Raw genomic sequence first — 71422 nt, forward strand, 5'->3', positions numbered from 1 at the left:
GTGACCCTGTCAACTATTTCCAGAAAAAGAAATTGGGTTCTAGCTCAGCTTTCTAAATAATAAGATCATCTATTCCAAATACCCAACCCACAGACCTTTTCTTACTTCAGTCGACAGACTGGGACACCTAACACCAAGACAGAAATGCTATCATGAGCCCATGATCTGACTCCCAGACAGTTATTTGCCATTCCATCTTCACAGCAGGCTTGTGAGAAAGTTTGCTTAAGCCACAAACTTACCGTTGTGGTCACCCACAACCCCAGGATGAATAGAGGCTCTCGGGGTCACGGTCCTGCTGGTAAAACCACCTGCCCTCCTGGCTGTGCCCTGCCCAGGTCTCTCACCTTGGTTTCTATGAGACCAACAGGGGTGTCATTCAGTAGAGCACAAACGTCCAGGGCCAGCTCCTGCAAGAAGAAATTCACTTCTACAATATATACTGAACTCTGCAGCAAACAGGGCCCTAGGTTCACCTGGGGAGCAGTGAGGGAGAAGGATCTTAATGAATCAATGGATCCCTGCCCTCCTGGAGAGAGCTAAGAAGTGGGATAATTCACTTATGAGAAGCTATAGTATCCTAAGGTCACAATAATAACAGTTGTGATGGTTTAAAAACATGTCTATAAATTCTTTCACACTCTTCTTATCAAAAGAGGGAATCTAATTCCTCTCCCCTGAAGTTTGGGCCAGCCTTGGTGACTTGCTTCTCATGAATACAACGTGGAAGAAGTGATAACTGTATGATTTCCAAGGTAAATATAGCTATTGCCTGGCTGTTTCCCGGGACACTCACCCTTGAAACCCAGCCACTGGATTACTAGGAAGCCTGGGTTACAGGAAGAAGCCATATGTAGGTGTTCTGATCAAGCCCCAGCTAAGGGCCCCTGACAGCCAGCCTTAAATGCCACATATATGAGTGGACATGGCTTCAGATGATCCCAGCCTTTGTCCCTGTCCAGTTATGGGCTTTTACTAAGTCCTGACCATATTATAGATTCATGAGCAAAATAAGTGCATATTAAGCCACTAAATTTTGAGGGTGGTTTGTTATGCAGCCAAAGATACCCGGAACCCTTACTAAAGTGTACTGTGTATTTACCAGAAGCTAAACATTGTGCTAAACACATTACAGAATGTATTTATTTGCATTTAATCCTCCAGACAATCTTATTAGGTAGATACTATGGGATCTCCATATTCTGGAGAAGTGAAGCTCAGAGTGATCATGTGACTCCTCTGAATCACTGAGCTTGTAAGTGGCAGAAACAAGATCTGAGGCAGTAGTGTTCTGGTAAATGTTTAACAATCAGTTGGGGGTGGGGGTGGGGGAAATCATGATTTGCAGTGTTTGCCAATTTCCACAGTGTAAATTCTCCTACCTTGGCTGACTTCAAACTACTGGCACTGCAAGAGAAGTTGGGAAGAGATGGGCACACTCCAGGCAGCTCTCCAGGAGCTTGTGCCAGCTCTGGTATACCACTAAGTGGAGGCCGCCAACGTCAGGAACCAAGTTCTGAGATGACAGAGATTGTAGCGAACGATGGTTAGTAGAGTCTTCTTGAAATGTAGGTAGTGCTGTGGACAAGTCCTTTTGGGCATTCATGCCTGCTGTTTACCAACCTGTGCCAGACAGTCCTGTAGTCACTGATTAGTAGTGGCATGTAACACACACAAGGTCTCTCCTCCTACAGAAATTTCTTCTCAGCAGTACAGAGACCAAGAGACTCAAAGGCATAGGGCATATTGAGAAGTTTCAGTTATTCTAGGAGTGGGAAATGGAGAGGGAAGTGGAACCCAGATTAGCATGTCACAGCCAGTCCCCAGGATGGGGGAGAGAGGCTGGCGGCTCCCTTCCCTCTTTTGGCCTCTTTCTTGGGGAAACCCCAAGTCAGAAAAGTTTCAAGTGTATCAGACTGGGAGTACCCCTTCCCAGCCCAAGGAGGGGGCTCCAGGAAAAGGAGGGGACATGGGCTTCCCAATGTGACTTCCAGTGGTTCAGAGAAGTTTCCTGAAGTTGGCCTGAGGCTCCTCAGGCTGGGTCCCTGTTCTCAGGATCCACCATGGGGATAAGAATCAGCGCATGATCCTGAAGTAATATCCACTTGAAGCTGATTCTTAATCGGAAAACACACACACACACACACACACACACACACACACATACACACGCTTCTATTCCAAAGGATTCTGTGCTCTGCAGGGAAGAAATACCTTGTCCAAGCACAGCTTCAGCAGAGAGAGAATTATGAGCAATCACTGTCTTCCAAGATGACTACATCCAAGCTTATGCGATTTCTTCCAAGGAAGGGGATTTATTTATTTTTTTAATATACAAGATTGAAAATACTTAAAGCATGACATGTACAATTACTAAAAAGTCACTAAAATGTGAAGGATTAAGTTTTCCTGAAGTCTTGGATTGTGCAAAGCAGGGGGGCAGGGCAAGTCACAGAGGGGATTACAGTGCAAACAGAACATAGTTCGAACCAGATTTCCGAGGTCACTGCTCCTAAAGGCACTGGCTGGACTGACACAGGGAGATTCTTCCAGCAACACTCCTCAGCCCCGCCTCTCCCAGGATCCCGTCCATTTGCTTCAAGTCCCAGTGCTACCCCAAGACTGTCTTCCAGTTATTATTAGGGAAAACTACGGATCTGCTCTTTCTGTAAAATTATATCTCTCTTGCCATGGGAGACTTTTTTTTTTTTTTAAGATTTTATTTACTTATTTTATTTGTGAGAGACAGAGAGAGAGAGAGAGAGAGAAAGGCCGAGAGATAGAGGGAGAGGCAGGCTCCCTGCAGGGAGCCCATGGAGAGTCTCAATACCAGGACCCAGGGATCATGCCTTGAGCTGAAGGCAGATGTTCAATCACTGAGCCACCCAGGCATCCATCATGGAAGACTCTTAAAAAAAAACAACAACTATTTTTTCTTCCCTTTGATAAAATTCATACATGTACTTTGCTAAAAATATCCAAAATGAAAGAAAATAAAAAATTGAGTCTCATTCTCTCTGCCTATCCTAGGTCTCTGCTAGAAGCATATTAACAGGGCTTTTTCTTTTTGCCTTTTTCTAGAAGCAATGCATGTACATTATTCATACCCTGCCCCCACAGACATATATACCGCTCATCCTGCTTGACCTAAAGGGGTATATATATATCCCAGCCCTCCTGCTCTTTCCCTCCCTCCCTCTTTCCGACTAGACACACTGCTGTCACTAGGCCTTGAGCATGGCTCCCCTTGTTCTCCTGTCTCAATCAATGCAGCTTTGGAGGACCCTCTCCTGGTTCTATTTTATCTCTCATTCCCTAAATATCAGAGGGCTCCAGGGCAGCGAACCTGGTGTCTTTTCTACCTGTGCTCACCTCCTAAGCAGCCTCTTCTCCGGCCGTGGCCTTGCAGAGCACCCTACCACTGACCCCTGTGCTGGGTTCTTCCATTCCTCCATTTGCTGGCCCAGACCAGTTCTCCACCCTCCTTCCAGCTCTGCACTGGGGGAGCTGAGCTGTCTGGCTTTCCATGGGCTTTGACCGCTGGCCAACACAGACATGAGTTCAGAGGGAGGTGAGAGAGGTCAGGATATATGTTTTCCATGTAGGGTTGCCAGGGACTAGCTACACTCCTCCACCAAAGCTCTCCACTCCGGTCAGTGTGCAACATCCAAACTTGTGTCTCAAAAGCAAGTCCCCTTCCCTGGAGGAAACCACACAAGTTTAGATACTGCCTTCTTCACTTCACTCTCTCTGTCCCCAGGTGCCAGCAACTCTCCCCTTTCCCCCATCAGAACTAAAGATGGTCAAGTCCCCATTGCTACTGGTCCAGGGGTCCTACTTTGTCCTGTCGGTTTCTGTGCGCCCTGCTACCCTTGTGTAAAAGGCTCTTTTATTAATCCCTCCTCAAATTTCTCAATCCAAGTGCATCAGCTGTTTCCCTCTGGAAACATCTCTGCTACAAATTCCAAATAACTCTGAGATCTCTATCACCCCTGAACTCCTGACCCACGTAAGTAGTTCAGACTACTGATCCCTCACCCTGTTCACTAAAAGCCTGGCTCCTCCCCGTCCTCCCCATCCTGGTAAAGGACGGCTTCAGCTTCAGGCCTGTAGGGCCGGTACTCTTGATTCTCTCCCAGTCCCGTTCTGGTCTATCAACAAACAAAGCTGCCACGAGCCACCTTGGGAGTTTATCCTTGCAGTCTTGTCTGCAGGACAAATCCGTAGGCGCGCGACCGTCAGGTTCAAGGGCAGGTGCCTTTAAAGTTCCGTGGGTACTGGGAAGCCGACCTCCAACCTGGAAGGCCCAGCCCACCCAGCCCGCCTGCCCCTCCCCCCTCCCCCCTCTCCCCCTCTCCCCCTCTCCCCCTGCCCACCAGTGGCGCCCGCTCCCGTTTCCCCACCCGTCCATTCCCCTATCAGGCAGTATCAGACTCTGATCCGGGTTAACACGGCTCGGCACACGGGTGTCCCCCCGGCAGTCCCCGCCGTGGGAGGGGCGGAGAAGCGGAGCCCTTTGTCCGGGGGCCGCCCGTGCCCTCGGGCCCGAGCCCCGCCCAGCGCGCCCTCGGCTCGCTCGCTCCCCCGCGAGGGGCCCGTCCCTGCCTCCCCCCCCCCAGGCTTGATTCCTGGAACCAGGCGCGGTGACCTCACGCCGCTGACTTCACATCCGGGACCTTCTGGGAATTCTCAGCGGCGCTTTTTCGTCCGAAACCTCACGGGGGGAGGGGTGCGGCGGAAGGAGGAGTGAGCCGCTTTTGGGGAAGAAGAGAGGGGAGCGCAGGGGCAGCTCCCTTCTTCCGCCGGGGCCGGGCGGGCCGGGGGGGCCGGGGGGGCCGGGCGGGCCGGGCTGCGGCCGAGCCCCCCCGAGGTCCCGCCCCGCGCGCGCTCCCTCCCCGGGCCGCCCGGGGCCCGCGGCGGTGGGGTCGGGCGCCGTTCCCGCGGGCTCCTAGCCTGAGCCTCGGCCTGGGTTTTCTTCGGAAGTTAGGTGCGCCGCTAAGGTGGCAGCTCTGCCGCAGGTGGGGAACAGGTCCCGAGAAGGAGAAAGCGGAGGTGGGGGTGGTTATGGATTTGCAGGTACGAACAGCTCGGTGAGGAGAGGGAGGACCTGATCCAAAAGGTTTCCGTCGAGCTTTCCAAACCCCCAAACTGCATAGGGTTGAGAGAGGTCAGAGAAGGACACCCTTGATGGCTTTTGCTTCCTTGAAGAGGGTGCCTCGGAGCGGAGTCCTCCTCCATAAAATGAGTATTTAAAAATGGATTTTATGACTGTGGCGGTATAAAGACTAATCTGGCAATGTTAAGTATTAAGACAGTTTCTTCCGCAGGCCTGGGTGGCTCAGTTGGTTGAGCCTCTGCCTTCGGCTCAGGGCATCAGCCTGGAAGTCCCTAGGTCAAGTCCGCATCAGGCTCCCCACGCTTCTCCCTTTGTCTTTGCCTCTCCCAGGGTCTCTCATGCATGAATAAAATCTCTTAAAAAAAAAGGTTTTTTTCTACCTAAAAATTCCCTTTTTTCCCTTTCTGATTGTAGAAGATGTTAAAACATTTTCATGGGCCCTTAAAAGTATTGTGGGCTCCAGGCCCCCTGGCTGCTGTGACCAGTGAGTAAGCTGGCTCTGGGCAAAACCAAGGTGACACACCCTGGATAGACTATTAGGAGGTTGGGGGTGGGGGTGGATGGAGAAAGGCTATAAACACAGGTAGCAGCTTAACCGGAAGAGCCCTGAATGACCTTAAGGAATGTGAATTTTGTGGTTAGACCTGGTGAAGAATCCCTGCAGGGCTGGGCTGGAGGGCTGACAGCTTGGAGGGGTCACCGGAGGTGGGGAGGACATCGGGATGTTTGTTGCTGCAACAGGACATCCCAAGTCCCAGAGCACCGGTGGAGATGGAACTGTGGGGAAAGGCAGAGAGAGATTTGGAAAGTGGGCTGAGTGATGTGAGGAGGTGGATCAAGAAGAGAAGTCTGGGCTATTTCTCAGGGAAAAGGGAGAAAACAAAGAGAAGAAACTGTATGGGGCTTCAGGACTGTGGGAAGATCAGATGGAAAGTTCTTCCCCAATAACAAAGCAGGGAAAATGTGCATACCATTACCGGCTCGTGGGTGGCTTCAGAGTCAGTCGCCTCTTGCCCAGATCTCCGCAGTAGCTTCTACTAGGCATTCCAACCCCCACCCCCTTCTCTGCTGCCCCAGGCACCTCTCCAAAGCTCTATTTCCATTGGGTCACTTTCCTTCTCCCTGTGGCCCACTGGACTAACTGCAGTCCTCTCTCGTGCATTTCCAGAGTTTAGAATGAGGAAAGTCAGATTGGGTTTTCAACAGCCTTTACAGTAGAATACTGTGCCAGAACTTCATTTGGCTTTCCCAATCTCCGATAACTCCCCCTTCCCGCCAAAGAAACAAACAACTGTACTTGACTCCCATCTTCCAATGCAAACACTGGGCTGCCTCCAGAGCAGACCAGGCTAAAATCAAGGACTGGAGCAGGAAATACGCTTATGGGGAGAAGAGCTGGGCTCCAATGCCTCCTGGAAAGAAAAACCTTCCTTCCTTCACTCTAAAACATGGGTCAGGCACCTACTAAGTGCTCTTGTACCATTCTAGCACGCACAGGGGATGTAACAATAAAGGAATGAGAAATGATTTGTCATGGAGGTGATATTCCAGTGGGGGAAGATTCCATGTGGATGGACATGGCACCCTCCAAAAATGGCCACATGTTCTTCTAGATCTTTGCCTCTTTTCGTTAAAAGGTAGTGTCTCATACCCCTTGCATTCAGTTGAGGCAGACTTGTGACTCATTTGTAACCAACAAAATGCAGCAGAAGTGATTTTGTGTGATTTCCAAGGCTGGGTGAGACAAGGCAGTGCAGCTTCTGCCTTGTTAGTTGGGACATGTGCCTTTGGATCCTTGAGATGAAGTGTAGGAAATCCAACTACCCTGAGACTGCCATGCCATGGGGAAGCCCAGGCCACATGTAGAGGCTGTGCACATGTGTTCTGGCTGACATCCCAGCCAAGAGCCAGCATCAACTGCCAGACACGAGTGGATGAGCTTTCAGATGTTTCCAGACACTAGCTGTTAAATTACCTCAACCTTCAAGTGTTCCCAGCTGAGGCGAGGCCCCATACATTATGGTACAGAGACAAGCCATTTGCACTGTGTTCTGTCCAAATTCACGACCCACAGAATTAATGACTATTATAAAATGGTTGTTGTTTAAACCACTAAGTTTGAGGTGATTTGCTATACAGGAATAGTAGTGAGAACACTGACAATAAGCAAATACGTGAGCAAGATAATTTCCTATCGTGAGAGGTCTTCATAAAAACCTGAAATAACATGATAACTTGTTGGAGGGCCTCTTGATGGGGGGCAGGTGTGTGTGTGTGTGTGTGTGTGTGCGTGTGTGTGCAATAGGAAGGGGAGGGATGGCTTAAGAAAGCCTTTTTGGAGAGACATTTAAACGGGATCTGAGTGATAAGGAGCCCAGCCACTGAAGATCTGAGGGAAGAGACTTCTAAGCAGAGGTACAGCAAGTGCAAAGGCCCTGAGGCAGGAATCAGTTTGGTAAAGATTCTGTGAGAATCAAGGCATGTAACCAGGGAGAAGAGAGTAGGGGCAAAAAAGTCGGGAGAGGAAGGCAGAGACAAATCATTCTGGTCTTGAAGGCAGAGAAGAGTTAGATTTCAGACTGAGTGAGCTGGGAAGCCACTGGAGGATATTTACAGGGGAACAACTTGATCTGGTAAACTCTCAGAAGAGCTCCGGCTGCCAGGTGAACTGCAGATTGTTAGGACGGACCGGGGGAGGCGAGGAAGACCACTTGGGAGGCTGTGGCGGCGGCCCAGGAGACAGGGAATGGGCGGAGGTCCGAGGCAGCGTGCTGGCGGTGGAGATGGGGACCGGTGGACAACTCAGGACGCAGCAGCAGCCGCAGCCGCAGCAGCAGCAGCCACGGGGAGTGACGGAAAGGGAGGAGGCGCCCTGCCCGGCAGGTCGGCCCCGGGTGGGGCCGCGACTGGGGTGAGGCCCGGAACCCGCACCCGCCCGGACCGCGGAGGGAGGCTCCGAGCTAGGGCCGGCCAGGACGGCGCGGACCGGCGTCCAGCGTCTGCCGCGCGGAGCGGGCCCCTGGCTGCGCGCCCGCCCGGCGTTTCCGGGCAACGGCTGCAGCCGCGCGAACGCCCCGAACCCCGCGGCCCGGGTGACGTCACCGTCCCCTTGGAGACGGCGGGTGGGAACGCGGCCCGCCCCCGCCCCGCCCGCCCGCCCCCGCCCGCTCCGCCCCCGCCCCCGCCCGCTCCGCCCCGCCCGCGGCCCGGCCCCTCCCAGCCCCGCCCACTCCGGGCGGGAGGCGGAGCCTGGGCCTGGGCGGCAGGTGCGGCGGCAGGTGTGCGCGGCACGCGGCGAGGCCTCACCGAGCGGCTGCTGCTCGCCTTGGTGCACGCTGCCGCCGGCGTGCTCACCACCCGTCCACCTGCCTCTTGCCCCTAGGTTGCCACCTCCAGTCGTCGGGACCGGCTCCGGTGTCCCCAGGCTTACCTCCCTTGACCACACAACCTAATGGACTGACCTGGTTTTGATTTCCTTCACAGGGTCGCTCCCTTCTAAAATTATCTGCTTTAATACATTGTCTTCTCTCTTTAAACCCAAGTTCCCGGGATCCCTGGGTGGCGCAGCGGTTTGGTGCCTGCCTTTGGCCCAGGGCGCGATCCTGGAGACCCGGGATCGAATCCCACGTCAGGCTCCTGGTGCATGGAGCCTGCTTCTCCCTCTGCCTGTGTCTCTGCCTCCCTCTCTCTCTCTCTCTCTCTGTATGACTATTGTAAATAAATAAAAAAAAAATTTAAAAAAAAATAAATAAACCCAAGTTCCCTGAAGTCAGGGATAAATTCCGCCTTGTTCATCTCTATCCTCAGCCTCCTAAATGGAACCTGGCATGAAGCACGTGCTCAGTAAATGTTAGTCGGATGAATTGCTGAATTCACGAATCATTTCTTTCATCCGTGCGTTCATTTATGTGACGTTTACACAGTGCCTTCTAGGCACTTTTGATAAGCACCAGTGATACTTAGATGAACAAGACAGGAACTCCACCTGGAGGTGAGAGGGATATACTAAAACGAATAGTTACCAATAATACTAAGAAATTAACATGTTTGAGTTCCAGATGCTAGACAGAGAGCTCCAAGCACTCTGCACATAATAATCCGTTTCATCTTCACAAGAGTAGGCACTGTAATCGTGCCCATTGTATAGATGAGAACGAGAACAGTCATGCTGTAAGCTGCTGGGCCCTTAATTGAGTGAGATCACACAGAGGGCAGAGGAGGGAGGACAAGTGGCCAGGGGCCCAGAGAGATGTTAGATATTAGCCCCCAGGGGGTAGATTTGGTATCTTAATTGCTCCCACACACCACTGTCTTCCACGGGGGAACCAGCTATTTCCGGTTCAGAGTCCTGCTTCCCCTGGGTAGTTCAGTATGAGAAGAGCAGGCAATGAGGGCCTGGGACATGGTATACAGAAGGCTGATTCTGGGGCTGGCACTAGGATAGGAGCTTACCTGCTCAACTGAAGCAAACTGTGGACAAGCTCCCACATAACCCTGTGGGGGGTGGGGGGCAGGATGGAGGAGGAGATAGGCAGATGGAGGGGTATCCAGGAAATTGAGGAGCTACACTTATTGCCCTTGTTGGATTTTTGCATGTGATCTTCTCTTTGCCTAGCACATGGCTCCCCTTGATTTTCACATAACTAGGTCTTTGTCATTCAGATCTCAGGGGAGGTTTATCAGAAAGGTTTGCTTTGGTCATATCCTCTAAGGCAATCACCTGTCATTGTCACATCACCTTATTTTAACACTCTCCTGCCCTAGAGTGGAAGATTGGCCTAGTCAGGCACATTACCCTTACCATCTGGTGTTTCCTGTTTATTCATGGTCTCTCTGTCTCCTTTTTCTAGAAGGTCAGTTCCTGAAATCATGACCCCATACGCCCTCACCTCTGTGTCCCTGCTGCTTAGAACAGGCCTAGTATGCAGCAGGCACTCAGTGCCTTTTGAAAGAGTGTAAAGGGCCCTGCACTAAATCATTCTAGCTTTGCCAGCCAAGCTCCATCCACTCCCCTTCTCAGAAGCTCTTGCTGTGCACACAGCACCTGGCCTGAGCAGGAGAGAGGGCCCAGCCATCTTAGCCACTGGAGTTCTCCTGGGTTGAGACCCTCCCTCCTTCCCAGGCCTGACTGGGCTACTCTCTCACTCTGGAGCAGGATTCTGGTCAGATTTCACTCCAGGATGATGTCACAAACAACCTCCAGGCGGGGAGACCAGAGGTTGAGGGGCAGCTGTGCATGAGTGGGCTGGGGAAGGCAGGAAAAGGGAGCAAGAAGAGCAGGGGGATGTGCAGGGCCTCTTTGTTTCCCAGCCAAGGTGGTAAAAGAAGGGGTGGCTTTTTCAGAGTTTTGCAACCCTGCTATTGCCAGGAAAAGGTGGGAATCTGGAGGTTGTGGGTATCTTTTCTCCCACAGTGGGAACCCAGACTCTAGAACAGATGTGCAAACTGTCACACACACACAGATGACAGACTAAAACTTGGGTTTATTCAGACTGTATCCTTTCCATTTGGGGTGCAGAGTGTAAGGCAGTATGGGTGGAAAGGCAGTATCTTTGGCTTTAGGGATATTTGCTGATTGTGACCTTTGGGCTGCCAGGATGACCCGCTGAACGATGGAGTTAGCGATGATGGGGCTTCTAGAGCCGTCGGACCAACCTTGAAGAGAGAGACTGATCCCGTGGTCCAGTTGTCCCTGTCCTCTCCAAGAATTAAGGAGCAGATGGCTGAGAACATTTTACTCATAATAGAAAAAACAAAGCTGAGAGGGGAGGATCACTCAGGGGGCTCCTTCTTAGGGTCGACCTGTGGGCCAGGCCTGTGTGAGGAACACGTGTGTCTGTACATATTCCATCCTCCAAGCAGCAACCAACACCCGTGCTGCTCCCAGGCCCGTGCTACTTGGCGGAGCTCTTCCCAACCTTTCTTCCCCACCTTTTGCAACAACTGAGCCTACTGATGGAACTGAGGAGAGGGAACCTGCCCGTACGTCCAGGAAGATGCCCTTTCTTCTTGGTCCTTGCTTCATGTGCACAGGAGGATGCGCCCACCTCGGTCCCAGGGCCCTGCAGGGTGATGCTGCGGTGCCAGTGGGAGGGTGTGGGAGGCTGTGGTGGAGGCAGAGGAGCTCACTGGGCCCCCGGCTGGGAGTAGCCACAGGGGGCATGCACTGTCTCAGCTTCTGCCAGTGCGCCGCTGAGCCTGGCTGGGCTGCGCAGGAACTGCCGGAGCAGGGGTGAAGCGTGGAGCTCGAGGTGGGGCCCTGGGCCCTTGGTCATCTCTGACTGCTCCGTGACTGTGGTAGAGGACAGGAGGACCGGGCTCCTGCACTGGTCCACCCCTTCACACTGCTGGGTAACCGTTCCTGTGGCTTCATAGCACCGGGAGCCATCTAGTCCAGTCTGCAGCTCCAGAACTTTCTTCTGCTGCCCTGTGGGCAGAGGGCTGGCTAAGGCGGGGGCAGGCTCAGGCTGCCAAGGGCACTGGGTGACTTCCTTCTTTCCAGCATTGTCCTGGAGCCCTTTCTGGTGGAGTCCAGCCTGTGCCAGGTGTGTGCTTTTCACTGAGACCTCAAAGATGCCCCTGGGGCTGGGAGCCTCTGGAAGCTTCCTTACGGCTGACTCAATGGAGATGAAGGTTGGGGAACAAGATGGATCTCTGTTGGAAGGCAAGGCTCCAGGGAGGCTTGAGTCTTCTCTCAATGTCTCTGGCCTCCTGGGGGAAGGGATGACTGAGGCTGCCTGACCCCCGGCCTCTGTGTGATTTCTGACCTTGGCCTGACTCTGGACCTCAGTCTGGCTTGCAACTTGGGTTTGGTTCTTGACTGCAGTTTGCCCTCTGACCCCCTGGCTGGAGCAGTGAGGTCTGGCTTTACTCCCATCTGTGTCACTGCTCTTGCAGGCACTGTGGTCCTTCGACGGTCCTTGGGAATGGCCGCTGGTGTTAGTCTCCGGCTGGAGGCTGGACATGGAGCTGAGTGCCTTGTGCACAGCCTCCTCAATGTCCAGCAACCTGGCTAGTGTCTGTTGCTTCAGCAGGGCCACCTCTGTGCTGACCTTTGTCAGCTCCCCAAAGGCCTGCACCACAGAGGCCTTGGGTTTGTGGGGGGCCGCAGAAGCCGGGTGGGCCACTCCCAGCTGGGGCACAGTTTCAAAGAGCTTCCTCAGTGCCCGCACATCCACACTGCTTGTGGCCTCCCTCTCTAGGGCTTGCACCTGGCTCAGCAGGCCCTGGAGCTCTTGCTGGCTTCCCTGCAGAATCTCAGTGTTCTCAGGGGCCCCTTGCTGGGAACCGGCTGTGGGCCTCTCTCTTGGGGGACAGGGACCCTCCTGTGGTGCGGGGGGGTGGCTGCTGAGAGCTGAGAACTTGGGGGACTTAGGGCTCTGGTCATGGCATCTGGCAGCCTGGCTCTCGGTAGGTCTGGAAGCCATGGTGCTGGGGCCGCGTTGGGGGCTGGGCTGGTTCTGTTCACTGGGGCCTCCAGACAGAGACATGCATCCCTGGCCTGCGGTGGTGGGAATGTTGGCTGGCCGAAGGGTGGTTGCGTCTCTCTCACCTGGCTTGTGTTCTCCTTGCCCTGACTCTTTGCAGGAGCTGGGAGATAGAGCTGAGGGCGTGGGCAGCCTCTGAGGAGGGTAGATCTGGCTTAGGTGGGCAGGTTTGGGAGGCAGTGGAGGCTTCTTCCTTGGGGGCATTTTTGGCTCCAGTATTGGGGTCCTTGTCTGTGCTTCCCCAGGTGTCCGCTGGCTGGCAGGGCTGCTGTGGGAGGGGAGAAGCTTGGAGTCCTGCCGGATAGAGTCCTCATCAAGGCGGGCTTGGGCTGGGAAGTCAGGTCCCGTCACAGCAGCTGGGAGAAGAGGAGGAGGGGGAACAGAGGCATTACGGGAGTGCAGACTGGCACCCACAGGCAGAGGCCCAGAGGCCAGAGGGGGGTGGGCTAAAGAGGCAACCTTCAGGGTGGTCTCTGCAGCTTGGAGCCCTCCTGGGCCATCTCTTGCCATTGCCTTCTCTGGAGGTCCTGAGGCCGTCTGTGTGCCGCCCCCAGGCTCCTCCCGCCCAGGCCCCAGAGTCCGGCCTGGGCCTTCCTGGAGTGGGCTGGGAGCCTGCACCGAGAGGAGCTCTCTTTCAGAAGGCTGGACACCCCCAGGTGGCTCAAAGGTCCTCACAGGGTGAGCAGTGTAGATGCCATCCTGAATAGTCACCCACCCCCCAGGCAGCCCTCTGGGCGGTGCTTTCTGTTCCCCACTGACCTTTCTGGGGGCTGCCGGCATCCTGGGGTTGCCTCCAGCCATAGGCCTAGTGTGGCTCTGAGCAGCCACAGTGGCCACAGCCGATGCTGGCCGAGGTGGCTCCAGGGGTGCCGAGGTGGCTCCAGGGTTAATGCCTTGCTTGTGTTTATTCAGAACTTGCTGTTGCAGGCTTTGGGCCTCGGCGGCGGCCATCCGCAGATCTTGCATGGCAGCCTGGAGGTCCGGGGCCCCAGGCCCCAGTGGGGTAGTAGTGGTTTCTTTGGACTTTCCCCAAGCTGCCATCCCTTTCTGCCCAGTGTGACTATCTTCTTGCTTTTTCTCCCCAGCTAGAGGCACTGGCTTTTCCATGGTCTGTGGGAGGTGGGAGGTGCCCCCTGGGCCTCTGAGATGCCCCAGCCCCATACTGGGGTCCAGGGGGGGAACATGGATGATGTTCTCAGTTGGGGGCAGCTTCGGGGCCCCCTCGCTGGCTGGCACTGGACTTGGATCGGCTGGTGGCTCCCATCTCAGACTATGCAGGCCACTCAGGTCTCCCTTGTCTATGCAGCTGGCCAGCAGCTGCACGCTGCCCCTCTCAGGGGCCCTGCTGTTCGGCTGGGGTTGCAGGGAGTAGGCAGTCAGCGAGACCAGGCCCTGCTCTGTCTCCTGCATCACCAGCCCAGTCCTTGCTACTGAGGTCCCCAGGCCGGAGGCCAGCAGCTGTTGGAACTCAGAGTCTGTGTCTTCAACATTCCCGCTGCCGCCTGGAGCTGGCAGCCTCAGTGGCTTAAGGCGGAGCTGGCCCGCTGGGTCCTCCTGAACCAGCAGCCCCTGCTGGTCCACATCTGGCCGGCGCAGCACTTGGCGGACGATCCTGGGAAGCTCGCCAGACACCAGCTCCTCCTTCCGGACGCGGGGCCCCCCCTCCCCCGGGCCTAGGAGCACATACTTGGCCAGGCAGAGCTCCCCCGGGCCTCGGACCTCCATGAGGATGCCCCCGTGGTGCAAGAGGCCGGGCAGAGTGTGCAGGGTCCGCAGGGTCCCCTCAGCCTCCGTCTCCTGCCTCTCGGGCACCCTGCTGCCCGAGGGGCCTGTGGGCTGCTCTTCTGGGAGGTTGCCCCCTCGGATGCTTTCAGCTGCCAGGGAGCCCATAGGGCAATTCTCAAAGAGCCAGGTGAACTTGTGCACGGAGCCCACAGAGATGGGCTCCGGGAGGACCCTGGGCCCCTGCTGTTCCCTCTGGCCTGCCTCCAGGGCCTGGAAAACCTCCTTCTGCCGAGACACCTGACCCGAAGGGATCTCTACTCGGCTGCAGTATCGCACAGGCCCTCTTCCGCAGGGACGGCCTGAGGCCTGCAGAGGCTCAGTTTCGAAGACATGTCTGTCTGTCTGTCTTTCCCCAGCCTGGATCTGGCTAACCTGTAGGTGCTGCTCCCTGGAGCCCTCTGGCCTCTCCAGGGGTTGGGGCGCAAACATCCAGGTGCAGGACCGGGGCTCAGCCTTAGCTGTGGGCTCTGCGACCTCTGGCCCCTGCTTCTCTGCCAACTCACTCATGGGGCATGTCTCAAACAACCACCGGATGGTCTGCACGTCACCTTTCGGGAGTGCCTCAGACTGGGAACCTGCCTGACTCTTTCCTTCTTCTTCCTGGCGTTCCTGCCGTTCCCGCTGGTGGATCACCTCCAGTGGCTGGGTCTCAAAGAGCCACCGGGCAGTGCCTACGTCTCCGGCCACCACTTCCTGCCGGGTGATGCCCCGTACCACATCCACGGTACTGGGGCTTCGGCCCAGTTGATCCAGAGGCTGTGTCTCAAACATCCATCTGTAGCCCTGCACATCGCCTCCAACTATCTGCTCTCTGCTGACAGAGGTCAGGGCATGGAGGTGGCCTTTGCCATCCTGCATGGCATATACTGGGGACCCTAAGTCCTGGGATTGCCCAGTAGAATCAGTTCCTTCTGCTCTGTTCATACTCCTATGGGCTGAAGGCTCACCCTGCCCAATGCTGTCAAGGGGAAGGGTCTCAAAAAGGTTCTTGAAGGCCTTCACGTCCCCCTTCACCCCATCCCTCTGGGCGGCATTCTGAGAGTGGGATGCTGCTGAGGAGCCATCTCTGGATAGATGCTCAGACATGAGCCCCTCATGGTCCCGGGGACCCACTCGCTGCAGGTGACCCACTTGGACCTTGTCTCTAGGTGTGTCCAGGGGCTTCATCTCAAATAACCACAGGGTAGAACGGACATCACCAGGGACTACTTCCTCTTTGGGTGGGTGCTGTGCTCCAGAGTCCTCTTCCCCCTTGAGAGTATCTAGGGCTCGGGTCTCAAACAAATGCCGCTGCTGCTGAACATCTGGGCCAGGAGGGATAAGGTCTGGGGATGGCTGGAAGTCTTTCTCATCCACCAAGATCTCCCGAATGGCGTCCAATGGCTGTGTCTCAAAGATCCAGCGAGTTGCACTGACGTCGGGCCGGGCCCCCTCCTCCAGGGAGATCCCCCGGATCACCCGCACCTGGCTGGGGTCCCTGTTGATAGCATCCAGAGGTTGGGTTTCAAATAGCCAGCGGGCAGACCTCACTGCATTGCTTTGGATTTCTTCCCGGCATGCAGCCTTGACCTCGTGGATGGCACCCTCTGCATCCTGGATGGCACACAGAGGCTCTGTTTGGAACAGCTTCACTGTCTTCTTCACGTCGCCCTTCAGCTCCTGGATCTCTGAGCGCAGCTCCAAGGGGCTCTGCTCCTGGATGGAGGGGCGGGAGCCCAGGCGGTCCAGCGGCCGCGTCTCAAAGAGCATCCTGGTACCCTGGACATCGCCGCTGGCTTCGGGCTCCTTCACCGCCACCTCCAGTGCCTCGGCCTGGCCAGTCAGCTCATCCAGTGGCTTTGTCTCAAACAGCTGGCGGGCGGCACGAACGTCGCCTCCGGATGGCGGAGGTCCGGCTGGCTCCTGCTCTATGTTGTTGGCAAAGGAGCCTTCCTCAAACTTGCGGGAGGTAGCCTGGACATTGCCACCGGGCACGGGCTCCCTGGCAGGCGGCCTCTCACGGTCCCCAATGGCATCGAGCCGCCAGTTCTCAAAGATCCAGCGCATACACTGGACGTCACCCTCAGTGGGCTCCTCGGAATCCAGGACGTCAGCCAGGTCTTCAGCCACGGCCTCGGCCAGATTCTTGCGGAGCTCAGGGTGGATGTGCCTGTAGAGGCGGCGGAGCTCGCTGGCTTGTCTCTGCTGGTGGAACTTGGAGAAGGACTCCTTGGGCGGTGGCAGTGGCAGATCGTCCAGGGCTGGGGGGGGCGGGAGGGGCAGGTCCTCTGCAGCGGCCGTCGGGAGGGTCGGCATGGGGGCTGCCTGCGTCTGGGCTTTGGCCATCCTTCTGAGGAGAAGGGGCAGAGATGAGCATGGTGCTGGTAGCTGGGAGAAATGACAGGGGGCCGGGCCCGGGGGCAGAGTGGTCCTGCGGTGACCTGTGTTTAGAGACTCCCTCCCTCTCCAGACCTCACCTGGGTATCACTCCGCCACCTGCATGGTTGGTATGTGAAAAGTCTTGAACTTAGGGCATATGGAGCCATCCATTAAAGTGGGTCCTGCATCCCCAGAATTACCTGGTTGCTAGAGAGCAAGCAGCGTACCGCTGGCCATGCAACTCTGTCCTTTAGCCCTACAGGGGGTGTCCAAACCTCCAAGAGGCAAGCTGGACACGCTCAATCCTCACCTTTGTTTACTAAAGTCAGTTTCTCCCAGTGAACCCCCCGGACGGAATCCTGCCTTATGGGGTTCCAGCACCAGGAGAGGCAGGGCCCTAAACTGGTAACGACTTCCCATGGAGAAGAAATTCCCTCTCTTAACACCAGAGGGCGAACTTGCCACTTTGCCAGGAGACCTGTCTGGCCTTTAACCTCTTGCCTCTCAACTCCTCTCCATCCCTTCTGGTCAGGGGGAGCTTTAGCAGGGGCCACAGCCTAGGCCAGTAGAAGCAGCCGAGGCTCTGTGAGGGGCAGTTGTTTGCCAGCCATCTCACGGTTCTGCAGAGCCAGATTCTGAATCCCGGATAGGAGTTTTCTGTGCCATACCCCAAGATTCAGAAAGTGGGAGCCAGGGAGATCTCAAGGACCTTCTAGTCCAGCCATTCACAATTAAAGACAAGGAAACCGAAGTATAAAAGGAATCAGATCTGGGCGGGTGAGGGACAGGCTGTGCTGGCTCTAGTTCCTAGACCCTACCGGGGGCCTTGCTTGCAAGAAATACAAGGGAAGGGGGCGTGAAGCTTTCTTACTGGCTGTGGTGCCCCCCTGTCCCCAGCAGCCACCCCTAGCAGAGTGTGAGGGTGACACCCACAGGGAGGGAGGCAGTGGACAGAGACCTTACTGCAGAGCCTGCCTTGCCCTTGCTCATGGAGAATCTTCCCCATATAGGCGACCAGTCCCAAACGCCTATGCTTCTCTTTCTCCCTCTTCATGTCAATCAGCTTCCATCAAGGCACTGCTTCTCCTCAGCTCCCCCACCCCTCCATGGCCTCTCACCCCTCAAGCCCTTCTCTGGTCTCTGTCCTCTCTGTGTCTTATCTGTCTTGTGACAGGTGTACTGACAGTCCCCAGAGGACAGTAGGGAAGGAATGGGAAGCATGTCCCGCCTCTCGCTGCCCCTGACCTACTGCTCTGCTCCACACTCATGCTAAATATAGCTGAGGTCCTGGCCTCGGCCCAGCAGCCCAGGGCTCAGCAGGGAGGCCCAGGCCCAGTCACTGGGACCTGGGCTCCTTCACCCAGCTCATCTCCTTCTCTGTCCTGGGCTCCCTGATCCTGCCCCCTGCCTCCCGAGCTGGTATCAGGTGCCTGGCCTGCAGGACGACCAGAGCTGGGACCTGGTGGTGGGGGGAGGTTTAGGGACACGGGGAACAGGTGGGGGGCAGAACTTCCTCCTCTTCCACCTCAGAAGTGGGGTGAATTGAGACCTGTTTGCCACCCCCTTCCTATGTTTTATTTAAGATTTATTTATCAATATCAGAAAGAGAGTGTGTGAGAACGAGCAGGAGCAGGGGCAGAGGGAGAGAGAGAAAATCCTGCAGCAGACTCCCCGCTGAGCACAGAGCCAGACTCGGGGCTGGATCCCAGGACCCTGAGATCATTACCTGAGCGAAATCAAGAGTCAGCTCCTTAACTGATGAGCTCCCAGGAGCCCCTGCTACCCCCCTTCTGAGATAGCCATCCAGTCCGCACACCAGACACCAGAGCCCTGAAGAGGGAAAACTAAAACCTGTAGCCCAAGTCTCCTCACTTGCTCTGGGGGGTTCTTTTCCTCTCTAGGCTCTGAGAGGAACAAAGTTAAACCATGCCTCCCTGTCCTGTCACAACCATGTGGCCCGAGCAGATGGCATGTGTAGGCCACAGCTCCACCCCACCCACTGACCCCAGGAATCTCCACAATCCCTGCTATCGTCACAAAGTATTAGAATCATGGAGCCCCGGGAAAGTTGGAACTATACACCCTCAGAGGTCAAGGAACCTAACCCCCTCATTGTTTAGACAGGGGAACTAAGACCCAGAGACAGGAAAGGAGCTGTTCCAGGGCACTCTGTAAGGTTGCAGCAAGACCCAAAGGTTTTCTGACGCCTGGCCCTCCCGCCCTTGCCCCTGCCTGGCCTGAAACTCCTTAGGGCTTCAGTTTCTAAAGGGCAAGGACAGAGATGGGGTGTGGGCAGAATTGGAACTGGGACAACCAGACTTAGGGTCAGGCTTGAACCCCAAGAAGTGTGCCAGAACTTGGCCTCTGAGGGCTGAGCCGGCCTCTCAGGGTGACCCCAGGTCTGCTTCTCCTCCTCCACAGGTCCCTACATCTGGGAAGGCTCAGACCTGGTCTCCTGCCTTGGGGCTCCAGATTTGCCCCAAGAGCTTTCTTACTGGGCAAGACTGTGGCCTGGGGCAAAGTCTGCCTTCCACTCCAGGCCTTCAGCCATGATAGGTGGGGAGCTGGGCTCAGGCCAGCCCTGGGGAGATATTCCTAGTGCCAGATATGCCAAGACTTTCGCTTATAACAGCTGGGCATGGGGTTTGTCCTAGCAATGCCAAGTTGGGCCTACACCCTAACCTCCAGCCCCATTCCCTCCCACCTCTCTTGTGTTCCTCTTTCTTTCTTTTTCTTTCTTTCTTTCTTTCTTTCTTTCTTTCTTTCTTTCTTTCTTTCTTTCTTTCTCTTTCTTTTTCTCTCTTTTTTAAAAGATTTTATTTAATTATTCATGAGAGACACACGGAGAGAGGCAGAGACACAGGCAGAGGGAGAAGCAGGCTCTCTGTGGGGAGCCCGATGCGGGACTCAAACCCAGGGCCCAGGAATCACAACAAGGCAGACACTCAACCTTTGAGCCACTCAGGTCCCCTGTGTCCCTCTTTCTTCTGGGGATTGGGCCTGCCTAGGGCTTCCCTGAGAGGATGCCCTGAAGCCTGAAGAGCTCTGTACCTGAATTTTAAAAATGGCAATCCCAGGCCACCTACCTTGAAAGCCTTTCTGAATGATGCCAGACTGGTCAGAACCTGTCTCTTCTGTGGGACTCAGGCCTGTGACAGCCACTCTGAAAGCCCCCATGGAGCTCATGCTAGGGCTCCTTTAACTTTTTTAACTTACTCACGGGATCTTGGTATCAGGGACCCCTCTACTCACCTACATCCAGTTGCGACCCCCTTCCTCCACCCAGAGCTGATCCTGCTACACACCACCCTGAGAGGCATCCACATTGCCCATGGGGGGATCCCAGCCCACAGAGCCAGCCTGCCCTGGAAAGACAAAAGGGCAGGCTACTCACCTGGAGGTCCCACTTGGCGGAGGGGTGCTCTTTATCTGTGGCAGGTGTGATTTAATGGTCTGTCTTTCCTCTCGGACTTCTTGTTCAGGGTTTGTCTTGCTCTGCTGGCCTCGTTAGATGCCTTCTTGCTGCCCTGGCTCAGGTCTCTGTCATCTGCCAGCCCTAGCAGCTGCCTTTATCTTGCTGGCGAGGGGGTGGGCCAGGTGGGGGCAGGGGGGTGGGAGGCTAAGTTCAGAGTATGAAGTGGCTCAGTTATTTTTAGGGCTTGTGGAAGTTCCCCTTCCATCCCAGGGAATCAGTTACATGTCCCTTCTGCTGTGAGGGGAAGAGGAGTGGGGACAGCTTCATTCAAGTCTCATCTGGGGATTGGGGTCAGTGACTCAGCCATGGTGTGGGGTGTAGGTGTCCCAGACTATTTTGAGGGAGTGAATCAAGATCTGACACCTGGATACCCTACCCCTTATCCCACCCCCGCACCCCCCACTCTGGACTGGCCTCTGACTATTCCTGACATGTGCGTCCACTGTGCCAGGGGACTGGAGGCCCCCAGAGGGCAGGCTTGGGCCCTCTCCTCTGCTCCTGGCCTGGACAAGGGTAAGCCCAGCTCTCCTCCCCCATCCCCTCTCTTGTCCTTCCTGTTCATGTACCATAGCACTGGTCTATGTAGTCCAGAGTGCAACTGGATTGCGGGAAAGACATCTGAATTTCTAGGCCTCAGCTCTTCATCGACTTATCAAAGAATTCCTACGGAATGGTCCTGTGGTTTTCATGGCAGATTATCTGGGTTCTTGTTTACTTTTGGACTCTCCTCTCTGACTCAGGGCCCAGACCTTCTGGGAATGGAGGGGAAGGGAGGGGTGGCCTGCCGCGAGCTGACTGTGGGGTTATTTCTGATCCTGGAGTCATCAGCATCCCAGTCACAGGCGACTGCGGGGGGTCATGCCTCCCCCTTCTTGGCTTCCCTGAACCCAAGGTGCTTAGCAGAGTCCAGAGATCCTGGCACCCTGACCAGGAAGGGTGAGGGGCATCAGGGAGCATCCAGTGCGCTCATGAAGAAGGCGTTTCACCCAGGCTCTGGGTTCAAGGCCATACAGGTGCATTCTGTTACCTGGCACAACAGGGTCTTCTTCTGACAGCCTGGCAGCGATACCAGGCACTGCCCGCTTTTTCCACTGAGTCAGCATGAGTCATGCTGCACTAACGTGGGGCCAGAGAGAGGGGCATCTGGGGACCCCTTCTCCTGTATCCATTCTCTCTTTTGGCTTCCCTTGTGCTTTTCTACCTGCCTGCCTGCTCTCCAGACTTTTCCTGATCATCTGGTTTGTTCTTAGCCAGTACAACTGTCCTTTTCAATAGTCACCACTAGCCACAGATGACTATATTTACTATAATAAATTCATTCATTGAAATTGAGTTCCTCTCAGGCATCTGGGTGGCTCAGTGTTTTCAGTGTCTGCCTTTGGCTCAGGTAATGCTCCTGGGGTCCTGGGATCAAGTCCTACATCAGATTCCCGTGCATGGAGGCTGCTTCTCCCTTTGCCTGTGTTTCTGCCTCTCTCTTTGTCTCTCGTGAATAAATGAATAAAATCTTTATTTTTTATTATTTTTATTATTTTTATGAATAAAATCTTTAAAAAAAATTCACACCAGCCACCTTTTGAGTGCTCCATAGAGACGTGCCTAGTACCTACCATGCTGGACACATTCTTGTGGAAAGTTCTGTTGCACTGCTACTGCTATCCACACCAAAAATCTCACAACAAAGTTTATTTCCCTCTCTGCCTTGGCTGTCAGGAAGCTCTGAGCTGCATTCATAGTCTAGCCAGCAAGCTTTGCAGGCTATATCCTGTGCAATGAGGGTGACCAACAGCTGCCTGTCTCTGAGGGGTTCCAAGAATAAAGGACTTTCAGTTTTAAAGCTGGAAAACTCAGAGAAAACCAGAATAAGTTAGTCATCCTATGTGTAAAGATCCAACAGTGCCACATCACGAGAATGTCGATTACAAGACCTAATTTATCTGAGTATTTTTTTAAAGATTTTAATTTATTTGAGAGACAGAGATCATGAACAAGGTGAGAGACAGAAGGAGAGGGAGAGGGAGAAGCAAACTCCCCACTGAGTGTGGAGCCAGATCCCAGGACCCCAAGATCTTGACCTGAGCTCAAGGCAGACACTTAATGAACTGTACCACCCAGGCGCCCCATCAGAGTATCTTTGGTGGAGACATTGCACATCTCTTTTTTTCAGCTCCCTCGAAACATCTTGGAAATGAGGCTGGGAATACATAAATCCGCCGCCAAGGTTGAATGGCTGTGCTGATTAATCAATCTTTGTCCAAAGGCAGAAGGGCCTTGGGGGAGGGGTAGTGGTTTCCAGGGCCGCCAGTCCCGCCTTCTGGAGCCCACACCTCCTCCGTCTTGAGGGCGCCTTCCTCTGTCAGCTCCTCCCTCCAAGTGGGGCTCCGCCAAAGTTGGGGATTGGTCAGAAGTTCCTAGTCTCCCTGCAGAGCTGGCATGCGATGGCAGAGCTCAGAGTCAGTAGCTGGAGGCAGATTCACCGGAAGTTTCAGGAGAGACACAGGGTCTAGGGATGATTATGGGCCAGTCTGCTTGAGTGTGAATCCCACCTGTGACACTCACTAGCTGTGTGACCTTGGCAAGTTCCTTACTCCTCTATTCTTCAAATTTCCTCATCTATAAGATGGGCATAATAACTGTGCATGCCTCAAAGGGTTGCTGTGAAGAACATACCTCTCTCTCTCTCTCTTTCACACACACACACACACACACACACACACACACACACACACACGGTGAGTTTAGAGCTGTGCCTGGCACACTAGAAGCTCAATAAATGACTAAGCTCATTAAGTTTTTCCTGGATTCCTGCCACCCCCAGCTTCTCCAGGTCCCAGATCCCAGTCTGTGCTCTTGGTCTGAAAGCAAGTGCCCTTCAAGGCTCTGGCTGGCAGTCCTGACTTCCCTCTAGCTGGGAAGCAGACACAGGTGCCAAGGGACAGCTCTGAGAGCCAGGCTGGATCTGTCCCAGGCCTGCAGGAGACAGATCTGCTCCGCCTCTTGATAAAACCATCTGAACCCAGAATAGGGATTTTCTACTCTGGGGTCAGCTCTGAGGGTGGGCACTCTGGAGGGCAGAGCCTCCTCCCTCCTGCCAGAGGAATGCGGCTACCACGTGAGAGGCAGCAGAGCGTGGTTCTGAGAGCATGGGATCTGGTGTCAGTCTGCTGGGATCAGATCACCAGCCTGTCTCTATTTGTATGACCTCTGAAGGTCTTTCAGTTCTCTGCTCCCTAGCGACCTAGCTTGGGATCCTCCAAGAGTCGACCCCCAAGAGGAGCATTTGGGAGCAAGTGACTTAACTGGGAGGGAGGAAGGTAATGAGGCGGGTATAGAAGTGAACTGGGGGCAGGAGGAAGGCAGGTTACTCCTGTGGACAAGCTGAGGCCTGATCCCGGAGGGGGGGGGGGGGCCTCTGGGAGCTGGTGCAGATACATGTGTCACCAGGACAAGGAGCCTGGGGTACTCCTCCAGCCATCCTCACCCCGGCTGCTTGAGGGCTGATCTGGGAAGCCCCAGCTCTCCTATACTTCCGGCCTGCCCTTCAGACAAGAGATACAAGGGTTTGAGGTGGGAAGCTGTGACAGAGACTGTCCACTGAAGTGGAGTGAAGAGGGTATGGGGGAGAGGTGCAGGTACCAGTCTGTGTGTGTCCATTTTACAGGCGAGGAAATGAAGGCTCTGAGAAGTGACAAGCTCAGCAAGGACCAGAGCTCAGGTTTCCTGCCCCCAGGGGTCAGGGTGGTCTGGCCCCTGGGAATGCTCTGTGAGGACGGATGTGATGGCAATGAGACAGACCTGGGTCTCACACGGCCACCACCAAGATGCCCAGCCCTGCCTGATAGAATAGCTCAAGCCTGAAGGTGGCTGGCCCTTAATCCTTGGGCTTGGAGAACTGTTGTTGGTCCTGCATAGATTCTGGGGACCCCAGAACACCTGTGGCCAGGGAGGGGAGCAGTTGGCAGCCTCCTGAGATGGGGCCCTGCCCTTTGACCCTGTTAGCATACTGCTGGAGAATTTCCCCTCCTCCTTTCCTTCCCCAGTCCTTACTGATCCCTCACTGGGAGCCACACCCTATGCTGGCTGATTCCCAGGACGCGGCAGCCTGTAAAGCCTGCCCCGGGGAGCCCATAGTTCAGTAGGAGATGGACCTGGTGAGGACAGAGGTACCCGCTTGGTGCTGAGGCTCCCTGGGGCAGGAGAAGCAAACTCCAAGTCGGGGCACCCGGGGTGATTTCAAGGAGGAGGTAGCCTGTGATCTGAGTCCTCCAAAGGAAGAGGTACTTGATGACAGGAGATGATGGGCATCAGGAACTGAATTGTGTCCCCCTCAAATTCGTATGTTGAAGCCTTAACTCCCAGACCTCAGAATGTAACTGTATCTGGAGAGAGGACCTTTAAAGTAATAATTAAGGTAAAATGAGGCTAAAAGGGTAGGGTCCTAACCCAACTGGACTGATGTCCCTTATAAGAAAAGAAAGAGACACTGGAAATGGGTGTGCAAAGAGGAAAGGCCACGTGAGGACACAGGGAGAGAAACCTCAGGAGGAACCAAACTGGCCAGCACCTTGATTGGACTTTTGACCTTCAGAACAGTGAGAAAATTAATTTCTGGGATGCCTGGGTGGCTCAGTGGTTGAGCATCTGCCTTTGGCTCAGGGCGTCATCCCAGGGTCCTGGGATTGAGTCCTGCGTCGGGCTTCCTGTGGGAGCCTGCTTCTCTCTCTGCCTGTGTCTCTGTCTCTCTGTGTGTCTCATGAATAAATAAATAAAATCTTAAAAAAAAGAATGATGGTCCCCCTAGATTCCTGCTCCCTGGTGATTCATCAAACACTACTTAGGCACTGCTGGGAAGGGATTTTGCATGTGCGATTAAAGTCCCGAGTCAGTTGGTTTTACAATAAAGAGATTATCTGGGTGGGCCTGACCCAATCAGGGAAGGCTCTTAGAAGTGGAGAGCTTTCTTCTGCGGGTGGCAGGAGAGGACGTCGCTGAGACTGCAGGCATGGGGGGATTTGACACACCTTCCCTGACTTGAAGATAGAGGGAGCATGTGAGCAGCAATGTGGTGCCTTAAGGAACGGAGAGAGGCTCCAGGAGGACAGCAAGGAAATGGGGACCTGTGTCTTAACAATTGCAGGAACTGGATTCTGGCAGCATCTTGCATGACCTTGGAAGAGGAGTTTTCTTCGGGGTCCAGATGAGGCTCAGCCTCATTCCAGCCTGATTCCCTGAGCAGAGCCCAGAGCCCCGCCTGCCATGCCAGACTTCTGGATTAGCTGCAGAACTGTGAGCTAATAAAGTTTGTGGTATTTTGCCTCACAGGAATAGAAACCCAACAGAGTGGAACCCGGAGCAGCGGAGGGCGGGCAGGAGGCCACGCCTGCCCACTTGTAACAGGCAGCCAGCCGGCCTGGGGCGCGGCCTAAGCAGTCTCCCCTGTGCGGCTGGCTGGGGGTCTCAGGCAGCTTTGTGCGGCACCCTCGGGTCACCAGAGAGCCTCGGAGCATCTCAGACTCCAGAAATCCTGGTTAGGGGCAGTTAGACAAGGCAGAGCCCAGTCTTTCATCCTCCTATTTCACACATGGGGAGCCAGAGGCTTGAGCAGAGCCGGGACCCTGTGGAGTGATGAAGGAGCTGGTTTAGGAGGCCCCCCCTGAAGCCCCAGCTCCTCACTTGCCAGCTCACATCTTGGACAGGTCGTATCAGCTCTCCAAGCCTGTTTCCCTCTCTGGACAGTAGGGGTGGGCTAAGAGGGAAGGGCTTCTGGGCAGAGGGAAGAGAGTGGGCATCGATGCAGGTGGGGATGGGGTGACACATGCTGTGTGACTCTAGTGCAGGGTGGGTGACGGAATGGCGAGTGGACTTGCGCAGTGGGCATGGGGCCAAGTTGTGAGTGCCAGGCAAAGAGTTTGGGCCCCATTCCGAAGGGTTTATTTCAGGAGCAGTCTGGGTCATAGGAGACAGGTGATGAGAGCCGGTCCCAGCAGCCTAAGTCCCAAGTGATGAAGATTGGTGGTGGCAGAGAGGAGGGATGGAAGGGCTGAGGGCCAGAGTCTGCGGGGTTCTCAGGAGGTAGAACAGACGAAACATGAAAGAGCTTACAGGTGCCTGAGTGCCTGCTGAGCTGTCTGAGGTGGCAGACCGTCCAGTGTACTTGGCTGTGAGGAGGGGCAGTCTCCAGCTGTCCCTGGGGCAGCAGGGGGGGTGAGGCGGAGGGCAGGGGGGCTGGCAGACGGGGTGACAGGCTGACTTTGAACAAGATGAGGGTAAGGTGGCAGAGCCAGTCTTCAGGGCCCAGATAATGGTATTTGGACCTCTGGACAGGGGACAGACACCCGGCAGCCTTTTGAGGGCAAGGGGGGTGCAGCAGCCAGGAGAGGCGCTCTCCTAGAGCTCTGCCAGGAAGGGCAGGCTCAGGGACAGACGGGGGAGATGGTGGACTGCAGCAGAGTAGCAGAAGGAAGTAGCAGCCGGGGAGACAGGAGAAACCACAAGAGGAGTTGGTCTGGGAAGATGCCAAGGGAGGAATGCACTTCAAGGAGGGAGGGGGGCGTCCGTGTTCAGTGCCCCATAGAGCAAGAGAAGGAGCAAGAAGGGGCTGCCAGATTCACCAAGGACACCCTTGGAGACTTGGCCCGAAAGCCACCTCCAGGCTGCAGAGGGCTGTGGAGGGCGAGGGGTGAGCATGTTGGAGGCACCCAGGAGAGAGGCTCCTGGTATGTAACTCCTCTGGTCCTCACAATTCTCAGTGGTCAAGTGGAAACCAATATAGGCGTCAGGGTCGTTGTCAAAAACTAAATCAAGGTCAGGAAACCACCTCTGGCAAGAGAGATGCAGAGCTCCAAAGGCAGGTGGGCAAGTGGAAGGTTGGAAATAGCTGGCATGATCCCTAGTGCCCAGCAGGTGGCAGCACGTCCTCGAGTGACACTTCACCTCTACAGACCGAGACTGCATTTAATTAATTTAATTTATTATTTTTAAAAACGACTTTATTTATTCATGAGAGACACAGAGAAGCAGAGACATAGGCAGAGGGAGAAGCAGGTTCCCTGCGGGGATCCTGATGCAGGACTCCATCCCAGGACTCAGGATCGCAACCTGAGCTGAAGGCTCAACCATTGAGCCACCCAGGTGTCCCCAAGACTACATCTTATCATCTCATTTATTTATTCTGCAAGAATGCTTTGCACTGCTACTATGTGCTGGGCTCTAGTCTAAGCACTGGAGATTTTATATATAGATCTCTCTCTCTCTCCTCTCTCTCTCTCTCTTTCTAGCTATATATATCCGCACAGAGCCTACATTTTGGTTAGAGGCAGATAGAACAAGCAAGTGAATTATCATCATAACTGCCAATTCACCCTCTAGACTTCAAAGTTTTATCTTCTTTGTGTTACAGGGGAACCTTTCTAGAAAATTTCATACATCCCTTCCCCCTTGAGCCAAACAAGACCTTGTTTGTTCATGGGACAGACTGAATGCGTTTTCCAAAGATGGCCACTCCAGTATGTCCTATTCCATCCCATGTCCCTTATAATGCAACTCTGACACTCCTTCAGTTGGTAGAAAGGAGTCTATATTTCATCCTCTTGCATCCAGGCAGAGTTGGGACTAGTGGAAGGGCACTTTATGACTTCTGAGGTTAGGCCATAGAAGGCAACACAGCTTCCACCTGCTTCTCTGGGGACATTGGAACCCAGTCGCTACACTGTGTGGAGCCCAAGCAGCTTATAGAGAGATTACATGGAGATGAGCTGAGGCCCCCAGCCCACGGCACTGGCTGAGTTTCTAGCCAACAGCCAGCATCAATTGCCAGCCACAAGAGCAAGCCATCTTACAAGTGGGTATTCCAGTCCCCAGGCGAGTTGTTCCAGCTGACACCTTGCTTAGCAGAGAGGAACTATCTCTGATTGCAGAACTGTGGGCAAAATGATTATTGTTTTTTTTTAAAGGTTTTATTTATTTATTTATTTATTTATTTATTTATTTATGAGAGACACAGAGAGAGGCAGAGACATAGGCAGACAGAGAAGCAGGCTCCCTTGAAGAGCCAGATGTGGGACTTGATCCTGGGGCCCCGGGATCACAACCTGGGCCAAAGGCAGATACTCAACCACTGAGCCACCCAGGTGCCCCATGATTGTAACTGTTTTAAGCCACTTAAAATTTGAGGTAGTTCGTCATGCAGGAATAGATAGACACAGTTCATGAAATTAATAGTTACGAGAGCCTACTCTCCGTCGGGCTCTTTGCTAGGAGCTGGGGATACAGGGTAAACAGGACAGGCTCGGTCTGTGCTGTCATGGCATTTACTGTCCAGCTGGGAAAACAGAGTGTGATCAAAGCACTATAATTCTGGGAAAAATTAGAGAGGGAGACAGACCATGGGAGACTCCTAACTCTGGGAAACAAAGGGTTTCAGAAGGGGAGGTGGGCAGGGGGATGGGGTAACTGGGTGACAGGCACTAGGAGGGCACTTGATGGGATGAGCACTGGGTGTTATACTATATGTTGGCAAATTGAATTTAAATTAAGAAAAAGTAAAATAAATAAATGAATAAAAAAGCACTATAATTCACTGGCTGAACTTGAAGCGCGACAAGGTTCCCTGGCTCCAGGCACCTCACCTTTCCACCTTACCTCCAAGTATGGAGATATCTTATCTCCAGAGTGGCTGGACTGTGGGCATCCCCAGTCACACCACCTCCAGAGCCCCTGCTGCAGCCCAGGCCACCATTTCCTACCTTTCATTCCTAGCAAGGCTTCCCATTGCTCTGGGGATGAGATCAAAGTCTGCCAGGGCTCCCAGGGCTCTGAGCGAAGTGGCCCCATCTGTGTCCCTAACCCTGCGTCACAGCACCCTCCCCTTCACTCCCTGTCCTGTCCTCAGATGCACAAAGCTCTCTCCCACTTGAGGATCTTAGCACCTGCTGTTCTCTCTGCCGAGCTGCTGGGGACACATCAGCCTCCTCCCCTCCCCTAACATTTGCACCAGCAGCATGAATACAAATGGACTCTGGCCTCACCTGTCTTTTCCTCCTGTCCCTGTTCTGTTCCGCACTGTGAGGGGACCATGTATATGTGAGGACGCCCGAGGCTGCAGGTCCACGTGGAATCCATAAACTCCCCTCCCTATGGCCACTCCCAGGCCTTGAGAGGTGGCCCCTGGTAGAGCAAGCCTGTTGTCAGGTGGATGGATCTAGAAAGGAGACTAGGATGTCTGAATAGAAAATACTAGGGTCCCAGGTAGAGAGAGACCTCTTCAAAGTCCTTGCCCAGGGGGGCTGCCTGGAGCCCATTGGGGACTCCAAAGAGAGAATATTTGTTGGAGTAAACTTCTAGTCCAGTGGCTAAATGGGAATTATCAGGAGTGAGCTGGGAGGTCCATCTACCATGTCAGTAATAGGTGGATGGGGTTTGGGAAGGGGTCCTCAAAGAACCTTCAAAACACCCCATGATAGAAAGAACCAGCCTTGAACATCTGCCAAGCTCAGGAATCAATGCTTTAGGAAAGTACCAGTCCTGTGATCTCTCTCCTGCCCTTTCCCTCTCTCCCTGCCCTGTCCCCTGAATTTGGACTCTGGAAGGTAAGAACACAACAGGCAAGCTGGGCAGGCGGGAGAGGTGAACAAGATGGGATGATGGGAAGCTGCCCTGGTTCAGCTTGGAAAGTCGGTTGGGAAGGAGGGTATAGCCAGTTACCTCACTCTTTCCCCTCCGGACGTGGTTCCCTTTACCCCTTACCCATCCACTGTAGCTCCAGACTCAGGGTGTAGGAAGGAGAGGGAGGAGAGACACAGGGCAGGAAAAATGTTGGTGGTGCCCTCTGGAACGGTCCTATGCCCAAACGTTGGCTCTTCCTCATTTGGACTGCCCTGTGGGTATGCTACAGATGCCACCCATGGGAAGGCCATTCCCTAAACAGGGTGACATGACCCCAAGACGCCTGCTTATGCCATCTCCCCACCTGCATATGCATCTCTTGAGTGTGCTGCAGGACACCTTCAGCCCTCTTCCCTCCTACTCTCCACTCAGCCCAGGGGCCAGGCTCCCCAGGGGTGCTCTTAAAGGTCCCTATCAGACCTGAAGTGGGAGCAGGACAACACTTTCCTTCAAGAAACCCTCTTTCCAGTGGCAGCTGGGTGGCTTAGTGGTAAGTATCTGCCTTTAGCTCAGGTCATGATCCTGGGATCAAGTCCCACATCAGGCTCCCCGAAAGAAGCCTGCTTCTCCCTCTATGTCTCTGCCTCTCTCTGTGTCTCTCATGAATAAATAAAATCTTTTTTGAAAAAACATATTAAAAGGAAACCTCTTTCCAGTTTCACTTCTAGTCTGAAACTTCTGCCTGCTGGCACGTGTTGGACTAAAGGTCAAAAACCAATTTAGTGGGCAACTTTCTGTAAGTCTTGTGCTTTGTTTCACATGGCGAGGGGTGGGGGGTTGGGGGTGGGGTGGCTCCTGGGTACAATTTTCTTACCCAGGAAGCTTTGACTAAAATCTCTGATATAGGAAATGCCCTTTGAAAAGGTCTCATTACATGAATGGTTTTGCACCTGGAGGGGTCAAAAATGGACCTCAGTAGCATTAGGGATGATTTTAAGCTCAAAACATCTGAATGCACAGCAGCCACAGAAAAACCTCATCTAAGCTTCTTTGGCAGATGAAAGCAGGACCTCCTGAAAAATCCAGTTGCCATAAATCCTCCCTCTCTGGGAGGTTTACAGCAAGAAAGGAGACTAACCATTATCACCAGGACAAGTAATTGCTTAAGTAAACTTTATCTAAAACTATGTAAACTAGTAAACTGTGGAAGCATTTATTCCATAGAAGTTCTTTCTCCTTACCAAGAGGGCTTATAAACCTCTGTCTCTGGATATCTGGGGAGCCAATACACAAAAGGGTCCCTGGTAAAGCTTTGGCTTCTTCCCTCTTACTGTGTCTGCTGTTGGTTAATTCACAGACCCCCAGTACTGAACCTAACTCAGTAGAAGAAAATTTTTTTATCCCAACACATTCTCCTCTTGAGAGCAAGAGTATGAATAGCCTTCTAAGATTTTCTAGCTGGTACTGGATTATATCTTCTTGCTCTGCCAATGTTACTGCACAGCAGAGTTCACTCGTTCTCTCACTTTTATGCATGCTAATCAGATTAGAAGAAGAGATGGGAGAAAGAACATATGAGAGATCATACTGCTAAATGTATTATTCATTTATAGAAACCATTGTCCCTCCAGTTTAGCCACAAATAAGGAAGGGGAATATTTCTGGGGAACAGCTGTATAGAAGGAATGCTTTCTCAGGTCTAAAGCGATCATGGCCAGGGGAGTGGATGAATTATGTTTGTTTTTATTCGGTCTGGTCTAATTGCTCTTGAGTGGAATATAGAATGTTACCAGGTGGCTGATTACAAAGTGGGCAAAAAAAAAAAAATCAATAGCTTGTCTATTAGTGTGGGCTGCCATAATAAAATACCAGGGACCAGGCGGCTTAAACAACAGGAATTTATTTCTCACAGTTCTGGAGACTGGGAAATCCAAGGTCAAGATTTGGTTTTTTGGTGAGAGCCTCTTCCTAGCTTGCAGATGCCAACCTTCTTGCTGTGTCCTCTCAGGGCAGTGGAGGGGAGGGGTGCAAGGAGAGCTCCTTCTTATAGAGACACTAACCCTGTCAATTGGGCCCCACCCTCATGACCTCATCTAACCCTAATTACCTTCCAAAGGCCACCTCTGCAAATACCATCACATTGGGGGTTTGGGCTTCCACATACAAATTTGGGGTTAGAGACACAAATACTCAGTTCATACCTTTCTCTCAAAGACTAACCAGTTAAGAAGTACTGTAAATAAATACAACGCAAATGGGGCACCTGGGTTGTTCAGTTGGGCATCTGTCTGCCTTTGGCTCAGGTCATGATCTCAGGGTCCTAGGATCCCACTCCCTGTTGAGTGGGGAGTCTGCTTGTTCCTCTCCTTCTGCCCCTCCCCCCCACTCTTGTGCACACATGTGCTGTCTCTCAAATAAAATCTTTAAAAACAATAAAAATGGGGTGCCTGGGTGGTTCAGTGGTTGAGCGTCTGCCTTTGGTTCAGGTCATGATCCCAGGGTCCTGGGATGGAGCCCCGCATCGGGCTCCCTGCTCAGTGGGGAAACTGCTTCTTCCTCTCCCTCTCCTTCTGCTGTTTCCCCTGCTTGTGCTCATGCTCTCTCTCTGTCAAAATAAATAAATAAATAAATGGTCTTAAAAAAAAGAAAAATAAATAAAACACAAAATAATTGTATTACAATGTGTCGTTTTTGTTTCTCTTTCTGCCCATCACATTTTATCACTATCTTGCTTAGAGCCTTCCAATGGCATAAAACATGATCCACATGCGATTGGCCCTACATTCTCCAACACGAGCTAACCAGGCTGCCTCTGGCTCACCATGCTCTGTCGTATTAGCCTTCTTTTTATCCATTTACTCAATATTTGCTGAATATTTACTATGGATTACACAATATTCTAGATCACAGATCATGAACTATGCTCACAGGCCAAATTGTGAGGCTGCTTGTTTTGATAAATAAGGTTTTATTGGAATAGAGCCATACCTGTTTGTTTAAATATTGTCTATGGCTGCTCTCATGCCTCAATGGCAGGGCTGAACAGAGATCATATGGCCCATGAAACCTAAAGTATTTACTGTTTAATCCTTTACAGAAAAAAGTTTGCTAACGTCTCTTCAGTTCAGTGCTGATATATATTGCAAGTCTCCAATTTGAGTCACATATATAATTTTATTTTATTTTTAAAGATTTTATTTATTTGAGAGAGAGAGAGAGATAGAGAGCAGGAGCCAAGGAGGAAAGAGAGAAGTAGAGTCCCTACTGAGCAGGGAGCCTGATGTGACTCAGTCCTGGGACCCTAAGATCATGACCTGTGCTGAAGGCAGACTTAACTGACTGAGTCACCCAGGCACCCTGCCATATATGTAATTTTAATTTTCTAACAGCCACATTAAAGAAGTTTATAAAAAAGAAACAGTTGAAATATATTTCAATAATATATTTTATACGACCCAGTATGTCCCAAATATCATTTCAACATATAACCAATATTATAAATTATTAATGAGATATTTTGCATTTTTTAAAATATGAAGTCTTTAAAATTCAGTGTCTATTTCACCCTTATTGCATACGTCAATTTGGGATAGCCACTATTCTGGTGCTCACTAGCCACAAGTGGCTGGTGGCTCTGGTATTGGATGGTGCAGTTCTAGAAGTAGGTGATGCAGGGATGAATAAAGAAGAGAAAATTTCCTGCTCTCATGAGGCTTGCAGTCTTAATGGAGAGAAGAAACAATAAGCAAAACATAAACAGATAAAAATAAGAGATAACATAGATTTTATTATTTAAAAGCTTTTTTAAAAAAGATTTGCTTGGGGATGCTTGGGTGGCTCAGCAGTTGAGCGTCTGCCTTCGGCTCAGGGCGTCATCCTGGGGTCCTGGGATCGAGTCCCACATTGGGGTCCCTGCATGGAGCCTGCTTCTCCCTCTGCCTGTGTCTCTGCCTCTCTCTCTCTGTGTCTCTCATGAATAAATAAAAAAAATCTTTAAAAAAAGATTTATTTATTTACTTATTTGACAGAGAGAGAGATTGAGAGCATAAGCAGGGGGAACAACAGGAGAGGGAGAAGGAGGGGCAGAAGCAGACTCCCCACTTAACAAGTAGCCCAATGTGAGGCTCAATCCCAGGACCTTGAGATCATGACCTGAGCCGAAGGCAGACACTTAACTGACTGAGCCCCCCAGGCACCCCTATAAAAAAGATTTTAGGCTTGATGGTGGGTAATTAGTAGTGGTGTGAATGTTGGGGCAAGAGTTGTGTGTTTAACCCAGGGAAGGCCACACAAAGAAATCACTTATCTCTGTAAGTAAGATATATAGTGAGGATTAACCTCACCCAGAGAGGTCTGGGAGGTGTATCCAGGCCCCCACAGTGTCCTGCTTGTAGAAATGTTTCTCTTTGCCTGGGGACTTTGGCCACAAGGCAATCTAACAATGTGACTTAGGGCAGGGGCTGTGGGCCATGCTGTCAGTTGAACTGGAGACCACAATCTTCATCCACACTTGGCAGGGACTAGGGATGAAAGGTCGATCACCTGTGCAGTGCAGTGTGTGACCGAGCTCCCATAAGTACCCTGGACACTGAAGATTTGGGGGGACTTTCCTACTGGTCTCATCACTTACTCTCTGCATACCGTCATATTCTGTGGGTGGTAGGAGATAATGCCATTGTCTGTGGTTCCACAGAAGAGGACAGCCTGAAGCTTCGTGATTGGACTCTGCACTATGCACCCCTTCTCTTAGTTAACCTTATCTGTATCCTTTCCCTGTAATAAACCGTAACTATAACAGCGTTCAGTGAATTTTTCTAGCAAATTATCCAAGGGTGTTTTTTTTTTACATATTCTTTTTTTATTTTATTTTATTTTATTTTTTTAATTTATTTATTTATGATAGTCACAGAGAGAGAGAGAGAGGCAGAGACAGAGGCAGAGGGAGAAGCAGGCTCCATGCACCGGGAGCCCGACGTGGGATTCGATCCCGGATCTCCAGGATCGCGCCCTGGGCCAAAGGCAAGCGCGAAACCGCTGCGCCACCCAGGGATCCCACATATTCTTTTTTTTTAATTGGAGTTCAATTTGCCAACATATAGCATAACACCCAGTGCTCATCCCATCAAGTGCGGCCCACAGTGCCCGTCACCCAGTCACCCCCACCCCCCGCCCACCTCCCTTTCCACCACCACTTGTTTGTTTCCTGAGGGTGGTTTTAGGAAGACTTCTGGACTTGTAGTTTGTGTCAGAAATCATGTGGTCTCTTGTGGGTACTGATTCCCATAACAAATAATCAGCAAGACCAAAGGCCAGGGGAGTTCAGTAGTTTGGACAAGTTTAAAAATGTTAAGCTTGAGAATCCCCTTAGTTGTCTCGACATCACCTGCTGACTGAGGGTGACAGGGTCAGTGATAATCCTGAGATGTTTGCAAGACTTTTGTTAAGGCTCGTATGATTTGCCTGCTGAATTGGTGTCTTGGTTACTGGAGATTGCAGAAGGTGTGAAAAATTGACATGATTGGAACCATTTTGGAATAGACCAGAGTGGCCCTTACAGAGAGACTGCCTCTCCTGTTTAAACTGGGCCAAAATCTTTGGACTGGGCAAAGCAGCAACTGTTTCACAAGCAAATGTTTGAGAAGTCAACAGGACAACAGTCATCCTGATCATGAACCTGGGTCATGGACTTTCTGAACGCAGAATAGCTAACTAAGGCAGGCCAGGGAGGGTTTCGTTCGCTAACACTGATAGAATTGACCATGAATGTGTGTTAGCGGCTCAGCCCCTTGACAATTTCATTTTCTCTTATCCAACTCTTCGCTCCACGTCCTCTTTCTCATCCAAACCCCTGGTTTCATCCCACAGGTACGGCACTTTTCTGATTATCACTGGAGTCTCTGCTTCCCAAACTGCAATTTTTTAATCCCAAATAAGTATTTCCTCTGACTTTGGTTCTTTGCTTTCATGTTGACAAAGGTATATCCCAAGTGGGAAACACACTCTCGAGCAGATTTTTTGCCACTGGGAGGGCAGGGCAGGGGAAGGCTTCAACACATCGGGAAAACATTCAGATAGTAACGAGGACTATTTGCTAGTCCTATACTAGGACTATTGCTAACCTATACTGAGTGTGAGATGAATGAAGTCTGGTCACAGATGTTCAGAGGGCCCAGAGGGAGAAGTTCTGAGGCCTCTGGGGACAAATATAGTTCATCCAGGATCGTGGACCTGACAGGCCAGACATTACTGGTAGATCGGTTTTGCAATTTTATGGAAGTCTCCCTACCAAATTCATAATTTGAGTCATTAGATGCACTCTAGTGGACGAATGAATGCAAAAACCGAAAAATGTTTTGGTTCTTCCCTTGTCTGCTAGGGAGCTGGGAAGAACCAAGCAGCTGTCTTGGTTTTCCCAAAGTCTTGATTGTTTGTCTAATTTACAGCCATTGTTTACCTATCTTAATATCTCTGGTTCAGGAGCAGATCATTGCCATGTTACAAGGACAAACCAGGATGGCAAAAGTCTGGCAAAGAGTCATTTTTCTACAGAAGCAGAATGGATGTCATGCAAATGTGCCACAATTTTTAGAATTTGTAGCTGCTGCTTTTGTATAGAAGTCATCTGGGGGGATCCCTGGGTGGCGCAGGGGTTTAGCGCCTGCCTTTGGCCCAGGGCGCGATCCTGGAGACCCAGGATCGAATCCCACGTCGGGCTCCCGGTGCATGGAGCCTGCTTCTCCCTCTGCCTGTCTCTCTGTCTCTCTGTGAGTATCGTAAATAAATAAAAATTAAAAAAAAAATAGAAGTCATCTGGGGCATTTTCCTGATGTTCAGGTTCAGTCCTTTCAGTGTGAGTCTCAATTGTGAGGATAGCAATTTCAGAAAGGAAATAGCAGGAAGAAGATCATTTACTTATTGCCCATTTTTAATTGGAGTCCCAGATGATGTGAGAAAATCTCCTTTGTTTCTAATACATCTCCAAATTATGAATGACCCAAAAGGCATATGGTTGTCAGTATAAATATTAACAGTTTGTCCTTCTGGTAGCTGGCACACTTGGATCAAGGCATGGAGCTCTGCTCATTGGGTTGGTCGAGCTCGCAGGAGCTCTCCCCTTCTGAGTAGGTCATGCTGGGTAGTCACAGCACAAACAGCAGAGCAATTCCCTTTTTCATTTCTACAGCAATGAAAGAGATTCGATGAGGATTCATTTAAGGGGTGTCTTGTAAATCAGGACTTACTGTTAAAATTGGACATTACTCCCTCAGTCATGAGACCATCAGGTAAAGGTAGTAATGTTGCAACATTTAAGTAGATTAGGAGGTAAAAGCAGAGGGATCTCATAGGAAGTTACTTGCAGAGAGATGTTGAGTGCATCAACTTCTTAACGTTGAAGAAGACTTTGGACAATGTGTGAAGTTTGCAAATAAACGTCATCTTCTAAGGTTAAATCTGCTGAGCTTGCACTAACTCGTAGCTGAGGCTGTAGCCTTAAGACAACTAGGATACACAGGCAACAGAATCAGGTGTGCTGTAAAGGTCTTTGTCTATTACTGCTTTCTTGCCTGAGCATTCCCAAAGCTTGATTATCCCTTTCATGGACAAATAAAGTAAAAGATTTTGAATACTTAGGTAGCTTTAAAGCAGGCAGTTCTTACGGAGTTTATTTTAGTCTTATAAAAGCCTGCTCATGTTTATCTTCCCAAGGAAGGGATTCAGGGACGGAAATTTTAGGTAGGCCAGAGTACAGAAGTTGATAGAGAAAAATCAGAAACCCACAGTCTACGACATCCAGCCAGGCCTAGGAATCTACAAAGCTGTGGTTTTGTTGTAGGTCTAGAAAATTCCTGGATTACTTTGATTCTTTTTAGAGACAGCTGGCTTAGACTCTGACCTAGGTAATGAATAATATCTAGAAATAATGGTGATTTTTCCTCAGAGACTTTGCATCCTTTTCAGCTGTTGCAGCAAATACATGGACGCCGTTTTGGCAAAGGACCACAGCAAGAAGGTACTTACATATCGTAAATGGGTGGATTTCTTAGAGAACAGGAGTACTTAAATCTTGAAGTTGCAGGGATCAAGGGCAGGCCACCCTAAAATGAGCCACTTTGGCATATTGACTATTTTATTTTTTAAAGACTTTATTTATCTATTCATGAGAGACACACTGAGAGAGGCAGAGGCATAGGCAGAGGGAGAAGCAGGCTCCCTGCAGGGGGGTCTGATGTAGGACTTGATCCCAGGACCCCGGGTTCAACCACTGAGCAACCCAGGTGTCCCAGTATATTGGTTATTTTAAATGAAAGTTACTTAGGAAACAACTTGTGCAAGAACACTTGGAGCCTCCTCTGTTCCCTCCAAACAAGAAACAAATTTCTCGGATAAAAAAATACCATCTTTGTGCTAAGAAATGCAAAGACATCCTTATCACCAGAGACAAGAACTTTAAAGTTGTGAAAACTGTAGAAGCAAATCGTTACTTTTTCCCTAATTTATTACCTCAACTGTTGCTTAAAATTCCCTCCTAATTAAAGCAGTCAAACACCTGCTTTCTTTATCCTGTAAATTCCTCACAAATTTATTGCCTCTTTGTCTAAAATGTATGAACACTGCCTGCCTTGGTCATTTCTTTGGGCCTCAATTTCATCATTGGGCCTCCCTGAGCATGTAATAAAACCTTGTATTTTTTTCTCTTGCTAATCTGTCTCCTGTAAATTCAATTAGCTCAGCTGGGAGATCTTAGAGGGTAGAGGAGGACTTTTTTCCTTCCCTACAAAGTACTTGGGAGAAATAAGAATGGGCTTCAGTGAATGCTTGAGGCATGATTGTCCAGTTATATTGTTGGTTGTTCCAAGTAAAGTAACAAAAACTTGATTGGGTGACAGGTGCACGGAGGATTAATCAGATTAAAATAGCCCACCAATAAGCCCATAAAACCCCCTAGATCTAAATGCCAAATCAGCAACCCTTTTGGGTTCCCTCCCTCTTTGGGGACTTTGTACTATCACTCAAAAAACTTTAATATCACTTAATAAACTGCTCTGCTGCCCACCACCCTTTGTCTGGTCTACCTCTTCATCCTTTGAAGTAGCATGACCGAGAACCATGGGCACTGAAGGAAAAGAAATCCTGTAACAATAGAACTTCTAACAATAGGGACCTTGGGTGCAGAATAACTGGCAAATGGGAAATAACTGTCTTATTAACTGATCTTAAGTCCTGGACACACGGTTATCCTTGTGCATTGGATTTATGACCCAGCAAGATCAGGAATGTTGCAGGGACAGGTACAGGGAATGACAAGCCCCTGGGTGATTAGGCCTTCTTCTCTGGATGTGAGGCTTTGTGTGGCCTCAGGTCTGAATTGATGTAGGGGGAGGTTTGGTTATATCTATCTGAATCTGTATAGGTTCTGGACTTTTTATTCTTCCAATGTCAGCAGTAGAAGTAGGCCACAGGGGTTCCTGAGTGGTGCAATCAGTTAAGCATCTGACTACTGGCTTCAGCTCAGGTCATGATCTCAGGATCATGGGATGTAGCCCTGTATCCAGCTCCATGCTGAACACGGAGTCTGCTTGAGATTCTCTCTACCTCTGACCCTTCCACTTGTGCTGTCTCTGTCTCTGTCTCTGAAATAAATCTCTAAAAAAAGAAGTAGCCCACAGGTTTTTAGGCACTTCAATTAAATTAGTGGACTGTTTTTGAATTCTTCTTCTGTGTCAAGGACAGACTGTAAGGAACATAGAAGATCAGGTTAAACTTGATCAGGAATTCTAATATGAGGTCTTCATTGGAGGCAAAATATAATAGTCCTTTTATTTTTTATTTTTTTAGAGATTTATTTATTTATTAGAGAGACTGAGAGAGAGTACACACACAAAAGTGAGCAGGGAGGGGAGGGGCAGGGGGAGAGGGAAAGAGAAGACTCTGTGCTGAGAGAGGAACCCCAAGCGGGGCTCAATTCCACAATCCTGAGATCACCACCTGAGCTGAAATCAAGAATTGAACACTTACCCAAATGAGCCACCCAGGTGCCCAACATATGCCCTTTTAATTTAGACAGAAAATCTCTGCCTGGGGACTGGGGCTGTATCATATAGTAAGTGTTTTTCAGGAAAAGGTCCCAGAGCCATTTGTACTGATGGTGATGATTCTCTCTGGATTTTGTTAGATGACTCTACCATGGAAACTTCCTCTTTACTCTGAGGGATTTGTTGTTTTATGAGGGTGGGGTTCAAAGTAGAAAGCATCTCTCAACTAGAATTTGACAAGGTATCCCATTAATTTTGATTTTAGTTTCCCCTAGGCTATTTAGGAGAATTATTGGCAATAATTTACTGGAGAACCCCTTAGAGACTGTCAGCTGTGGTGGGGCCCCTATGGGGTCCCTCCTTTGAAGGTAGACATGAGGACATTTGAGAATTCACATAGGACCTTTGAGGACAATCTCTTTTCCAGTGTCCCAGTGTCTTATACCTGAGGCATTACTCTTTGGACCAACGTTTTTCTGATGATGGAGCCCTAGGAGAGTGCAGTGGGAGAGGTGTTATTTTGAGTTTGTGGCCTTGAAGATGTTATAGCCATGAAGCCATTAGCTTGATGGATTTTTGTGATCTTGCTCAGGGTCCTTTCAAATTGCTCATCTATGGTCACAGTTCAATCAGGCAGTGGCCTCCTGCCTTATTTTCAACTACCGATTTCAGGAGATGGTCCATTTACAGAAAGGGCAGGCTGGGTGACCTGATTTATTGTATGGAACCCCACATGCCATAGAAAAAGGCCTTCAAAAAGGGCTCTAAAACCTGCCACAGATTTATCTTTATTTTGTCTGCATGTTTGTTTTACACACCAATCAGTGCAAGCAGTTAAGACTCTAGGAATGGCCTATAAAAAAATTCTGCCAGCCACTTCTGGTTGAGGATCTCTAATTCATCACTCAAATTCATTTGCCATCTTGCTTTCTGAATCCACCTGGGCTTCCCAAGGACCTGCCAACAAGTGCACAAGCTGATAGAGATCTGGCAGCCCAGAGTCACAGGCCTGGGTGGCAACTCCACACTCTTCAAAAACTTTTGAGTTTCCTCTATAGGTGTAGGAAATTCTGTAACTTTGTTTTGGTTTGAATGATTATTTATTCATGAGAGACACAGAGAGGCAGAGACACAGGCAGAGGGAGAAGCAGGCTCCATGCAGGGAGCCCGACGACGTGGGACTTGATCCCGGGACTCCAGGATCACACCCTGAGCCAAAGGCAGATGCTTAACCACTGAGCCACCCGGGCACCCCTGTAATTCTGTAACTTTGAATGAGGATACCTGGGAGGGTTTGTCTAGGGGTGTTTGAGTGGCTGAGTCAGTTAATTGCTGACTCTTAATTTCAGCTCAGGTCATGATCCAACCCAGCATGGGGCTCCCCATTCAGCAGGGAGTCTGCTTGAGTGTTTCTCTCCCTCTCCCTCTGCCCCTCCCTCTGTGCCCGCTCACATGCTCTCCCTCTCTCTCTAAAATGAATAAATAAATCTTAAAAGGTAACTGTTTAGTAGCCTTTTCAGGGGAGAAAGGCAGTTCAGATAGAACTTAGTAAAATGTGAGCACTCAGGTGAAAAGAGATTGCAGGGAAGTGGTAGGAATCACATTGGCTGTCCTCACCTTGCATTTTTGGTACTTCTTGCCTTTTTTTTTTATAATAATAAATTTATTTTTTATTGGTGTTCAATTTGCCAACATACAGAATAACACCCAGTGCTCATCCCGTCAAGTGCCCCCCTCAGTGCCCGTCACCCATTCACCCCTACCCCCCGCCCTCCTCCCGTTCCACCACCCCTAGTTCGTTTCCCAGAGTTAGGAGTCTTCCATGTTCTGTCTCCCTTTCTGATATTTCCTACCCATTTCTTCTCCCTTCCCTTGCCTTTTTAATCTTTCCTTAGCCTTTTGTGATGAGTCTTTTAGTGAGGCTATTTTGGAATCTTGAAGCCTTTAGGAAGTTTCTGCATATCAATTAAAGTAGGTATTCTATTTTGTTTATTCAGCTTGGAATCCCTTGTGCACCTCTCAAGCGCCAGTTTCTTAAGTGAGCAGTCTTGTTTAAGTGGAATGTTGCTCATAATGGCCCTTGCAGTGCTACATCACTTTTAGTAAAATTTTGCCATTCTTCCAAAATGGAAGTTTTTTTTTTTTATTAATTGAAGTTAAATTTACACACTTTTAAAAATTAAGTTAAAGTTTAAGATGCAGAGCAAGAAGTTCTGTTTGATGGAGCAGAGGAGTCATGGGATGATAAAATGAAGTCAGCTTATGGCCTACCCTCTTCGGTGCCCAAATCTCCAGGGAGTTTACAGAACCCTATCTGTCTCAGGTTCCCATTCTCAGCAACACTCCAGGAATCCGCTCAAGGAATCTATATACAGCCTGTTCCTCCAGCTCCCCTCCAGTGCGCTGGAACTTCAGCACCCCTACGCTGCCAGAGACCCGCTCCAACTGCTCATCCTGCTGTTCCAGACCCACTGTTGCTGTGCCTGCTGCTCCTCAGTGAAATGGGAGCTGGCCAACTGGAGCTCAGAGTTGAGGCATCTGTATTTCTCTGTTGTTCCAGCTCAAGTTCAGGCCACCACTGTCCCCTAGCAGTGCCTGTCTAGTTTTTCTTCAGCTAATGCCTGCACAGATGAAGCTCACATCTGATCCTTCATGTCCCTGACAACTGGCCGAGTACTTGGATAAAGGTTTTTCTTATACTCAATTCAGTCACATTGAGGTTGAATTTTCGAGGATTTGCTTCAACCATGCTGATGATCTCAAGGTCCTCTTGATCCCACTCCATGCTCGAGAGGTTGTTTCTCAGCTTGATGGCGGTCCAGCTGATTTCTTGCCTCCTAGCTGTGGAGGGGTGCTGGAAGAGCTCTGTCCATTTCTCAAATAATCCCTGAACAATGTGGACTGCCTTCTGTACCTCTCCTTTCACCATAAAGTAGGGGTCTTCCGTAGACACAGGGTCCCAGCTTCTAGCTGCCTCATGCCTGCTCTGTGCACAGGGCATCTGCGGCCTCTGATCCTCTTTCTGCTGACCTCACCAGCCTTCCCCAGCCATTGCCTCCTCAGCCTGGGGATCCCAGAGCAGCTGGTGTGCACAGGCCTGGGCATATGGGTACACGGGCCCACTGTGGGTCCAGCACTCTGTCACCCTGCAGATGGTCCCCTACTCTGATGCTGGCCCCCTCGCCTGCCTCCCACCCTGCCAGGACTATGGTAAGCACAGGTGCCAGAAGATGGCATGCTCAGTTCTTTAGATACAAAGAATCCCATTGAAACAAATTTTATTCACCTGATGCCTCCTGCTGAACCCAGTTGGGTTTTTCAACTGGACCAGACAACTCCAGCCATAACCACGAACGATTCCTAACATGGCAAAGGTTGAGATTTCCCACTGAGAAACCTGGGAATTGCGATCCGAAGGGTTATGAGCCTGGCTCCAGCCAGAACCACCTGGCAGCTCACTTGGCTCAGGGAGGAACCTGCTGCCAGCTCAATCTGACCTGCCCTGGGGAGGAGAGCCAATTAGATGGGGAGCTCGGTGCAGGGCACAGAGCTCAGGACTGAGAGTCAAATGGCCCTCAGAAATGGCAAGAAAGACCGTGAACTCAAGAGGCCTCGAGGGATACCATGCCTGTGTTTCTCACTGACCCCCAACCGCCCCCAGAAGTCCACCTCAGATCTTGTCACTGTATCAAGTCTGTTGAAGAACAAAAATCTGGTGTCACCTGGAGCTCAAGTTGCTGCAAGAGGGTCTCGAAGATAGTCACCAACGAAAAGCTATGAGGACAGAATTCCAGGAATGTATTTCATTTAGGCAGCCATAAAAGCTTTGAGATTAAAGACAAAACAAAACCAGTCACCACTACTAAGAAGATAAACATTGTGAATAATGGAAATGGTGACAGACTGAACACATCTGTTGTAGGAACGTGCACATTTCTCAACAGCTGATTCCTCAGCAGTGTCAGGAGAATGTAGATGAAACAATTAATGGCTCAGTTGTGATACACTGGTGATACATCAAATATCCCCAAAGACAATAAATTAAATGTTTTATGCAGTGTTATGTTTTAAAAACTTGTTAATGTACAGGCATTGGCACATTTAAAAAATATTTATTTGAGGCAGGGAGGAGCAGAGGATGAGGAAGAGGAAAGAATCTCAAGCAGATTCCCCATGAGCTCAGAGCCCAACTTGGGGCTCCATTCCCATGACCCTGACATCATGACCTGATATGAAATCAAGAGTCAGAAACTTAACCAACTGAGCCACCCGTGTGCCCAGCATTGGCCCGTTTTTATTTATTTATTTAGGCAAATGAAACCTTTTATTTTTAAAAAAATTTTTTATTGGAGTTCAGTTTGCCAACATATAGCATAACACCCAGTGCTCATCCCGCCAAGTGCCCCCCTCATTGCCCATCACCCAGTCACCCCAAACCCCCACCCACTCCCCTTCCACTACCCCTTCTTTGTTTCCCAGTTAGGTGTCTCTCATGTTTTGTCATCCTCACTGATATTTTCACTCATTTTCTCTCCTTTCCTTTTATTCCCTTTCACTAATTCTTATATTCCCCAAATGAATGAGACCATATAATGTTTGTCCTTCTCCAATTGACTTACTTCACTCAGCATAATACCCTCCAGGTCCATCCATGTTGAAGCAAACGGTGGGTATTTGTCATTTCTAATGGCTGAGGAATATTCCATTGTATACATAGACCACATCTTCTTTATCCATTCATCTTTCGATGGACACCGAGGCTCCTTCCACAGTTTGGCTATTGTGGACATTGCTGCTAGAAACATCGGGGTGCAGGTGTTCCGGCGTTTCATTGCATCTGTATCTTTGGGGTAAATCCCCAGCAGTGCAATTACTGGGTCGTAGGGCAGGTCTATTTTTAACTCTTTGAGGAACCTCCACGCAGTTTTCCAGAGTGGCTGCACCAGTTCACATTCCCACAGTGCAAGAGGGTTCCCCTTTCTCCACATCCTCTCCGACATTTGTTGTTTCCTATCTTGTTAGTTTTCCCCATTCTTACTGGTGTGAGGTGGTATCTCATTGTGGTTTTGATTTGTATTTCCCTGATGGCAAGTGATGCGGAGCATTTCCTCATGTGCATGTTGGCCATGTCTATGTCTTCCTCTGTGAGATTTCTGTCCATGTCTTTTGCTCATTTCGTGATTGGATTGTTTGTTTCTTTGCTGTTGATTTTAATAAGTTCTTTATAGATCTTGGATACTAGCCCTTTATCTGATGTGTCATTTGCAAATATCTTCTCCCATTCTGTAGGTTGTCTTTTAGTTTTGTTGACTATTTCTTTTGCTGTGTAGAAGCTTTTTATCTTGATGAAGTCCCAATAGTTCATTTTTGCTTTTGTTTTTCTTGCTTTCATGGATGTATCTTGCAAGAAGTTGCTGTGGCCAAGTTCAAAAAGGGTGTTGCCTGTGTTCTTCTCTAGGATTTTGATGGAATCCTGTCTCAGATTTAGATCTTTCATCCATTTTGAGTTTATCTTTGTGTATGGTATAAGAGAGTGGTCTAGTTTCACTCTTCTGCATGTGGATGTCCAACTTTCCCAGCACCATTTATTGAAGAGACTGTCTTTTTTTCCAGTGGATAGTCTTTCCTGCTTTGTCGAATATTAGTTGACCATAAAGTTGAGGGTCCACTTCTATATTCCTCAGCATCTTAAAAGCCATCTACAAAAAGCCCACAGCAAATATCATTCTCAATGGGGAAAAAACTGGGAGCCTTTCCCCTAAGATCAGGAACACGACAGGATGTCTACTCTCACCACTGCTATTCAACATAGTACTAGAAGTCCTAACCTCAGCAATCAGGCAACAAAAAGAAATAAAAGGCATTCAAATAGGCAAAAAAGAAGTCAAACGCTCCCTCTTCGCAGATGACATGATGCTGTACATAGAAAACCCAAAAGACTCCACCCCAAGATTGCTAGAACTCATACAGCAATTCAGCAGAGTGGCAGGATGCAAAATCAATGCCCAGACATCAGTGGCATTTCTATGCACTAACAATGAGACTGAAGAAAGAGAAATTAAGGAGTCAATCCCATTTACAATTGCACCCAAAAACATAAGATACCTAGAAATAAACCTAACCAAAGAGGTAAAGGATCTATACCCTAAAAACTATAGAACACTTCTGAAAGAAATTGAGGAAGACACAAAGAGATGGAAAAATATTCCATGCTCATAGATTGGAAGAATTAATATTGTGAAAATGTCAATGTTACCCAGGGCAATTTACACTTTTAATGCAATCCCTATCAAAATACCATGGACTTTCTTCAGAGAGTTGGAACAAATCATCTTAAGATTTGTGTGGAATCAGAAAAGACCCCGAATAGCCAGGGGAATATTAAAAAAGAAAACCATAGCTGGGGGCATCACAATGCCAGATTTCAGGTTGTACTACAAAGCTGTGGTCATCAAGACAGTGTGGTACTGGCACAAAAACAGAAAAAATAGATCAATGGAACAGAATAGAGCACTGGCACATTTTTAAATCAAATTGCATACACAGAGCTTTTTATAATCTAGGAAAGTAGAATGCCAGGAGTCAACAAAATGTGATAAACTTAAAGCATTAAAACAGAGGGCACTTCACAAAATCTATTTACTATAGCAGCTGATATAGCCTCATTTATATCCTTCACTTTATAAGTGGCAGTGAATATGTACCTGGATTGGAGACCACACAGAAATATGGAGTTTCGTGGCCGCAAAAAATCTAAGACAAACAAGTAATGAGCCCTTGGCCAATGTTTTTTTTGTTTTTGATGACCTTAAATCTACTTTGACTTTTCTCTCATAAGAGGAAAAAAACCAGAAGGATTCAGAACTGGAAGAAAAAGTGAAAGCCCGGAATGTAATTACTTGAGGGTGGGGGTGGGGGAATTGGTGGGTATTAACTCACTCCCCCCCCCCCCCCGCCCCGGAAAAAAAAAAAACCCACAAAAATTCAGCTGAGTTACCTTGAGACCTAATTGGCCTTATCCAACAATTTGTGAATACAGTAGACTACTAATCATAGGACAGGCTAATTTAAGACACCTAATAGGCTCTCCAAGGAGCTGTACAAAATGGGGTGCCTGGGTAGCTCAGTCAGTTAAGCGTCTGCCTTTGACTCAGGTCATGATCCCAGGGTCCTTGCTCAGTGGAGAGCCTGCTTCTTCCTCTCCTTCTGCCCCTCTCCCCTGCTCCTGTGTGTGTGTGTGTGTGTGTGTGTGTGTGTGTGTTTGCATGTTCTCTCTCTCTCTCAAATAAATAAATATATTTAAAAAAACAAAATGCAAAAAATGGAAGGCTTTTATAGGAAGGAGGGTAGAACAAGGAGATTATTAGCAAAAGAAAAAAAAAAAGGATTATCTCAAGCATGGTTACCTTCTCTTGGGGGAAGTTTGGGGTCTTATCAGGCAGATGACCTTATTCATGCTGACCAGGAAATGCCAGACTGATTGGTTTAAAATTCTACTCCTGGAAGAGGTTGAAACTACAATTAAGTCTTGATTTGGTACCCTGGGGGCAAATGACTACCTTGGGTCTATTATTTCTTTTGTTTTTAACAGTTGTAAGAGTGATAAATGCACAAGGTAGACATTCAAATCTAAGGAAAGGTATGCAAGCCGGAGTAACTAAAAGTAAACCTCTCCTAGAATTTCCCTTCATTGCTCTCCTGAGAGGGATTCCTTATTTCTTACCCTTTTCTGCCTCTGTTTATTCCCTTATTTTGTTGGGATACATCCCAATACTGTGAAAAGTGTGTTTACACTACTCGCCAGTTGTATTGGTAATGGAGCTGGGTCTAGACCTCTAGAATTTTGAAGGCTTGGTGTTTGGCTTCTAGCCTCCTGGGTTGCTGATAACGGTCTGATACTCCTTTCTTTGCAGGTGACATCTACTGCTGTTACAATACATAATCTATCTATCTATCTATCTATCTATCTATCTATCTATCTATCATCTATCTATCATCTATCTATCTATCTATCTATCTATCTATCTATCTATCTATTATCTATCTATCTATCTATCTATCTATCTATCATCTATCATCTATCTAGCAGAGACTGTTTAGATTGAGTTTGAATACCTCGTTCTGAGGCCTGACCACTTGTGTCTAGTTGCGGGTCTTCTTCCATTTAGTCTATGCAGCACTTGGAGGGTCTTTCCAACAAGATTGTATCTCAGTCACCTACATGAATTAACCTAGCCCTTCGTTTCAACTGTGAATAGGCAATGACTAACCACCAGACGTCTCTGCAAAATCAACAACAAAATTGATGAAGGACCAAGATGAACAAACAGAAAAAAGAAAAAAAAAACCAAAAATAATTCAGGGAACTGAAAGTTTTAAATTGCTGACTGGTCTCTAAGTTCGTGCCTACCAAAACCTCAAGTGACCCAGCGTGCTATTCAGTAACTCACTCCCTTCCTCCTATAAACAATGTTTGTATATCTCTATCTCTCTTTTCTGACCTCCAGTATGGCCTCCCCCATCTTCACCCACAGCAGACCACCTTGATTTCCCTGAGAATTAGAAGAGTTAGAAGAGAATTCGCATGAGCTCCAAACACCATATCTACCCAACTACCTGATCCTCTGTCTTCCTCTTACCACGAAGTCATTGTCCCTGCTCTTAGAGCAGCCCAGCTCCTTCCCCTATGCCCTAGATCCCATCCTTTCTCTCCATCCTAGGGATGTGGCTTCACCTCCGCCTCCCCTCTGTCCTGTATCATCTCCCCCTCTCTACTGTATCATTCCCATCAGCATGCAAACAGGCAGGTATTTTCATGTCTTGAAACACAACAAACAATCCTCTGCCTTTCCCCTCCAGGTACTGCCTTTCCCTCATCCTCCCTTTGCAGGTGAACTTGAAAAACTTGACTAAACTAGTTGCCTCTGATTCTTCATCTCCATTCTGTCTTAATCAAAGATTTTGCCCTCACCATTTTGCCAAGAGAAATCTTGTCAAGATCAACAATGATCTCCTTATAACTAAATCCAATGCTTGATTCTCAGATCCCATCTTAAGTCAGATGCAGGCAATCACTCCTCTTTGAACACTGTCATCACTTGGCTTCAAGTCCTCACATTCCCCTGGTTGACCTCCAATCTTACTGGCAACTCCTCTTCACTCTCCATAGCTTGTTCACCCTCCACTGTCCACCCTCTTAATGCTGGAGTCTCTAGGACTAAGTTCTTGAACTCTTATCTACACTCTTCATGAACTTCTTTTTGAAGACCATCTATATATAATATCTACAGCTCCAACTTGTCTCCTCTGATCTCAAGACTTCGTGAATATAACTGCCTATTTCATATCTCCTTTTGGATGTCAAAAGACATCACATGTTTAATAGGTTCAACATTGAGCTCCTCATCTCAACATCCCTCTTCCCAAATGGCTCCTCCCATAGTCCTTGGTTCTGTTACAGAAAACAGTAATGAGCTCTCCTAGCATTCTACCTAAGAACATGAGAAGCCTCTCTTTTTCTCATATGACACATCTCATGCATTATACATTATATAATATACTCATTTTATATCCAGAATATGACACCTTGTAGTTACCTATGCCATACTACAATCATTTCACACCTGGACCTTCTGTAATAATAACATCCTTACTAGAATGACCACTTCTTTCCAGTTTGTCTGATTTTCTCATTCCAAGTTCAGTCTCAGGAAACCCCCTCAGCCCCACAGCAAACTAGGATAATTTTTCATCCTACTTCTACCTGAGCTCTGCTTCTTCCATTGCGTCCTTACAGTCTATTCTCAATGGAGATAGATAGGCTGATTTTTATGAAAAGCAAATTTAATCATGTCACTTCTCTACTCAAAACCCTTCATTGGCTCCCCATGGCACTCAGAGAGGAAGCTGTTGCTTTCAGTGGCCTCTGAGACTGCAGGATCTATAGACTTGAAAGCACGAAGATGGAGAGTTCCTTTTTGATCAGGCTGATATTGAGGTACTTGTGGCATGTGCAATTGGCAGTGTCCAGAACTAGAGGGAGAATTGAGAACATATTCTATTTGTAAAAACAAAAACAGATGGTTATGGAAAAAGTGGCAAGTAGGAATTCCAGGAAATTAGATATATTTGTTAAACCGGAAAAAAAAATAAACTGGAAAAAATAGTAGATAGGACTGAAAGACAAAATTATATATAATCTGTATTTAGGGATACTAATGATAAATAAATGTCATATACATGTAATTTGTTTATATTGTATGTCAAGTACAAAATGAAAACCACGTAAATCTATATCTTTGTAACATCATGCCCTAAACTCCCAGAATCTTCAGTGTGACCCTTCCTAAATATGACCCTCAAGATCAGGAAATCCGAAATCAGCATTGATATAACACTGACATCCTACCCAAAGACCATTCAAATTTCACCAACTATTCAATGATGTCTCTTTCCTGTTTGGTTCGTGCTTTTCACCTAATAATCACGTTTTTTGTCTCCTTCAATTTAGAACAGTTCTTTAGTCTCACCCTGTCCTTACAACCTTAAAAGTTTTGAAGAGTATAGACCTTTCATTCTGTAGGATGTAGCTTGGCCTGGTTTCCTCAGGACAGGACTCAGACATGCATTCTTGGGAGGAATATAATGAAGGGATGCTCTTCCCACTACATCACATAAGGAAGCTCTTGATATTGACCTATTCAACTACTGGTGATGTTAATCTTGATCTCTTGGTAAATTTGTCGTCCACTAGGTTTTTCCACGTTATGTCATCATTTTTCTCTTTGAAATTGATAAGTATTTTGTGAAAAGGTACTCTTAAACTATGTCAGTATTCTCATCTCATTAAACTTCCATTTATTTGACTTAGTATCCATTGATGATTCTTGCCTGAATTAATCACCACCATTGTGCTAGTTGTTAGTTTTTTCTCTCTCATTCATGATTTTATTTATTTAGGCACTTTCTCTTTTCTTTTTGATAAATCTGGCTAGGGTTTATCAATTTTACTAATTTTTTCAAAGAAGCATTTCCCTATTTCATTGATCTGTTCTATTGTTTTTTTAGCTTCTATATCATTTATTTCTGCTCTAATCTTTTTTATTTCCTTCCTTCTGATGGCTTCAAGCTTCATTTATTGTTCTTTTTTAGCTCCTTTACATATAGGCTAGGTCGTTTGAGATTTATCTTTCTTCTTGAGATAGGCCTATATTGCTATATACCAGCCTCTTAGGACAGCTTTTGCTGCATCTCAAAGGTTTTGGACCATTGTGTTTTCATTTTCACTTGTTTCCATGTATTTAAAAAAATTTCTTCTTTGATTTCCTTTTTTTTTTAAAGATTTTATTTATTTATTCATGAGAGGCAGAGAGAGAGGCAGAGACATAGGCAGAGGGAGAAGCAGGCTCCTCTAGGTGAGCCCAATGAGGGGCTCAGTCCCAGCACTCTAGGATCATGACCTGAGCCAAAGGCAGATGCTCAACCACTGAGCCACCCAGGCATCCCTCTTCTTTGATTTCCTGGTGGACCCATTCATTGTTTAGTAGCATGTTGTTTAACCTCCATGTGTTTGTGGTGTTTCCAGATTTTTCTTGTGGTTGACTTCAAGTTTAATAGTGTTGTGGTCAGAAAATAGACATAGTATGATCTCAATCTTTTTGTATTTGTTGAGGCCTGATTTGTAACCTAGTATGTGATCTATTCTGGAGAATTCCCATGTACACTTGAAAAGAATGTGTATTCTGCTGCTTTAGGATGGAATGCTCTGAATATATCTCTTTAAGTCCATTTGGCCCAGTGTGTCATTGAAAGCCATTGTTTCCTTATTGATTTTCTGTTTGATGATCTGCACATTGATATAACTGGGATATTAAACTCCCCTACTATTATTGAATTATTATCAATGAACTCAAACAAACATCATGTTTGTTATTAGTTGCTTTATATATTTGGGTACTCCCATGTTGGAGGTATAAATACTTACAATTTTTAGGTCTTTTTGTTGGATAGACCCCTTAATTATCATATAGGATCCTTCTTCATCCCTTGTTACAGTCTGGCCTAGTTTGTCAGGCCTAGTTTGTCTGGCAGAAGAATGTCTACTCCAGCTTTGTTTTGACATCCTTTTGCATAATAAATATTTCTCATCCCCTCACTTTCTTTCTTTTTTTATAAGGATTTTATTTATTTATTCATGGGAGACACAGAGAGGGAGGCAGAGGGAGAAGCAGGCTCTTCACAGGGAGCCCGATGCAGGACTCAATCCCCAGACCGAGATGACACCCTGAGCTGAAGGCAGATGCTCAACTGCTGAGCCATCCAGGCGTCCCACTCCATCCCCTCACTTTCAATCTGTGGGTGTCTTTAGGTCCAAAATGAGTCTTTTGTAGGCAGTATAGAAATGAGTGTTGTTTGGGAATACGCATTTTTAAAATTCTCTTCTTTAACATTATTTTTTAATCCCTCTGGAATTTTTTCTTTACATATGAGGCAGGAATCCTATCTTTTCCCAAGTATAGCAATCAATTATATTGTTGAAGAGTTTGTCCTTTCCTCTGCTTTAATTACAATTCCTTTGGCTGTAGTTTGTGTAAAGGACTCATATCAAGAATGGGAGGATAGTTCATGACTCAAGTTGGTGCTAGAACAGGAAAGTTGGGAACTGAGGATCCTCTACATCTTTCAAAAGCTAAGTAGTTTGTCATCTTTCATGGACCATAGGACTTACTCATCATGCTTCTCTCTGCCTCCTTCTTGTAAACAGCTTCCCCTGCTTGCACATGTGCCGCATAGCCACCAACCTCTGTCTGATTTGACCACTGGACTGCACACCATTATTGACTATAGGGGCTCTACAATGCCCGTGTCTTGAAAGGAATAATCTACTTGGCTCCATCCAGGCTACAGATTGGTTCATATTTCAGTGGTCTACCTCTGGTTTGATCACCTTTGGTCAGGGCAGGGAGCAAAGTTAGAATAGTTCCTGGGAAACCCTACCAAGGCTGTACATAAGATAAAGCAGTTTCTTTAAGAAGGCTGAGTCATATGGAGAATACTGAACATATCTACTAATTCTATAGTCATACATTAAGTTCTCATGAGGCAGGTTTAAAAAAATCAATTTGTAGGGGCACCTGAGTAGCACAGATGTTTAAGAGTCCAACTCTTGGTTTCAGCTCAGGTTGTGATCTCAGGGTACTGGGATCCAGCACCAAATAAGGCTCCGTGCTCAGCATGGAGTCTGCTTAAGAATTTCTCTCCCCTCTTCCTCTTCACCTTCCCCCTCAAATAAATAAATAAAATCTTTTTTCAAAAATCAATTTATACATTTTAAGAAGTTAGGATATTTGGTAAGGGTTCTATGAATCTGACAATTAAGGATTAGTTTAGGTTCATGGGTCATTATTGAGAAACACTGATTTAAGTCCTCCACTTCAACTTCTCAGATGAGTAAACTGAGGCCCAAAGAGGATGATGGATTTGTCCTGGTCCACATGGGCTGTCAGTAGTAGACCTGGCATGTGAACCAGGGTTGGCAGTACAGTGAGGCAAAAGCAAAGCACCCAGGATATGCAATTTAATGAGGCCATCACTCTCAGAGTCATGCTAGTGTTAGAGTGCCTCCCTGGCCTCACCTTAGGCCCCCAGGTCCTATTAGAATGCTAGAGTCCTGCCTACCAGGAGGGACAGATCGATCACATCTGATTTGAAGAGCTTATGTGAGGGGGACTTATGGAGAATTTTCCTGCATTACTATCTTCAGGGAGAAGTTCCTGAGAGACTGGTTCAGCTGGTTTTCCCAAAGTGAAGGATCTGGTCATTTGAGATAATTTGAGATGGCTTCTTCAGTGATGGAGAAGCCTGAAATATCCTCTATACCCAGAGTTTTGAGGGCCCCTCTGTGCACAGAGTTCCTTTCCTGGGCTATCTTTAGCTGGTTGCTGAGGGTTGCAGCATTTCTGAGACCTGGTGATGGATACTTCTCTTTTCTCCCTTTCATAAAAATAGGTCTTCCAGTCCAACCAGTCTTGTAGGATCTGTTCTTGCAGAATTGGAACATGTAGGGTTTGGGTTTCTCTTGTCTTCTGTCTGGTATCTGCTTCCTTCGTGCAGAACTGCTTACTAAGAATTTTACCACAGGAGGATTTAAAGAAATTTAGTGCTGGCTTTGTTTTTGGTCAAGGTGAAAAATCTTCAAGATGATCAGTAAGACAAAGAGGAAATAAGAGAAGAACCAAAGAGAAATGCTCTGAACCACTTTGTGACTCTTCTGCTCCCATCTACTCCTGCCTGCTCCTGTCTTTTCCCATGCACAATCTTTTCCCACCTAGACTTTTACTTTTCTCTCATCCTGATTTGGTATATTCTCAACATGGCAGCCAGAGGCATTTGTCAAAATATGAATCTGGCAAGAAAATGAACTAAAAGGCATTCAGATTGAAAAGGAAATGAAACTATCTCTATTTGTGGATGACATGGTCTTATATTCTGAAAAATCCGAAGATATACACTAAAAAAACTATTAGAACTAATTAATGAGCTGACTGAAATGATAAGATACCAGTTATAAAATCAGTTGCATTTCTATATACTTGTAATAAGCAATCCAAAAATGAAATTAAGAAAACAATTTCATTTATAAGAGCAACCACAAGAATAAAACACTTAGGAATAGATTTAACAAAGGAAATGCAAAACATATTCTGAAAGCTACAAAAGTTGAAGGAAATTAAAGAAAATCTACATAAATGGAAACATCTCATGCTCATAATTTAAAAGACTGAATATTAGTAAGATAGCAATTTTCCAAATTCATCTATAGATTCAATGCCATCCCCTATCAAAATCCCAATAGGTTTCTTTGTAGAAATTGACAATTGATCCTAAAATTCATGTGGGAATTCAAGAGACCTAAAATAGCCAACACAATCTTGAAAAAAGAAGAAAAAGTTGGAGGACCCACACTTCCCAATTTCAAAACTACAAAGAAATAACAATCAAGACAGTGTGGTACTAGTGTAAGGATATACACATATATATGGAATAGAAGTGGGAATTCAGAAATAAATACATACATCTATGGTTCATTAATTAAGGATATCAAGATCATTCAATGAGGCAAATGAATAGTTCTTTCAACAAATGGTGTTGGAACAACCTGATAGCTACATGCCAAAGAATGAAGCTGGACCCCCTACCTTGCACAATGCACAGAAATCAAATCAAAATGAATTAAAGAGTTAATTGTAAAAGCCCAAATTCTTTGTATTTTTTTTTCATAGCCTCGATAAGACAAGGCCTCAAAAAATTGGTTTAAGACTGATTTAAGGGCACTTGGGTGGCTCAGCTGGTTAAGTGACCCACTTCGACTCAGGTCATGATCTCAGGGTCCTAGGATTGAACCCTGCATCAGGTCCTATATTGGGCTTCATACTCAGCAGGGAATCTGACCCCTTCCCTTCCGAACGCTTGTGCTCTCTCTATGTCTCTCAAAGATTTTATTTATTCATGAGAGACACACAGAGAGGCAGAGACATAGGCAGAGGGAGAGGCAGGCTCCCTGCAGGGAGCCTGATATGGGACTCGATCCCTAGATCTGGGATCATGCCCTGAGCCAAAGGCAGATGCTCAACCGCTGAGCCACCTAGGCGTCCCTTGGCAACATATTCTTTGCTATGACACCAAGGCATAAGCAACAAAAGAAAAAGATAGATAAATTGCACTTCATCAAAATTAAAAATTTTGTGTTTCAAAGGATACCGTCAAGAAAGCAAAAAGGCAACCCACAGAATGGGAGGAAATATTTGGCAATCTAGGATATATGAAGAATACTTGCAACTCAATAAAAAGACAAATAACCCAATTAAAAAATACATGAAGGATCTGAATAGACATTTCTCCGAAGAAAAATAAATGGCCACTAAGTGCATGAAAAAATGCTTAACATCATCAGTCATCAGGAAAATGTAAATCAAAACCACAGTGCTGTAACATTTTCACACCTACTATGACAATTAGTATAAAAATAAGATGGTGTTAACAACAACGTGAAGAAAGAACCCTCATACTTTGCTGGTGGGTGTGTAAAATGCAGCCACTTTAGGAAACAGTGTGGCATTTTCATAAAAAGTTAAACATAGTTACCAGTTGACCTAAGAGTTTCACTCCTAGGTATATACCAAACAGAAATGAAAACATAAGCCCAAACAAAAATAAAAGCTTGTATATGAATGTTCAAAGCACCATTATTCATAATAGCCAAAAGGTAGGAACAACCCTGAACTCTATTAACAGAGGAATAGATAAACAAGATCTAGTATATACAGACAATGGAATATTATTTGGTCATACAAAGGAATGAAGTACTGAAATGTGCCGCAGCACGGATAAATCTTGAAAATACGATGCTAAGTGAAGGAAGCCAGTCATACAAGAGCACATATTATACAATCCCATTTATACAAAATGTCCAGAATAAGTAAGTATATATAGAGACAGAAAGTAGGTTGGTGATTACTATGGTCTGGGGTGAGGAGGTGACATCCAAAGGGAAGGGGTTGCTTTTTGGAGTGATGAAGATATTCTAAAATTGACCTTGATGATGGCTACATAACCCTGTGAATATACTATAACGCAGTGAACTGTGTATTTTACTGAATGAATTGTATGGTATATAAATTATATCTCGTTAAAGCCATCCATGCCCACAGCCATATCTACATATCTATGATCACATCCTGCCTCTGCCGAGCACCCTCCAGGGCTCCCATGTCACTCAGAGTCAGTGTCAAAGCCCTTACAATGACCTACAAGCTCCACCAGGCTCTGACACCCCACTACTTCACTGCTCTCATCTCTTGCCCTTCTGCCCCCTTTGCTGTTCCTCTAACCAGACTGTTTTCTCCCAGATGAACTGCAAAGCTCATTCCCTTCCTTCCTACAGATCTCTGCTCAAATGCCACCTTCTTGATCATTCGATTAAAAATCACTGTTCTTATCCCATTGCCTTGCTCTATTTATCATTTCTATAGCACTTACCATCTTCCTAGCAGGGATGATATACAAAATATTTAACAACCCACACTATAGGTATAGAAATATAGAGTGTGGAATAAGGTATAGATCCTACAGACCCCTGCTGTGCTGAGTATCAATCCTTTAGGATCTTAGGGAGATGGAGCCAGATGGTGTTCCTGGGAAGTGTCAGGGAAGCCAGGGGCACTTAGGCTTTAGGGCAGATGTACAGAAATATTTCAACTGCTCTGGCTTACAACTACATAACTGATGAATAACAGCTCTATTTGCATCATATCATGCCCGTTTCTTATATTTATCATCAATCTCTCATGTGAGGGCCCAGGGCAGTCCACCCTAAAATGTACCACTTTGTCATATTGATTATTTTGAATTAAGAGGGATGCCTTGGTGGCTCAGTCGGTTAACCATCCAACTCTTGATTTTGGCTCAGGTGGAGATCCCAGGGTTGTGGGATTGAGCCGCAGGTTGGGCTCTGCATTCAACAGGAAGTCCGCTTGAGGATTCTTTCTCTCCCTTTCCCTCTGCCCCCATCCCCACTTGCATGCACTGTCTCTCTCTCAAAACAAAAAACAAAACAATAACAACAACAAAAACAAATTAAAAAAACTTCAAAATAGAGTCACTTAAATGGCAAGGTAGGAAGAACACTTTGACCCCTGCTTTGTCTCTAGAAAGCAGAAAATTTATCTCCCACATGAAAGGTACCTTGCCTTCACCAGCAGGGGGAGAGACATCCTTATCATCAGAGACAGGGAATTGAGGGCCAAAGAAGCCTATATAAACAAACCTTGTTACATTTACTAATTTATTACCCCAGCCCAAATTCTCCTTAAAATTCCTTGCTAACTGAAGCTCCCAAACATAAGTTTTCTTTGTCCTGTCAATTCCAATCTAAATTTATGTTTCTTTGTCTAAAAACTATGAAAGCTGTCTACCTTTGGGTAGACAGGTCATTTCTTTGGGTCTCAATTTCATGATTGGGCCTTTGTGTGCACATAATTAAACTTTGTTCTTTTTTCCTGTTAATAAGTCTCATATTAATTTAATTCTTAGACCAGCTAGAAGAAGCCTGAAAGGTGGAGTAAATGAACTTGGTCAGAGCTATTTCGGTGAAACCATGTGGACAGAAGTTTGATTGGAGTGCATTTAAAAGAGAATGGAAAGAGAGAAATAGGAGTCAAGAAATAGACAAGAAACCTTTTTTTTTTTTTTTTTTTTTTTTTTTTAAGAAAGAGTTTTTCTGTGAAGGAGAACACAGGGTAATTCGGTTTTCCATCTTCCTGCTAAGCTAAAATCCAGGCCCCAATGGGGTCTGTTTCTTGCTCCTAGATCCTTGGTGGCTTTGGTCTGCTGGTGCCAGGACCTGCCTACCTGGCTGTCTACCTCCCTCTGCTCCCCTCCCTCTTCTTCTAGTTTTAGAAATGGGTTGTAGCCGGGACACCTGCACCCCGATGTTTCTAGCAGCCATGTCCACAGTAGCCAAACTGTGGAAGGAGCCTCGGTGTCCACCGAAAGATGAATGGATAAAGAAGATGTGGTCTATGTATACAATGGAATATTCCTCAGCCATTAGAAACGACAAATACCCACCATTTGCTTCAACGTGGATGGAACTGGAGGGTATTATGCTGAGTGAAGTAAGTCAATCGGAGAAGGACAAACATTATATGTTCTCATTCATTTGGGGAATATGAATAATAGTGAAAGGGAATATAAGGGAAGGGAGAAGAAATGTGTGGGAAATATCAGAAAGGGAGACAGAGCATAAAGACTCCTAACTCTGGGAAACGAACTAGGGGTGGTGGAGGGGGAGGAGGGCGGGGGGTGGGGGTGAATGGGTGACTGGCACTGAGGGGGACACTTGACGGGATGAGCACTGGGTGTTATTCTGTATGTTGGTAAATTGAACACCAATAAAAATTAATTTATTAAAAAAAAGAAAAAAAATGTAAAAAAAAAAGAAATGGGTTGTAGTAGAGAAGGGGAAATGATTTCAGAAGGTGTTTTTAGAATCAATGCTTTATAATTTTTTCTGTCAGTTTAAGATTTTTTATTTTTATTTTTTTATTTTTAAAGATTTTACTTATTTATTCATGAGAGACACATAGAGAGGCATAGACACAGGCAGAGGGAGAAGCAGGCTCCCTGTGGGGAGCTCGATGTGGGACTCGATCCCAGGACCCGGGATCATGACCCGAGTCAAAGGCAGACGCTCAACCACTGAGCCACCCAGGTGCCCAGATTTTTTATTTTTTGACTGAAGTTTTGATTTGGAGGTACAGGAAGACTCCATGTACACCCAGTTTCACCAAATGTTACATCTTACATACTTATGGAGCTTATGGAACAGTATCTCAGCCAGGAGGTTGACACTGACCATCAGGAAACAAAGTATTTTTGCAACCACAATGATCCCCTCTGTTGTCCATTAAGAGTAACACCCCATCCTTAACCTCTGGCAGCCACCAATCTGTTAATGCATTTCTAGAATCTTGTACTTTTGAGAATGTTATATAAATGGAATCATAGAGTATGTAAACCTTTGGGATTGGCTTTTTTTCCACTCAGTATAATTCTCTGCAGCTACATCCAGGTTGTTGCTTATATCAATAGCTCATTTCTTTTTATTGCTGAGTAGGACTCCATGGTATTGATATACCACAATTTTTTTAACCATTTGTCTGTTGAAGAATGTCTGGGCTATTTCCAGTTTTTGACTTTTACAAATAAAGCTGTTATAAACATTTGTGCACAGATTTTTTATGCATGTGTGAACATAAGTTTTCATTTCTCCAGGATAAATTCCTAGGAGTACGATTGTTGGGCCATATGGTAGCTGTACATTTAGTTTTTAAAGAACTTGCAAACTATTTTCTAGAGTGTCTACACCACTGGCAATGCATGGGTGATTTAGTTTCTCCACATTCTTGCCAGTATTTGATGTGTCACTGTTTTTATTTTCACTATTCTGAGAGATATATGATAGTATCTTATTGTGGTTTTAATTTGCATTATCCCAATGGTGAACCATGTAGAATGTCTTTTCGCGTGTTCATTTGTCATCTGTACATATTCTTTTTTTTTTTCTTAAGGATTTTATTTATTCATGAGAGACACAGATATAGACATAGGCAGAGGCAGAGGGAGAAGCAGGCTCCCTGTGGGGAGCCTGATGCTGGACTTGATCTCAGGACCCTGGGATGACATCCTGAGCCAAAGGCAGATGCTCAACCACTGAGTCACCCAGGCATCCCTTCTGTATATCTTCTTTAGTGAAATGTCCTTCGCATGGCTTTCCCACTTACTAATTGGATTGTTTGCATTTTTTACAATTAATCTTGAGAGCTGAAAAAAATATTATTGCTCTTAGTCTCTTGTTGGCTGTGTAGTTTGCAAAGATTTTTCTCCCACCATATATCTTGCCATTTGCTGACACGAGCAGGGGCCAGTGTTTTCTGTGGTGTGGTGCTAAAGTAGAATGGTTATCATTTAAAGGTTTCTGTCTTGCTGGGCTACTCCTTTCCTGGTCCTTAGATTAGACAGAGAAGCCTTTTCTTGGTGGTTTTGTTTTTGTTTTCGCCTGTGTCCATTAGTTTGAGTTTTCAGCTCTTGGTGAGGATATATGAGGCAAAAACAAAGCTAGGGAACAACCATGTCCTCCCTTGGGTCCTTAGGGTTCTAGACAGTCTGCTCTATTCCCTCATTATTCAGAGTTTCTTGTATTTGTCTTATATGCAATGCCCAGTTTTTTTTTATTGTGCCTAGCATAAAGAATAGATGAGTGTGTATCTATTCCAGCTTCCCAGAAATGGAAGAGTTTTAGGAGAAGCTTTTATTTTTATTTATTTTTTTTTTATAAATTAATTTTTATTGGTGTTCAATTTACCAACATACAGAATAACACCCAGTGCTCATCCCGTCAAGTGTCCCCCTCCGTGCCCGTCACCCATTCACCCCCACCCCCCGCCCTCCTCCCCTTCCACCACCCCTGGTTCATTTCCCAGAGTTAGAAGTCTTTATGTTCTGTGTCCCTTTCTGATATCTCCCACACATTTCTTCTCCCTTCCCTTATATTCCCCTTCACTATTATTCATATTCCCCAAATGAGTGAGAACATACACTGTTTGTCCTAGGAGAAGCTTTTAAAAATCTTTTTGAGATGTGAAATAATGCAAGCACATCTGCATGCGATGGGAATGATAGGGAAAACATGAATGACACAGGGGATGAAGAGAGAGTTGCTGATAAGATATCTTGGAGGAAGAGAGAAGCATGATTTGGCCTTAATACACAAGATTGGGCCTTAAATAGGAGAATGGGCAGTTCATCTAGTAATGGATGTGAAGGCAGAGAACATGGGCACAAATGCAGTTAAATAAGTGTGCTGAAGAATGATAAAAGAAGGTGAAAGGAGGAAGTGTGGTGGTGAAGAATGCTGCCTTAGGTGGACCATTTCTCTGAGCGGATAACTACTGATCACATGCATGAAGCCAGGAAATGGTTCAGGTAAAATCTGGAAGACGAGTGGTCCAGGCAGAGGCACCACCAGTCAGAAGTGTGTTTGTCATGTTCCAGAAACAGTAAGAAAACCTCCTACAGCATTCCCAGACCTAATCTACCTTCCTTGTGGACCACTTGGCTCATCTCTGTTATTTACATGGGTGATTCTCTGTTGCCATGCTTTTCTTTCAGCTCTCTAAAGTCCGCCCCACCAGGATGTGGACTGCATCTGTTTTGTCTTTGTAACCTCAGCACTTGCTGCCACACTTGAAACAGAGGAGGCACTTCGAAACATTCTTTCAGTGAACAACCACTGAGAAAGTTGCTCTAGAAGGTGACTAGGGAGGGACAATGGAGAGATCATGGATTTGTAGTACACAGATTTGTGTTGGAGTGCTGGCTTGAGCCAGGAAATAGCGAGGTGTGTGTGGATGAGCTGCTTTTCCATCTCCGCCCAGAGAACACATGCACGTGCAAGGACCATGGGTTTTTATTCATTGTTATTCCAGATCCCCAGCAATAGAATGGAAGCCATATAGAGTGGTAATTGTCTCTTGGTCTACTGTATCCTCATCTTCCTGCTTTAATCTTCGTGATTACCTGTGGATGGTCTCTTGACTGGTGCAGATGGTCCCGCACAGATCACCTCACCTTTTTTTCACTCTCCTACCTTCTCCCTACCTTCCAATGTCCTTTCAATCCTCTCCCCAAAGTACCTTCTTCTCTTGAATCATGATGCTTCTTCTTATCTTGAGTCATGATGCTTCCTAAAAATCACAAGCCTTCAGACTCTTTTTCCTTTTTTGGAAATTGACACAGCCTTTGACGGGACTCGTCATAGCTTCTCCCCTCTCTCCCTAGACCTTTGGGAGGTGGGGTGGGGGTAGGGAGAAGCAAGGAGAAGGGAAGATTTTCTGCATTTTATCTTTTTATCTTTAAACTTTGGACATCCGTTACTACTTAGATTGATCTGTCACAACTCCTCAAAAAGATTCATATGTGGAGTGCCTGGCTGACTCAGTCAGTAGAGCATGTGACTCGATGTCAGGGTTGTGAATTTGAGCCCCGTGTTGGGTATGAAGCCTACTTTAAAAAAAAAAATCAGGTGGAAAAATTCATATAGGGTGGATAATGCACTAAGGCTAGCTTAATTTTAAAATCTGTCTCTTGGGATCCCTGGGTGGCGCAGCGGTTTGGCGCCTGCCTTTGGCCCAGGGCACGATCCTGGAGACCCAGGATCAAATCCCACGTCAGGCTCCCTGCATGGAGCCTGCTTCTCCCTCTGCCTATGTCTCTGCCTCTCTCTCTGTGATGACTATCATAAATAAATAAAATTAAAGAAAATAAACTCTGTCTCCTGTGGCCACTTTCATCTTCTTCCCTCTGTTCATTCCTTGATGTTGCCCCATGGAGGATCCTTTCTCCCAACTCTGTTTTCCCCATCCCTGCCCATAGGAGAGATTAAGCACTGTCCATTGTGCAAAGGCTATTCCCTTGGATTCAGAGCTTCCTGTTACTTTCCCTTCCCAACTTCCAGTTGGCCTTTGATTTAGCTCTAGGTTCAGGTCCTAAAGGCCAGCATCTCTTACCCTCCTGCTCTATAGCCTTCTTCCTAGAGAGGCTGGAGGCTCTCCTGCGCTGTGCTGACTCTGGTGTAACCGACACCACACCAGACATAAGGTTGTTTATCATGCTGGTTTTCCCCCGTAGATGGTGAACTCACTGAAGGCAGAGTCTTTCACTGGCCCTGCCTCCAGGCTTCAGTCAAACTATGTGGGAGATAAATGAATGATTACATAAAATAAGTGCTTTTCCCACCCCATCCAGGGAGGTTCGCAGGTTGAGCCGAGAACTCTGATGTAGTATTTGGAGAATGGGCAGAGCACTGTCTGCAAAGGAGATGTGGGGGGTGGATTCTGGGGTTGGAGGGGATATCTGTGTAATCAGAGTTTTTTTCTGTCTCTCTATGCAAGAAGGTAACCCATGTAGACAAGTGATGGGCATGTGCAGACCACAGAACATGTGCTGAAGAGAAATGAGCAAACTCATTCAGTGGGAAAACTGCTGACTTTAGAAGGTACTGAGAGCTGACTCAGTGATAATTCAGGACACTGCTCTCTGCCTTGAACAGTCTGAGTTAACATTTCTTTGAGGGGGGTGCCAGGGTGGCTCAGTTGAGAGGCCAACTCTTGATTTTGGCTCGGGTCATGATCTCAGGGTCATGGGATGCCCTGGATCAGACTCCTCACTCAGTGGGGAGTTTGCTTAAGATCCCCTCTCTGGGGCACCTGGGTGGCTCAGTCGCCGAGTGTCTGCCTTTGGCTCAGGTCTTGATCCTGGGGTCCTGGGATCGAGTCCCATATCAGGCTCCCCGCAGGAAGCCTGCTTCTCCTTCTGCCCGTGTCTCTGCCTCTCTCCGTGTCTCTCATGAATAAATAAATAAAATCCTTAAAAAAAAAGATCCCCTTTCCCCTCTCCCTCTAACCCTCTCCCCCACCTCATGCTGGTGTGCACTCTCTCTCTCTCAAATAAATAAATAAATCTTAAAAAAAAAAAAGGAGGGGGAGAGGCTGAAAGTGGGAGTAGTTCTATTTCCTGCCAAAAGCTGTGTGCCTCTGAGATCCTAGCAACAAGTGGGTGTCTCCTTCAGCTGAGAAGTGAGAAGAACACACCCCATGGTGGGGGGCACTCCAGGGTTGCTGTGTGGGTGTGGCTTTTGCTTCTGGGTGTGGCTGGCTGGGTGAGGCATCTCTGCATCTAGATGTAAAGACTCCTAGGCTGGGAGGACTTGAGCTGCTGCCTAACTGACGGTTACAGATGTTCCCTTCAGGGTTTTTTCTTCAATATTTTAATTAATTAGTTAATTAATTAATTAGTTAATTAATTAGACACAGAGAGAGAGAACAAGGGTGAGTGGCAGGCAGAGAGAGAGGGAGAAGCAGACTCCCTGATGAGCAAGGACCCCAATTCGGAGCTTGATCCCAGGACTCTGGAACCTGAGCAGAAGGCAGATGCTTAAATGACTGAGCCACTCAGGCATGCCTCAGATGTGCTGTTTGGACAAGTTCCACAACTTAGGGACAAAGGCATCAATTGTGGTCAATAAATTAGAGAAACTGGACATTTCAAGATGTTCTCAATAGGCAACTACAGGGGAACAGACTTGAGGGATTTTTTTTAAAGATTTTATTTATTTATTCATGATAGACATAGAGAGAGAGAGAGGGGCAGAGACACAGGCAGAGGGAGAAGCAGGCTCCATGCCGAGAGCCCGACGCGGCACCCAATCCCGGGACTCCAGGACCGCGCCCTGGGTCAAAGGCAGGCGCCAAACTGCCGAGCCACCCAGGGATCCCACTTGAGGGATTTTTTAAAAAAATATTTTATTGGGACACCTGGGTGGCTCAGTGGTTGAGCATCTGCCTTCGGCTCAGGGCCTGATCCTGGGAGCTGGGATCGAGTCCCACGCTGGGCTCCCTGTGAGGAACCTGCTTCTCCCTCTGACTGTGTCTCTGCCTCTCTGCATCTCTCATGAATAAATAAATAAAGCCTTTTTTTTAAAAAAGGAAAAATATATTTAAAAAAGATTTTATTTGCTTATTTGAGAGAGAGAGTGTGCAAGAGCTCAAGCGGGGTGGGAGTGAGTAGAGGAGTAGTGAGTGAGAAGCAGACTCCCTGCTGAATAGGGAGCCTGAATGGGGGCTCAAAGTGGGGCTAAATGCGGGGGTTCAATCCCAGGACCTGGGGATCAGGACCTGAGTTAAAGCAGATGCTAACCAATTGAGACACTCAGGTACCCCGTAGACTTGGGGCATTAAAAACACTGCTCATCCCCAAGAGGAAAGCAAGAATTGGTTAAGAAGTAGGGCTAGTGGACACCAAATGGTGATGGAATTAAAGACCTGTGATTAAGAATGTTGGCAAGTGGAGGAGAAAGTAGAGTCGGCCCTTGAGAAGAGTGAGGAAGTAGCTAAAACATTCACAGATCCTGGGAGGAGAGTGGAAAGTAAGGATTTGCTTATAAAATTCCATAACCATTTTCAGGGGTTAAGGAAGAGTATGAGATCTTTTGTAATTGTTTCCTGTCTTGACATGGGAACCAGATAACATGAGGTGCCTTTTCGTGCTTTCAGCAAAACTGAGGAAGAAGATAATAGAGTTAACATGTGACAGATCATTAGAAATCATTTTGAGGAGGTGGGCTGAATGCTGCTATGAGGTATTTTTTTTTACATGTTCTTAATATTTAAACCAGTAGACTTTGAATATAGCAGATTACCCTCGTAATGTGGGTGGACCTCATCCTTGAGCTGAATCAGGTCCACCCACATTCAATCAGTCTAAGGCCTTAAGAGAGAATACTAAGATTCTCTGAGGAAAAAAGAATTTTGTCTTCAGACTGTCCTGCAGATTTCGGACAGGCCAGTTGCTACAATCACATTAAAATAAATGTCTCTCTCATATAAACCAATAGGATATACGTATTATGTATAATTATGTATAATACATATATTCTATTGATCCTGTTTCTCTGGAGAACTCTAAGTCTCAAGCTAAAGCATGTTTTCACATAACATAATTTATCTCATTTGATGTTCACAACATTCTATCACAAGTTTTGTTGAGACAAGACCAAGGTGTGAGTAGAAGTGGGTATCCTTACATCTCTCATTCTTCCATCCCATCCTTCTCTGTCAGGCTGTCCTTGTTTTTTTTTATTTATTTTCATTTTTATTTTTTATTTTTTTAAATTTTTATTTATTTATGATAGTCACACACAGAGAGAGAGAGAAGCAGAGACACAGGCAGAGGGAGAAGCAGGCTCCATGCACTGGGAGCCCGACGTGGGATTCGATCCTGGGTCTCCGGGATCGCGCCCTGGGCCAAAGGTAGGCGCCAAACCGCTGCGCCACCCAGGGATCCCTGTCCTTGTTTGTTTGTTTTTTTTTTAAGATTTTATTTATTCATGAGAGACACACAGAGAGAGGTAGAGACATAAGCAGAGGGAGAAGTGGGTTCCCAACATCCCTGCAGGGAACCTGATGCAGGAGTCGATCCCAGGACCCCAGGATCACTACCTGAGCCAAAGGTAGATGCTCAACCACTGAGCCATCCAGGTGTCCCTGGGCTATTACTGTTTATCTCCCTCCAAGTAACAGTCATCCTGAGACCAGCAGGGAGACAGCTGAACTGGACAATGGCAGTGTCCTAAGCAGGCAGAGCTCCTCTAGGTGGGGCATGATGGCAGCTTGGACAGAGGTGCTTTGAGGCAGAGGTGGTTGGGAAAGTCCGAGTCTTTGAAACAGCTATCTCAGGGTGAGATTCTTTATTTTTTATTTTTTTTATTTTTTATTTTTTAAAGATTTTATTTATTCATTTGAGACACACACAGAGGCAGAGACATAGGCAGAGGGAGAAGCAGGCTCACTTTTTTTTTTTGATGGTTTGATAATTTTATTTTATTTATTTATTTATTTATTTTTTTAATAAATTAATTTTTATTGGTGTTCAATTTACCAACATACAGAATAACACCCAGTGCTCATCCCGTCAAGTGTCCCCCTCAGTGCCCGTCACCCATTCACCCCCACCCCCCGCCCTCCTCCCCTTCCACCACCCCTAGTTCGTTTCCCAGAGTTAGGAGTCTTTATGTTCTGTGTTTCAGGGTGAGATTCTGTTCCACGTTCTTCATTGCCTAACTCTTTAGGTTGCAAGCAATGAAAACCCCAATCATACTGAAGTACATAAAAAAGGGAATTTACTTGTTTATGTAATTAAAAGACCAAAAATTTGGGTGTGATGGGATACAGGTTCTTAAGCTATGTCATCAGGACTTGATCTCTCTTTCACCATGTTTTAGTTCTGCTTTTCTTTGTGTGGGCCTCATTATTTAGCAGATTTTTCTGAAATGGTAACAAGACACTGATGAACATGTTTTTTTTCCATCCCACCAGGTGAGGATTCGCAGCAGAGAGAGAGAACAACTGCTTCCCAGTGGTTCCCACAAATGTTCTGAAATGGACTCTCATTGGCCCATCTTGTAACAGGTGCTTACCCATGACCAATCTCTGTGGTCAGAGGGGTGGAATATGATGGGTTTCTCACTGGGTTCCATCCAAGCTCTGGACGGCCTAGAGTATATCAAAATCCTTCCTGATTTTCTGACATAAAATAATTTACAAAGGAATTAATTAGTAGATTTATCTACTGAAAATTAAAAGTATTTGGATGTCAACATCCATGATAAACAGAAAATTAAACAAAAGTATTTGCTAAATTCACAGTTAATAGCCTTATTAAGGTCTGAAAGTACAGAGTACACACACTGATAAAAAAAAAAAAACACTGCCTCTGTGACTTAGAAAAAATGGGCAATTGGCAGCACCACTAAGACATCCCATAAATACCCCCAAATCAGATTGCAAAATGGACCCTCCTCATTCGTATCAGTTACAATGAAACAAAAACAAGCAAGTAACAAAAAATGTTACTCAAGCTATGTTAAACTATAATTGTAAAGACCAGAGGTACATGGTTTCAGATACTGTTTGATCAGAGCTCTAGTTTTATTTTGCTGGGATTTCCTCTGTCTTCTTTTTTTTGCATGTCCAACTTCTTCCTCAGGCTGGCTGCCTTATGGTGACAAAAAGGCTGCAGCAGCTTCAAGTTTCATAGAGTCACATCACACTCTCTGGACTGAGAGAGAGAGAGAGAGAGAGAGAGAGAGAGAGAGAGAATTCCAAACAAAACACTTGATGTTCACATTGATTGGATCGTCCTTAAACCTATTCTGGGACAAGGAAATGCCACCAGCCCATTTCATTGGAAAAAGATGAGATTATCCTGTTTCATGTAAGTCCATCAGAGACTACTCCAGAAGCTGGGTGAAGTCAAACCCACCAAACTTCATGGTTGTTATAAAAATGAGGCAAGGGAGGGATAATTGCTGGGAGATAGCTATAAAGTCCGCAATATCATCATTGTCTTTTATGTTGCCTGTCTCTCTGCATTGCAGCCAGAGTTATCTTAGTAAATCTTGCATAATCATCTTGCTTAAAACTTAATTGTCTCACACCACTTTTATGATGCACAGTCCTATTCCTTTCCTATGACTTACAAAATCCTCCAAGAGTTAGCTGTTCGACCTCAAGGCTTGCCTTCTAAGTCTGTTTAGGCTTCTCCCTTGCCCCAATTTCCCCCTTTTCTCATCCTTCCCATCTACTTCCCAGGCACACTGATCTTTCTTCTTTCTTTTATCCTTCTTTCTCTTTTCTTTCCTCCAGAAATTTATGCATACTGTTTCTTTTACCTGGAGGACTCTTCCTTCATGTCTTCACTTAAGAAAATTTATTTTTACCTCTTAATTCTCAGGTTAGGTGTCCTCTTCCCGTGGGCAGACTATACTGATCTTTTCTACTCCAAGGCTAGGTTAGATGTCTCTGCTCACCTATGTCATCTATCTGCCCTCCTCTAGCTCACATATGTCATCTATCTGCCCTCCTCTAGCTTGTCAGTTCTGTGATGACAAGTTTGTCTTGTTCGCTACTACCCCCAGTTTCTTCCACTGTTCTTTGACACATAGAGCATGTACAATAAATATTTGTTGAATAAATAAATGAAATAACAAAGAAGAAAATGTAATAGTTGGGGTGATGAGTGGTTCAGTTGGTTAAGTATCCGACTCTTGATTTTGGCTCAGGTCATGATCTCAGGGTGGTGAGGTCGAGTCTGGTGTTGGGGTCCGTGCTGGGCATGGAGTCTGCTTAAGATTCTCTCTTTCCCTCTCCCTCTGCCCTTCCCCCCAATCTGTCTCCAAAACAAAGCAAAACAAAACCCAAGGAAAAAAAAAAAAGAAAACGTAATAGTTAATAAACCTATGTAAAATATTTACCTTTGGACAGTAGCCTTAAGGACAATTTTTTATAGCTTTCTATAATTTTCCAAATCTTCTTCCATAAGCCTTTAGTACCTATATTATAAACAGTGCAGAAAAAGGTAAGTTCTTCCAAACATTGATTGGAGAATTGATTTCAGGTAACCTCCCCAATGTTCCTGGCCCTGACCCTGGGAACCCGACAGGGTATATCTGTGCCTTTTGGCACAGAGACATCCATGTTGTCAGTTGTAGGTCTTGAGGAGAAAAACACACAAAAAGGAACAAGAGTGGTTCTCCTCCTTTTTTTTTTTTTCTCACTCAGACATCCCTGGGCTTATTGGAAAGGAGAACAAACACATTTTTTAAAAAAATCTTTTTAAAATTGTGAAACATACCCTATAGGCAGAACAGTTTATGAAGACAGAGTTGAGTTTATAGAAAGACAATAAAAGGAGTGCCCATATAGTCATTACCCAGGCTAAGAGATGAAACATTAGCTTATGTTGGAATCTCCTATATATGCTCCCCAATTGTGTTTTTTCCTCCTCTGGTCCCAGAGGTAATGACATCCTGTATTTTATACCAATCGTTCCCTGCCTTGACTTTACTGTTTGTTTATTTATTTATTTATTTATTTATTTACCACTTAGGTATGTGTCTTCAAACAAGGTTTATTGTAAATATTGGCATTTTGGCTAATATTTATTATCATATTTTAAACTACTATATTTTTTATACCTGTTATGTTTCTTGTTCTCTTTTCTTTGACTTTTTCTGGATTGAGTGTTTTAATTACTCAATTTTCCCCTCTTTACTAATTTGGAGCCCAATTACATATATGGTAGACAATTTGATAAGATTATATAGGCTGCTGAAGCTCTCTCATTTCTCTCATTATTTCCCCCTCCTTTCTCAAATTGGATAATGTCTATTGATTTGCCTTCAAAGTCACTGGCTTTTTCTTCTGATGGCCTCCATTCTGCTGCTAATTTTATCAAATACATTTTTTGAATTTAGGTATTATAATTTTCACTTTTAGAATATCCTTATCTCTGTTTTTATAGTTTCTATTTCCCTGTTAATATTCTTTATCTGTTCAGTCATTAAAACCAAATTTTCCTTTAATACTTTGAACATAATTTTTCTATCCAAATCTTGAAATATGTTTTTTCTAGGCTTAGAAATATTAGTTAATGGTTATTTTCCCTTAGAACATTAAAGCTCTATTCATGCATTTATTCTTTTAACAAAGATTTGTTGTGTTTGTTCAATACTGGGATAAATAAAATACGGCTTCTCCCTTCAGGTGGGCATAGTCTGGGCTGTGTAAGAAAATTATTGAAAAGTAGTATAATAAGTACAAAAATGGAGTCATGAAAAGGTGTATTAGTGGCACAGATGATCAATCTGACTGTCCATCAAGGAAGACTTCATGGACGGGGTAATACTGAGTTGAATCTTTTAATATAAATATGAGTTTACTAGGTAGATAAGAATTGGGGACAATTTTGAGCATACAGAATGGCATGTGAAAAGGTGCAAAAGCATGAAGCAGCATGCTACACAGCTTAAAACTGTACAACATATTAGTCTTTCAGATGAGGCGGAAGAGTAGGTTTCATCTCTCTTGCACTCCCCTTCTTTAAGCTGCTCCATAGAACTGAGTCTCATTTACCAACCAGTGTTTCACGATGATCCTAGTTTCCTTGTTTTATTAAATCTCTGTTTCATATTTTCAGTCTCTGTCTTTGTAACATGCGTTTTGGTTAAGTTCTTAAGCTCTATCCTTTAGTTTTCTAATTCTCTCTTGAGCTGTATTTATTCTACTGCTAACCCTGTCCTTTGAATTTTTAGTTTTAATTATTATAATTTTTATTTCTAGGAGATCTATTTGGTTTTACTCCAAAACTACTTTTTCTTTAACTCAGATTTTCAGGTTTGAAACATTAAATATATATTATTTTCTCATTTTGATAGTTTCAATATCTGAATTTGTTTGGAACTGTTCTTCTGTCAACTTTATTTTCTGCTAAGCCATTATTCATGGTGACTTTTTTTTCCTTGTGTGTTTCATTTGTTTAATTGTTTTTACTTTTCTTGGAAATCTGTGGACATTCTTTCAGAGTGAGGATAGGAGATTTTCCTCCAGAG

At 47.0% G+C, this 71422-nt stretch overlaps 1 protein-coding gene and 1 pseudogene across 3 annotated transcripts; both read right to left on the reverse strand.

Moving 5' to 3' along the window:
• Positions 1 to 10579: 10579 nt before the first annotated feature.
• On the reverse strand, positions 10580 to 20265 carry XIRP1 (xin actin binding repeat containing 1). 3 transcript variants are annotated; one of them, XM_055321347.1, is made up of 3 exons: positions 20141 to 20265; positions 13363 to 16717; positions 12827 to 12959 (listed from the first exon to the last, which is right to left on the reverse strand). In XM_055321347.1, the coding sequence occupies exons 2-3, from the start codon at positions 16711 to 16713 to the stop codon at positions 12951 to 12953; spliced, it is 3360 nt and encodes a 1119-aa protein (XP_055177322.1). In that variant the 5' UTR covers positions 16714 to 16717; positions 20141 to 20265; the 3' UTR covers positions 12827 to 12950. The 3 variants fall into 3 exon arrangements, with proteins under 3 accessions (XP_055177321.1, XP_055177319.1, XP_055177322.1); XM_055321346.1 differs by having other exon boundaries at positions 10580 to 16714; XM_055321344.1 differs by having other exon boundaries at positions 10580 to 16717.
• Positions 20266 to 42177: 21912 nt separating this feature from the next.
• Positions 42178 to 42859, reverse strand: LOC129507306 (syntaxin-6-like; annotated as a pseudogene).
• Between the last annotated feature and the right edge of the window lie 28563 nt (positions 42860 to 71422).

Source organism: Nyctereutes procyonoides, unplaced genomic scaffold, assembly GCF_905146905.1.
Source record: "Nyctereutes procyonoides isolate TBG_1078 unplaced genomic scaffold, NYPRO_anot_genome, whole genome shotgun sequence".
Taxonomy (NCBI): Eukaryota; Metazoa; Chordata; class Mammalia; order Carnivora; family Canidae; genus Nyctereutes; species Nyctereutes procyonoides.

What these genes read in the sequence shown, in the direction of transcription:
- XIRP1 (XM_055321346.1), bottom strand. Translation starts at nt 16,713, where the DNA reads ATGGCCAAAGCCCAGACGCAGGCAGCCCCCATGCCGACCCTCCCGACG.